The sequence below is a fragment of the Nuphar pumila genome, chromosome 15 (assembly GCF_984573655.1).
Source record: "Nuphar pumila chromosome 15, dmNupPumi1.hap1.1, whole genome shotgun sequence".
NCBI classification, from domain to species: domain Eukaryota; kingdom Viridiplantae; phylum Streptophyta; class Magnoliopsida; order Nymphaeales; family Nymphaeaceae; genus Nuphar; species Nuphar pumila.
The window spans coordinates 3,810,540-3,882,628 of record NC_143263.1 but is presented as its reverse complement, the minus strand read 5'-3'; the positions used below and the strand labels follow the sequence as shown (position 1 = coordinate 3,882,628).

At 39.7% G+C, this 72,089-nt stretch overlaps 4 protein-coding genes and 1 pseudogene across 5 annotated transcripts; 1 reads left to right on the top strand and 4 right to left on the bottom strand.

Moving 5' to 3' along the window:
• Positions 1-3,710: 3,710 nt before the first annotated feature.
• On the bottom strand, positions 3,711-7,834 carry LOC149814178 (exocyst complex component SEC15A-like). The gene is made up of 2 exons (XM_089989352.1): positions 7,552-7,834; positions 3,711-6,360 (listed from the first exon to the last, which is right to left on the bottom strand). The coding sequence occupies exon 2, from the start codon at positions 6,343-6,345 to the stop codon at positions 3,982-3,984; it is 2,364 nt and encodes a 787-aa protein (XP_089845478.1). The 5' UTR covers positions 6,346-6,360; positions 7,552-7,834; the 3' UTR covers positions 3,711-3,981.
• A 19,555-nt stretch (positions 7,835-27,389) lies between these two features.
• Positions 27,390-28,634, bottom strand: LOC149814177 (F-box/kelch-repeat protein At5g26960 pseudogene; annotated as a pseudogene).
• Positions 28,635-47,325: 18,691 nt separating this feature from the next.
• LOC149814176 (psbP domain-containing protein 6, chloroplastic-like) lies at positions 47,326-49,385 on the top strand. The gene is made up of 3 exons (XM_089990225.1): positions 47,326-47,686; positions 48,413-48,729; positions 49,170-49,385. Exons 1-3 carry the CDS (start codon positions 47,350-47,352, stop codon positions 49,338-49,340), a joined length of 825 nt encoding a protein of 274 aa, XP_089846351.1. The 5' UTR covers positions 47,326-47,349; the 3' UTR covers positions 49,341-49,385.
• Positions 49,316-56,452, bottom strand: LOC149814175 (bZIP transcription factor 17-like). Of its 2 annotated transcripts, none has more exons than XM_089990224.1 (2): positions 54,516-56,441; positions 49,316-50,749 (listed from the first exon to the last, which is right to left on the bottom strand). In XM_089990224.1, the coding sequence occupies exons 1-2, from the start codon at positions 56,368-56,370 to the stop codon at positions 50,745-50,747; spliced, it is 1,860 nt and encodes a 619-aa protein (XP_089846350.1). In that variant the 5' UTR covers positions 56,371-56,441; the 3' UTR covers positions 49,316-50,744. The 2 variants fall into 2 exon arrangements, with proteins under 2 accessions (XP_089846350.1, XP_089846349.1); XM_089990223.1 differs by having other exon boundaries at positions 49,359-49,952; positions 54,516-56,452.
• Positions 56,453-67,001: 10,549 nt separating this feature from the next.
• LOC149814174 (transcription factor MYBC1-like) lies at positions 67,002-68,454 on the bottom strand. The gene has a single exon (XM_089989394.1). The coding sequence runs from the start codon at positions 68,352-68,354 to the stop codon at positions 67,551-67,553; it is 804 nt and encodes a 267-aa protein (XP_089845520.1). The 5' UTR covers positions 68,355-68,454; the 3' UTR covers positions 67,002-67,550.
• Between the last annotated feature and the right edge of the window lie 3,635 nt (positions 68,455-72,089).

Genomic DNA, 72,089 nt, shown 5'->3' with positions numbered 1-72,089 from the left:
TTGAGAGAAAGAACTGAATGATAAGCTTGAACCTGAGCATCTGTTGAACATTTACACGACCAAAAATGATCATATCATCAGCATAAGTAAGAATATGACCCGGGAAGTCGGAAACCTGCAAAGGATCAATGAAACCCGATACAACAGCCCGCCTTAGCAAGACCACAAGACCCTCAGCAACTGCATTGAACAACAAAGGTGATAGGGGGCACCCTTGCCGCAAACCCCTTCCTAGCTTGAACCGGTCTCCTCTAATACCATTGATATTTAACATGGCCTGGGCATTTGAGACCAGCTCTCTCACCCAACCAGAAAAACGATGATCAATACCGAAATTTGCTAACATTTGAAATAAGAATGGCCAATGCACAGAGTCAAAAGCTTTATGAAAGTCTAATTTAAGGACAAAGTAAGGTTGACCGATATGCTGCAAGGAATGGACCACCTCGGACGCCATGATGAACGAGTGCTGGACCCTCTTATTACGGATAAAGGCAAACTGAGAGTCTGAAAAAATCTGGTTAGCCACCGATTTCAACCTATTCGCCAAAACTTTGGCAAACATCCGATAGAGAGCACTCATAACTGAGATAGGTCGGAATCGAGAAATATCATTGGCCTCATCATCTTTCGGAATGAGCGAAATAATAGCAACATGCAAATGATAAGGCAGTCTGGAGTTACGATGAAACTCATCGAACATACTCACCACGTCTGATTTAACACAGTCCCAAAAGATTCTAAAAAAGTCGACATGAAACCCGTCAATGCCAGGCGCTTTCCAACCCGACAGATCCTTAATGGCCGAAAAAATCTCATCTTCAGAGAACCTTCTTTGCATATATCTGGCTTGCTCAAGCTGAATTGAGCCAACTAGGAAATTACCAAAGACACCCTCCGCAGTTAACGAAGCAGAATATAAGTCCTTAAAGTATAGCGAGACTGCCGGATTAACGTGCTGATTGAGATAAGAGACCCCCTCAATGGAGATAGAAGGAACAACCTTCCTCCTGTGACGATGGGAAGCATATGAGTGAAAAAATTTAGTGTTGCCATCACCAGCCGCAAGCCATTTCACCCTAGACCTTTACTTCCAACGAATTTCCTCTTTAATCCTCCAGTTTTTCAAGAGCATGGTTAATTCTAAGGACCTGGCCTGAAGATTGAGAAGTTGCAAATCAGAAAGAGAGTCAGAAGAAGACATAGACTGATACAACTCAGAAATCTCTTGATCCCATGCGGCTATTTGCTGAAATTTCTCCACCTTACGACTATGAAGCCAAGCTTTGATATCCTTAGCTAGACGAGAAAGCTTATTTTGAACACGTAGCGCGGCCCAATGCACATCAACAGTTTTGTTCCAAGAATTAGTAACAACCGTGAGAAAATCTGGCTCCTGAAGCCACCATTCTTCAAATGCAAAGCTCCTAGTGGGTTGAAAGCCATCTCCCCAATGAGTGATGATCTGCCCATGATCCGAGATAGAGGGAGCAAACAACACACACTTAACATCGGGAATGAGGTCCAATAAATTAGGTGTGACAAAGACCCTATCAAGGACCCTACAGCACGGACGGGACCGCATATTCGACCAAGAGAAGCGCTCCCCGGTTAAAGGAATAGGATAGAGAAAATGACGGTGAACAAAGTCTTGGAAACCTCGCATAGAGGGATTGGGAATTACGAGGTTATTAGAGTCATGGATAGATAACAAACAATTGAAATCCCCCATAAGAAGGTGACAATCCGCGTTGGAAACGACAACCCTATCCAAATCATCCCAAAAAGCGGGCCTCATGGCGGCGAGATTAGGACCATAAACAACAGAAACCACTACTCTTCTATCAACTGCCTGCAAATTGAAAGCAACAGACAAAGAGAAAAGACCCACATCTAGCTGCGATAAATTTAAAGATTGTTTTCCCAAGATAAGGATACCACCTGCATGATTTACCGCTGGCTTATAGAAATAGTCAGCTCCCTGCCAGATGCTAGAAACGACCACGAGCGAGATGACCTCCATTTTAGTTTCACATAAAGCAAGAAGGCCGGGCTTTTGCTCCCTAACCCAATTAGCCAAAAACAGGCGTTTAGTGGGACAATTTAAGCCCCTAACATTCCAACAAACAGTCCTCATGGAACAAAATCTGGAAAAACCCGTGGTTGGTGGCACCGAGATGACCTTCTTGGGGACCTAGCATCGGTAGCCGAAACAATTAACGAAGGCCTCCTTCTTCTTCGCTGACCACCAGCACTGACAGACGACCTCAAGTGACCATCGAAAATGCCCAACTGCTCGCAAACTGCTCCACCAGAGTTGCAGAGAGAGAGTCCCCAATAATCGCAGAAATATCTGAAATCGTAGAATCCATATCAACAGCTATTGCTTGCAGCTGTGAAGATGAGAGAGAGATATCCAGCAACTTAGCTGCATCGACAACTGTGACACCCAGGGGTTGTGGAATAGGATGCTGCTGACCCTGTGCTGGACTAATGAAGGAGACCGCGTCTGGCGGAATACCAAAAGATTTGGTAGAAGAAAAAACCTCAGAGACATAATGCGATACAGGGAAAGGACGAGGAACCGAGGAGCCAAGAGAGAGAGAGAGAAGTGCGTTTGATTGCCTTAGGGGGCGTTTGCTCCACCCCAAAAAATAAGAAAGAGGGTTGCTTTCATATGAAAGAGGGCCCCTTTCTCGTGAGCAATGAAACAAACACCCTGTGAGAAAGAGTTAGTGGGGTCCACCATCTTTCACTGTAAATCCCTTGTTTCCTGTCAAAATTGGATCACGCCTTGAATTTGATATAAGGCTTGAAGAAAAAAGTTTAATTCAGAAAAGCCCATCTAATACACAGTTTGAAGAAATATGTCAACATATGCCTCGACAGTTCAAGTACTTTCAAAGCTAGATTGTAATCGGTTTGAGGTTTGGACACATTTTGGACCCAAAATAAGCCTTAAGCTTGGGTTCTTAATTTGGTCTAAAAATCTGGCCATGATGACTAAAAATATGTACGCAAGTTAATACCAATTCCTTAAAGCATGAATCACAGAGATCTTTCCCCTATGTAATTCACAGATTTAATACATACCCAAGAGAAAACAAGTATTCCTGAAATAAATGGATACTTGCAGGGGGAATTATAACTGACAAGCTATAGAGACAGAATGACCAACTTATCTAGTTCTCTAAGCAAAGGAGAAAATGATGAAATCCCATAATTTGCAAAAAAAACACAAAGACAGCAAACGCGTCTTACTAACAGTATCCAAATTAAAACAGATGTCACAAGGTCTTACATAACACAAATCCACCAATGAGAAATAGTTTGCTCATTCGTATAAATAACTTGAATATGGCAAACAGACTCATGATTAATCAAACAACGCAGAAGACTTTGAAAAGCATTAATGTCATTTATCTTCTGTGGTCAAACAAGGGAAAACCCCATTCCATTATGAGAAGTTTGACAAAAAACGTTTACACAAATAGAAGGGGACTATTCCCAATTCAAACCCCGAAATAATCTGAAGCCCTGATTTTGCAAACCTTATCTAAACAATCTGTCAAAAGCTGAAGGAACTATATTTTCCATTATCTACATAATTAAACACAAACGGTCAATTAGGAGGTCATTCTAACAAGAGATAATCAAGCATTATGGAGACATATAATGTTGTTAACTTGCAACCAAACAAAAGCAACATATGGAAATATAACAAAACAATAATATTTTCAAATGATCAATCCACCTGAAAGTGTAAGTTAGCTATCATGACAACAACATGAACCTAAGAGTTCGCATATTCCTCGATTCCACTTCCCTAATGTTCCATCCATTTAGAGAAGAAAAGAAGTGGATAAACCAATCACCGGCTCTATATAGAGTCATGATAATAGAAAAAGAAAAAAGGAAAAAGAAAAGGAAAAAGCAAGAGGAAAGAGAGTTGTAAAGAATACACATACAATAAATCACATGTCAACCAAGATCCCTTAGTCTTTTCTTCAACATTTCCAATGACTTCTTGCGGGCATCCTGCTTGGAAGCTCGGTTAGACAAGCTTCCAAAAAGTCTATCCGGTGTATCCTTAAATTTCTCACATATAGCTGCCACCTTTTTATGGTCCAAGGAGTTATAACTTCTCTCCCGTATGACTGGATTCATAAAGTTCTCTGGTTGACTGCTAAGCAAAAGGTTGACCAACTGTCGTGCTTCAATTAAGCAATCTCTTAAACTCCCCTCTATGTTTACTTCACTCAAGCCTGAGCTCTCAAAACTCTCATCTGCGAAGGCTTCCAACTTCCTCAAATCATTGTCAACGCTTATGACAGCATTTAGAGTGAATCTCTTCACACTATCACTAAGAAATGTTGACACAATTGAATCAGAAATGTGCTTTAAAGCACCACTCCCAACCTTATACAATGCTTCGATCGGCAAAATTTGTTGGGCAGTGGATATCAATGTCTCAAGATAAATAATGACTTCATTTATGTATTCATTCTGCTGGATTTCATCAGAAATCCAATTGATGTTCTCTGTTAGACCCATAAACTCATCTACTTTTGAGTTAACCAGCTTCAACAATGCATTATAAGCAGCATCCTGTGATGTCCTGAGAACTGCCCTAGCTGTTAAAGAGGCATGAGGTCTTTCTGCCACACGTATAGGAAGACCACATTGTTGGGCAGCCTGCTTCAGGAAAAGATCACATGCATGTTCCAAAACAGTCAAATTTGCAGCAATTTGCATTGCCTGGGACACACTTGAGGTGCAGCTATTTATCACCTTTAGCAAAGCTTCATTCAGAACATCAATCAACAGCTTGTCTAGATATCTCTTCACGACATCATAGAAGTCCATATGGCCGCCATATGATGAGTAACTAACAGAACCCTCGATGAACGATCTCACTATACGACAACAATCAGGGACAGTTGCAGAGAAGGGTGCAATATATGGAAAAGCTGGCATTATATCTGAAGTTTGAAGTTGGAAAGCTAACACATTCATATTGTACTCATACTCCTTCTTCATCACCATTTGCTCATATGTGTCACGGGAAAGGACCTCATCAATCTGCTTCCGGCACTCATCAAGAAGGAGCTCATGGTATTTATCTCTACTGTTACCCAAAACCTCAAGTAAACTACTGACAGGGTACCCATATCTTCTCAGAGTAGCACCAAGAAGAGTGACATTATCCTTGATTACCAAAAGATCGTTGGCCGAATCCATACGCGAAAATTGTTCCTCTAAAACTGAAGTAATCTTTGAAACAGTTGTATCCCATACAGATTCCACTTGATCAGCTGTCAGTAAGCTCCCTGCAGTCCGCAAGACTCTATCTTCAATAATAAAGTAACCAGCTACCTGAGCAAAAAATGTTTGGTGGGATTCAAGAAAAGGCTGTGCTGGGGAGATCTGCATATCCAAATTGAGTTGCATCAATCGATTTTTATAGTAATAACTCTGAAACTGATCCTGAAGACCGAGGCAAGTATGCAGGTGATAAGCACGATACACAGGTGTAAGATCGAATTTCAGACCAACATCTTCATCTGTGTCTTCTATGTCAAGGGCATACTCACAATCCCCTACTCCTGACCGACTTTGCTCTTCTGCTTCACGCTGACGAGCACGTAAATCCTCTTCTCTCTGACGAGCTGATACTGTCTGTCGAATTGCTTGCTGCCCAATCTCCTTAGCTTTACTCCTGATCATAACAAGCCAATCATTAAATTCACTGATTACTTTCTTCTCGATATGGGATTTTATCACTGGGATCTGCTTTTCAAGCACTCGGAAAAGAGCCTTCACAGTGATTTTGTGCAAATAGTCTTTCTCAATTAGATCCAGGGTTTTGAGGGCAGGATAAAAGCGATCATTTGAAATATCACGGTTACATTTTGCACAAAGTTCTGAAACCTGCAAGCAGACCTTGGACATCTTGATTGCCTCTGTGACATTAGTCTTGATAGAATGTGACTCAAGAAGCGCCTCAAGCTTCAAGAGGAGAGAGGTTGAGGCTTCTTGAAGCCTAAAATTCTCACTCATCAACCCATTTTTTAGTTCATCAGCATCTACTAGAACTCCACGAAGCTCATCCACTGCACGTATGAAGTCCTCATAGTGCAGCTTGCACAATTCCTCAATCTCGATCTCCTTCTTCTTCACCACAGTCTTAAGTTGGTGCAAGAGACTTTCAGGCTTACCAGCCTCGAATGCGTGCCTGACAATCGGACCTAGATCCTCACCATTCGTGATGGTGGTTGCCAAACCTGATTCTTCCCCACCATCTCCATTCTCCACGGCAGTTTTTTTCTTGTGTTTTGCATGCATTGTTCAGATCAATTTCTGGAACACAAATAAAGGAAACAAATCAAAAGAAGTTTCCAAGGTCATGCAACTTGAACACGAGCAATTTGAAACAACTTGAATCTGGTTACCATATAGAATTACATAAAGACTCGTACAGTTACAAAGGCATCTATTGTCACAGAAAAAGAGCACAAATAGAAAACAGGGGAACAAGTGAATAAAAGACACTGCTGGAATCCACCATTTCAGGAAGCAAACTAGACGTTCACTCATGAAACACAACTTGAAGCAAAAATTGTTCCGCTAAAACACGTGAAAAGAACATTACATCTAATGTTGGTTTCGATGAACTCCTCAAAAATCTAAGTATGCTCGGACAAACATGATAAAAATATCTAATGTAGAGAAGGAACAAGAAGTAAATAAACAAACAAATACACACCCTCATGCGAAATAAATCATCCAAACGACCATCTTGAAGGAGGCGATTTGGTTGCTGGTTACCCATTTCCTTTTTTCCTGAAAAAAGATATTTGTTCTTTCGGCAGAATCCATTTCATATCAAAAGGATTCCATCAAGCAATGAAACAAGGAATCGACACAGAAGGATGGGAAATGATCAAGATAGTTGTTCACCCATCATCTGATAAAAACCATTGTTTCCTAGAAAATGGTACCCGTCACCAAAATTTTGCATCAACATTCAAATCAACTTGACATAAAAAATAGGATTCATTTCAAGTAGCATTAAACAACAAGATTTCCCATCTACAAACAAATAAATGTAGCCGATTCATTCAACCACATCTATCCATCGACATATGGAAATCCAATCGGGTCAATTCACATATTTCACTGGAAGAAATTTATGGGATTTGTTACACCAAAATAGCCCCCCCCCCCCCCCCCAACAATCAATTTCAGGTCCAAGCGTGTCCGCTTAAACCTTGAAACCCATAAAAAACCACGGAATCCTAAAGAAACTGACAGCCACAGTAGGAACCCAAAAGAATTGAATTAAAAAGTTCGGTTCGAACTTAGACGAAACCATCTTACCCAATTTTCAAATGGTTATCTTCGCACAAACCACCCATCAAAAGACACGAACTCAAATAAAAGAAAAGATCAAACATAAAACACAAGATACAATGTTTGTTCTTTCAACATATACTCCTCACCGTCATCTAAATTCCAATGTATCACAGAGAGAGAGAGAGAGAGACTCACAAGAATATGCCCAAATTCTATATGGGTTTCCTCGGGAAAATGACCATTGGAGTCTCGTTTAGTGCTCTTATCGCCGTCACCCTCGAGAAGAACTTCAGGGAAGGAAGAGAAGAGGACGAAACCAAAGCCAAGCGAGAAAGGAAGGATCAAAAGCAGCAGCCTCCTTCCGATAAGGGCTTCGCTTGGATCGCAGAAAAGCCATACAACACAAACAAAGAAGAAGAAGAAGAAGGATGGTGGTGTTGGTGTGTGATATCAAAGAGAAACATAACCATAATTCGGTTCTGTTCCCCACCTGAAACCGTGCCTTTAATTATGGGAGAAGGGAGAGACATTCTTCTCTCAATTCTATTTAATTTTCTACCAAAACCAGCTTAATTCACCACGGCCAAAAGAAAATAAAAACACGCAAAAACTCAAAATGTCATATAATATTTTATTTATTTACTGAAAAATGGCCGCCATATAAGATTATTAAATCCAGTGCCCGTTTTTGCGTGAATGTATTTCAAATACCTTCTGCCTCATGTATAAAAGGGGTAATACTCGATCATGTCGACCTGACCGCACGAATGACCTAGAGGTCATTGGCCTAATCGCATCGACTCAATCAGACCTCATAAATGGATTCAATATTATCCAAATGTTAAGGACCCGCTATTGGATTGTGTTTTATGGCAAAAACTATGATTTTATGAGTTGAAAAAATATTGCATATTGTAAGTAGGGGTGTCAACAGGCTTAGTTTGCCCGCACCCGACCCAAAGCAAACCCTATAGGGTCCGGCTATGGTAAAAATGATAAAAAATATGGTTTTACCTGGTATGGTCCGGGTTTGGTTCATGTAGTTTTTATTAGGTCTGGGTATGATTTTTTTATAGTAGACCCAATTAGCGATACCATTCCCAAAAATCATGTTCAAATCTGGTTCCACTTGAATCCGAACCAAACTCGACCCATTGACACCCCTAAGTATAAGTGGTAGATTTTTAAAGACTCATAAAATCTATGCTTATATATCATAATTAGACAATCCAAGAACCGCTTCGTGTGTAGATCATATTTGTAAGGTTAGTTTCATAAAAAACAAAAAACAAACTCATTTGTATGTAGCAGTGACTTCACCAAATGATAATTTTGGTATAAAAATGACATTTTTAATCCTTTTCTATTAAAACGATTCAAATTATGGCATCGTATGATCTTTGGTTAAACAAATCAACAACCAGAGCATTTTAGTCACTTCAACTAAAAAAGTTGTGTGTGTTTAAAACATTACAAACCACAAAGATAATCATTTAAATGTAATAACTAGAATGTTAGAGGTGCATTAGGTAAAGAGTTGAAAAATTAGGTGGCTTGTAATTAGTCGCTCAAAACTATAAAAATAAAAAAATCCAACACTCCACCAAATTTGTCCATCTTGGTCCAGTTATAGCTAGTAAACGAACGAAGCAACTCGTGACTCGGCATGGTTGGCTTGTTACTAACTCTTTCGTGATCAGTTCGTATAGTTAACAAGCCAAGCCCGAACACCTCAGCTGGAGAGAGCTCCTATAGATAATAAAATTTTTTTTATTATTAATATATATTTTAAGTATAATATATAAAAAAGAATGCATAAAACATATATATAAAAAAAAAAGGATGAATGAAAAATATATACATAAAACATGAACTAATAAGTGTAATATATATAAAATATATATTTAAGTATAATGTATAAAAATGTATAATTCATGTATAAATATCATAAAATATTTTTACATTGGTCTCATTTAACGATGAGCCTAAACATGAACACTAACCGAGCCACGAGTTCAATCCATGGTAAATGAGCCGAGCCCATACATGCCCTGTTTGTTGGTTCGGATCTTTTACCAGCCCTAGGTCCAGTATCTAACCTGAGTCCATTAAAAAAAAAATCTTGACTCGGTGACGAGTTTGAAAATTAAGTGTTGATAGTCTTGCAGCCACTTGTGAAATTGTGAGAGCTCTCTCCGCATTCCCCTACATCCTTTACGTTGAAGATAACGTGATCCGTGATCGTTGAGTTAGGCCTTCGTCGATCCTCTTTTTTTTTCATGACGAGAAACCCTCACCGAAGAGAGGAAAACCCAGAGTGGAACCCTACAACCACCCTGCCTTACGTGACTCACCTCTCAAAATGTCTGTGTCAATTAGGGGTATCAACAGATCGGGTTTGGTTCAGACCCAGGTGAAACTAGACTTGGACCCAGTTTTTGGGTATGGTATCGGGTTTGAACCCAGGTCTAATAGGATCCACTATAAGAAAAATCATACCCGAACCCGATAAGAACTGCATGAATCACACCCCGACCATACCCGGTAAAACCATATTTTTTATCATTTTTACTTGAAAATTTGTGGGTCTCAATCAAAACTCAGGTCTGGTCCGGGTCTGGTATAAATTTTCACAAACTATACCCCGGTCCATGTATTACTCAGACCTTCGGGTCCGGACATGGGTCTTGTTATTTATCACCATACCCGGACCCTATAGGGTTTGGTTCGGGTAGGGTCAGGATAAACCCGACCCATTGACACCCCTAGTGTCAATCTTGCAATTAGGGGTGGCAATTTCTGACACGACCCGCCAACCCGCCTCTTAGGCGGGTTCGGGTTGGGCTTAAGCCAACCCATTTAATAAACGGGTCGACCCGTGTAACCCGTTTATTAAACAGGTCGGGTTCGGGTTGGGGGTATGCCAACCCGCCAACCCGGCTGACCCGTTTAATAAACGGGTTAGGCGGGTGGGTCAACCCGCCAACCCGACCCACCAACCCGTCTGCCCGACCCGCCAACCCGACCCGTCAACCTGCCTACCTGCCAACCCGATCCGTCAACCCGCCAACCTGACCCGTGAACCTGAAAACCCGTTTACCCGACCCAACCCATTTATTAAATGGGTTGGCGGGTCGTGTCGGGTTACCCGTTTATTAAACGGGTCGGGTTCGTGTTTGCCACAGCCGACCCGTTTAATAAACGGGTCAGGTTCGTGTTTGCCACAGCCGACCCGTTTAATAAACGGGTCGGGTTCGGGTTGAGGTATGCTGACACGCCAACCCGCCAACCCGACCCGATTGCCACCCCTACTTGCAATGCAACTTTTAGTTAGACTTGATAAAGGCTCCATTTGATCCAATCTATTATTATTATTATTTATAGAAACTACTGCTGTAGTTTGGACGTTCTATTACGGGCATGGATGCAAATGGGTTGGGTTTTGGATCCCAAAATACATTGGGGAATGGGGTCTGTTCAAATCCGACCCATATGAATCCGTAATTACGGGCCAAGACGTATCACATTAACTGTGGACCTGAGTCGATGTTTTGTGAAACTCAATACGAGCACTCCCCTGCCCACCAAGGGATCCAATATGTTAGTTTACTAGTGATGTTTGATTGCATAAGGTGGCAGCTAATAGAATTTGGATCTGATAAGGGTCCTTCCATCCCGTTCCAATTGGATGATGCCAGATCAAGTTAGATAGGAATAAGATTCTGTTAAACCTATGCTATGTCACATGGACACAACGAAACGGACACAGGACACGCTACTATTGTGTAGATTTTAATTAAGAATAGTACATAACGGGGATACAGCACTTGGGCAAGTTTGAGTGTCCCTGTGATATGGAACCTATACATCCTAACTGAACCGAGACCATTTAAGGATGGAGCAAGGCGTGCGCAAAACTTTTGCCATGGAGAAAAGGTTTAACATAAATAAACTGACCCGGCCTTGTTTGGGCTTGCTGGTAGCCAACCAAGTTATATTTGGATTTCAATAGAACACGGATCCCGTCATTTGAAATAGGATGGGTTTCTCGTACATTCAATCTTCTGGATGGTTAAGATTGAATGTATGATGAAACCCGTCATATTTCAAACTATCACTAAAGAAACCTATGGATTAGCGACGACCTAAATCCGTCGTTAATTCATCGCTAATTCGTCGCTAAACAGTTCAGCGACGGATTAGCGTCGGATAGCTTTCATCGCGAATTTTTCGACGCTAAATAGCGACAAAACTTATCTGTCGCTAATTTGCAATGAATTTGCGTCGTAAATGATCCGTCGTGAGTCTGTCACTATTTTAAATTAGCGATGAATAATATCCGTCGCGAGTCCTTCGCTATTTTAAATTAGCGACGAATAATATCTGTCACTAATCCGTCGCTAAATTTTAAAAAAAAAATTAAAAAAAAAAATTTGCTCGCTGCCGGGAGGTATTCCGGCAGCAATAGGCCGGACTTGGAGCGATTCATCGGCGACGACGGAGGAGGAGGATGACCCACCACCGGATCCCAGCAAGTCGTACTCCCTCGACCCCAAGATCTCCGATTGGGTCTCGCAGAGGTCGGAATGGACCGATCTCGTTGTTGACGGCCATGACAGAGACGAGGCCGGTGTCGGGACGGATGGCATCGTGGAGGCGATCGAGGTCGAGGAGGTCGTCAGAGCCGACGGGGAGGTAGGTGGAGTGGAAGCGACCTGCTACCTGACTTGCTCGACCACCTCGTCCGACTCCCAACCGTAGAGGTGAGTGCGAGAATGGGGATTGTCGAAGCGGCCAGTGAAGAAGGGCAGCATCGCGTCCAGCACCCGCGGGTCCACCCGCGACATCGCCTGCATATCCAGGTACAAAAGCCGCCCCCCGATCTGCACGCCCATCATCGAGATTCCCCCGCCCTCCTCTGCTGCGTCGGAGTTGGGCGACGACAGTCGCGGCGGTCGACATCGTCCAGCAGGATCATCCGGTGAGCCTTACTGCGGCGAGCATGAGGCTCGGCTTCATCGACCAGCGAAAGCATGAGGCTCAGTTTAAATCGAACATCAGTTTAAATTTCGAATGGGGGAGAGAGAGAAAATTATGCGCTTTAGGTGGGACGGTTTAAATCGAAAATTAGCGAGAGAATTAGCGAGACAATTTTTTCGTCGCTAATTAGCGATGGAAAAATTCCCTCGCTAATTTCCTACAGTTTTGCAGTGAATTTTTTTTCGTCGATCTGTCGATAATTAGCGACGGATTTGAGACGAAATTTATACCGTCGCTAATTTCAAAAATATTTCAAAGATTGATGATGGATAATGTTCTCTCGTTAAGTCCATCGCTAATTTGCGACAAAAAAAATTCATCGCAAAGATCCGTCGCTAATAAGGGTTTTTCTTGTAGTGGATGGGATCCGTTTTCATTTTAGTATAGTACCTTAGAACCACCACGAGGCTGGCCTGCATGGCAGTGAGGTGGTTGTAAGAGTGCTAAGATAAAGGCACTGGATCAAACCCTACTGATGCATGGGTGTGTCAGCAGCTTTCAGAGGTGGGCGGTTTAAGGCAGGGTGGTCATGGAGCCCTACCCAGAGTTTTCCTCACTTCCTCGAACCCTTCCTCGTCAACAAAAATAGAGTAGCTCAGAACTCAGAAGAACAGGGAGTTTTGGTTATAATTCTAAATCCCAATTACCTAAAAGTATCATCAATTCTCACGCATGCATATACGTGTCCTAAACAAATTTTTTCTCTCCTAAATTCTCCTAAATGCTTTAAAATAGCATGACGTTTGCTTAATCTAAATTTGTTGATGTATTATATATGATTACTTAATAAAAATATGCTTTAAATGGGCATTTTCATGTTTAAATGTGTTTTTGAAACAACAATAAAACAAGGGGCTCATATCACACTAAAACTTGGCAACAAGAAAATTATATTTTATGGTAACCTTTTTTCCTTTTTTTTTGGACAGAGAAAGTTAGGGTTATGCAAACCCCTACCAGTTATACAACCATATAACATTGGGATTGGAACTTGCAACGTCCTAACACAAGGTGACGTGCACTAACTGCTTCTGTTATACAAGCCGAGCCCCCATTGGTATATTTTCTGGTAAACTTGGTTCTAACAAAAGATGACTTTTAGTAAATAATAATGATAAACACATATATAGCTTTAGATTAAGCAAAAAAATATTCTGTAACTATATATTTTTTTAAGTGTTTAAAACATCGAGGAGATAAAACTGTTTAGGCGCTACTATCAAATTAAAAAAAAAAAAACATTGCATGTTTTCTTATTCAGAACTCGTAAATGCACTTACCATTGCTCCCTTTAGTGAATCAACTTTTGGATCCCTGGAATCTGGCGCGTGCACAAGATTTTCTGGCAATACAAAATTCAACGGCTACATCCATATTAATTTTTTTATTAAAAAATACATTTTTCATGAAAAAAAATCTAAGAGTCAATTCCTACTAAATTGACTACGTTGAACCCATCTAGTTAGATGAAGACAAAATGACTTTAAATGTGAGATCCCAACTTAGATTTGTAAGTACAGTTAATTGTAATATATATATATATATATAAAAACCCTTTTTCCATTAGGTTTATCATTGTTTTTTTTTTTAAGGCAAGCTGGGGTTAGGCATACCCCCACCAGTTGCACAACATATATACCATTGGGTTTTGAACTTCTTCAACACATGGTGAGGTGTACTAACAGCTCCTACCAAACAAGTGAAGCCTCATTTGTAATGTTTATCATGACTTATTTATTAAGAATCAGGCTTTATTTCAAACTGAATTGATGTAAAAATGTGAATATTTTATCATCAAATTTTAGTAAAATATTAACAATTTTTTGTACCTCTTCAAAATTTATATTTGCACTTAAAGATGCTTAATCAAAAAATATGTTTTCTATTGAATAAACAATAGTAAAACACATCTAATGGTCCAGATCTAACATAAAACACCTAAAACTATGATTTTTAGAAGGTCTTAAGTAGCAGCACGACCTTCATTCTCATTATATATATATATATATATTCGAAAGAGAATGACTTTAAAGGTTCAATTGGCATGACCAACTTTGTGGGATAGGCTCAGTACAGTACGGGTTGGGCAAACAATATAATCATAGTTTAAGGCTGGCCACCCACTTTGAACTACTTGACCTAACTCACAATAAGCCTCGAAGCAACAAGCCCAAGGATTCGGTGAATCTTAATGACTCAAGTCACTGCAATAGCCAGAGGCCTTTTAGAAATCTGGAACAGTGGGACCCATGAATTGAACTTGCCCACAACACTAAAGAAGACCGGGCCAATTGCTCTGAGTAGGGGTGGCAATTGGGTCGGGTTGGCGGGTCGGGTTGGCGTGTCAGCATACCTCAACCCGAACCTGACCCGTTTATTAAACGGGTCGGCTGTGGCAAACACGAACCCGACTCGTTTAATAAACGGGTAACCCGACACGACCCGTCAACCCATTTAATAAATGGGTTGGGTCGGGTAAACGGGTTTTCAGGTTCGCGGGTCAGGTTGGCGGGTCGGGTTGACAGATCGGGTTGGCAGGTAGGCAGGTTGGCGGGTCGGGTTGGCGGGTCGGGTTGACGGGTCAGGTTGGCGGGTCGGGCAGACGGGTTGGCGGGTTGACCCACCTGCCTAACCCGTTTATTAAACGGGTCAGCCGGGTTGGCGGGTTGACATACCCCCAACCCGAACCCGACCTGTTTAATAAACCGGTTACGCGGGTCGACCCATTTATTAAGCCCAACCCGAACCCGCCTAAGAGGCGGGTTGGCGGGTCGTGTCAGAAATTTTCACCCCTAGCTCTGAGTGACTGAGTCCGTAGAGCTAACCAGACCTCGTGACTTGATTTGGCCCACAAAAATAAAGAAGGCCACACCAATCACTCTTGGTTCTTTATGAGCCAACTTACCCACAATGGTTTTTTGCTCATCTGGTGGGGGCGACTTGTGAATGTCATCAAGCTAGCTGACGGGACCATAGGCGTAGCTAGGGGGGGCAGGACTGGGCTGTAGCCCAGTCCTGCCTCCCGAAACAGTTGATTTTTTTTTGTTTTTTTTTAAAAGCCCAATCCTAGCCCAGCCCTGATTCCATATGAAATAGATTTTTATCCATTTTTGTAGCCCAGTCCAGTCCTAGCCCAGCCCTGACTGCAGCAAATAGTTTGATTTGTCCATATGAAATAGATTTTTATTAATAATTATAGCCATTTTTATTTTATCTCAAAAAAAAAATTTTGGGGCGCTGCCCCCGAACCCCCGTCTATCGCACAAATAATTTTTTTTTTCCTACAGCCCTGTTTGCCCCCCCCCCCCCCCCTCACATGAATCCTAGCTACGCCCCTGGACGGGACGCCACATGGAGGGCATCCTTTGCCGCAAGGTTGAAGCTGAGTGTACTTCCCAATGAGTAAGGGGAATCTAGATGGGTTTACCATCAGAAGGCTTATGAGTTTTTCTTTAGCCTGTTCAAAAAAACAAAAACAGGGTCTAGTTTTAGTGTTTTACCTGCATTAATCTGTCACAAAAATGCGGGAACGATAGGACATGTGCCATGAGTTGAAGATGTGAATTTGTATTTTTTTTTTTTTGAAAAATAGGACGAGCACATGAATCTTTAATTTTTCAATCGATACAACATTTTTTAATATCTTAATATAAAAATGCATTTATAGTAGAATGGAATTACAATAATTTAAATTTATTAAAACTATGTCCATACATGTCCTATTCTTGAAAAATAAGACACGACATTGTTCAAATTTTAATTAGTAAAAAAATATTTTTGATATTTGAATACATAAAAATATTGTAAAGTGACTAAAGTTTTAGTTAGGAAAAAAGGAAGACGACTTGAAGGAGGCAGTTAAAGGTGACATGAAAGATTTTAAAATAATTGAAATTTTAGCTTTAGACATTAATAAAAAAATAGGATTTGTAAAGCAGAATCTATGTAATTGGGATAAGGCTTGATGATGATGTAAAAATATAATTTTTATTAAAACAATATTAATTTTTTAAAACTATAAAAGTTTAAGGTTTGCATCACTAGGGACATGCAGCCAAAATGGTGTGCATGTGTGACATAGCTGAGCAGTAGGGGTGGCAATCGGGTCAGGTTGGCGGGTTAGCATACCTCAACCCGAACCCGACCCGTTTATTAAACGGGTCAGCTGTAGCAAACATGAACCTGACCTGTTTATTAAACGGGTAACCCGACACGACCCGTCAACCCGCTTAATAAACGGGTTGGGTCGGGTAAACGGGTTGGCGGGTTGACCCGCCCGCCTAACCCGTTTATTAAACGGGTCAGCCGGGTTGGCGGGTTGGCATACCCCTAACACGAACCCGACCTGTTTAATAAACGGGTTAGGCGGGTCGACCTGTTTATTAAATGGGTTCGTTTTTGCCCAACCCGAACCCGCCTAAGAGGCGGGTTGGCCGGTCGGGTTGGCGGGTCGTGTCAGGTTTTGCCACCCCTACTGAGCAGTAACCCTACCTCAACAACACTGTAATAAATATCACTGATGCAGTACAAAATGAAGTTAGAATAAAGTGCTTGTTTTTCATGCATGAAAACCTATTGTTCTATAATATATATTAACCCAACATCTAAACCTATGTCACAGTTGTAAAAATCGTGAATCCCTAAAACACACTCACAGACAAGGAAACATAATTTTAAAGTGGTTTGGTCCAATTGTGACCTATGCCTGTTACGTGACCTCTCTGTTTCACGTGCCACTGAGGAGGTCTCTCCTCTTATTTATAAACCAAGAGACACGTTTTTGGGGAGTTCTCTAAATATAGAGTCCTAATTACATGATCCTTTATGATTACAAGTATATCTAGAAGGAGGAATAGTCTTTTTCTTGTGTGAGAAGTCCTACTTGGATGAGGAGTCCTAAATAGGACCTGTGAGAGGACAATCCACCTTAACATGTAGGCCATGACCAGGATGCACTTTAATGTGTGGATATGCTTCATCTGGATCCCTTTCAACCTGAGTTGGATCTGAACCTTCCTTCACACGCCCCTTCATGCTAATTTCTTCAACATTCAACTTGTCTTTGAATAACTGAAACTCGGGCCAAGGTAGAATATTTGATGTTCGAATAGAACAAACTGAACTTCACGCTCACTACATGCATGCAATATTTTCTCTGACGAAGTGACAGTCAATCTCTATGTGTTTTGTTCTGGCACGAAACACAGGTAGATACATAACTCCCAAGTTATCACACCAAAGAACTGGAACTTGGGTTAAATTGAAATCCAAATCCTTCAAAAGTTATTTGAGCCACATTAATTTTGAGGTTGCACCAACAATAACCTTGTATTTAGCTTCTATGATTAACTGAACAACTGTCGAGCTCCAAGAAAGCAAATTAGGCCCCAAGAAGCTAAGATAACCATCGGTGGACTTTCGATCATCTGAACACCTTGTCGGTCGCCGTCTATGAACCTTGCAAGTCTAAGATGGTTGGATTGTTTGATGTGTAAGCCATAGTTGATTGTTCCTTTGAGATACCTCAGAACATGTTTAACATGTCTAATGATCATCTATGGGTTTGTGCATAAATTGACATGTCTTATTCACAGTTAAGGGTATGTCTGGACAAGTGAGTAGCATACTGTAAAGCTTCCACAATACCCCTGTATTGAGTTGGATCTTCTAATAATTTTTTCAAAGAATCATGAAAGATGAACATTGACAGCTGCAGGAGTGACAACATTCTTGCAATCTATCGTACCTGACTTTATCAAGAGATGTGTAATCTATTTCCTCTGAGTTAAAATGACCCCTGATTGTCGTAAACAACTTCAATGCCTAGAAACTAATGTAAAGGTCTCAAGTCTTTAATAGAAAATTTTTGGCCAAAGGCTTTCTCAATGTTCTTGACCTCCTGATTTGAGCTTCCAATTATGATTATGCCATCCACATATATCAAAATGTATATCTTTATGCCTCGTTTATGATGAATAAATAGGGATGAGTCTGCATGGGGACTCTATGAAATTATGTTTTTCTAGATAGACCTTTGACCTTTTAAACAATGCATGTGGTGCTTGTTTCAAGTCATACAAGGCTTGGCTAAGTTTTGCACACTTAATAAAGATGTTGCTTGTCTTTGAAATTTAAAGGTTAGATCATATAGACTTCTTCTTTTATGAAACTATGTAGAAAAACAATATTAACATCTAATTGGTTAACCTGTCAACCACAACGAACAACAGTGAAGAGGACAATTCTGATTAACATTGGTTTATTAAAGGTCACTCCCTTGTTGACAACCAACCGAGCTTCGTATCTATCAATTGTCCCATCAACATATTGTTTTATTTTGTATATCCACTTACAACCAACTATATTGTGGACATTAGAGGGAGTAACAAGAGTCCATATCTAATTTTTATACAGAGCAATGATTTCATCTTTCATAGCACGACACCACTTTGGATCTTAATGACCCAACTATAATTTTGAGGTTCCTTTTCTACTTGTAATACTTTGCTCAAGAGTCCTATATGAACAGGGAACTTCATGGCAAAAAACAACAATTGTATTAATGTGTCATCTTGAGACCTGATTATCATATAGTGAGTTTTGATGGGACACTGATTAACCTCAGGATTTGGTTCTGATGGTTTAGAGTTTAGTATTGGACTTGACTCATGAAAAAATTGAAAAAGAAGACTATTGTTTTTGGCTCGCGTTGGGAAGGGATTTACAAAAAAAATGGTCCATTGCGCACCTCACAAATATGTGAGGTTAGATCTGAACACTTGCCCCTGATCGTCAAAGGAGACAAATTTAGGTCAAAGTCCAAAATTTCAAGGACTTAGGTTTGGAGTTAAGGTTGAGATAGGACATGACTAAAACCAACTACCACAGGGATATGCAAGGTGCAGGTATGGACAACTCAAAAGATTTTCTACATGGAACGTCCAAGTAAGCTTGGACCTAAGTGGCAGGGACAAGACTCTTGTTATTTATTCCAGCATACAAAAAATTAGATTCATCAAATATAACATGTCTGAAAATAAAAACTCTTCTAGAGACAAGATTATAATAGATATAGTCTTTGTAATTTGTTTCGTACCCAATAAACACACATGCCTTGGATATGGATAACAATTTCAAGTTAACATAAGGTTTTAAATTTGGATAACATGTGCATTCAAAGATTTTAAGATTCTCATAACCTAGCATACAATTTAACAATGCTCATACAAAGACTTGTCACTCAGGTTTAGACTCGGGTGTCGATTAATCAAATATATAGCAGTACGAAAAGCATCAACCCATAATTTAACATCTAAAGATGCATGAACCAAAATGCTCATCCTAGTTTCACAAATATGCCTTCTCTTATGCTCATGAATAATATCATTTTGTTGAGGCGTGTGTGGACAAATAAGCCACCTCTTTATCCCATTCTTATTTAAAAAATAAAATAAAGCACCATTAACAAATTATCCACCTCCATCACTATAAAAACCTTTAATTTTCTTTTCGAGCTATGATTTTAAATTTTTTAAAACATTACAAAATAGCTGATTTTTTTTATCAAAAAAATCCATAAAAATCATAAGAAATTGTCAACCAGAAGCAAATAATAATAATATCCTTCTCACAAAGGAGAAGGGGTAGGCCCCCACAAATGGGCATGCACAACTTGAAGAAGAGAACTAGCAGAAAATTCAGCCTTTTAAAAAAAAAATTGTAAATCTTGTCCACAATGCAGCTACAACATAAATAAACACAATTACCACATGATTTTTGGCTATCACAAGATATCAACTTACTTCATTCAAACAACCTTAAAGTTCTAAAATTAATGTCCCAAAAGCAAAATACCAAATGGCTTTAGACAACTTGAGAGAGATGTGTGCATGAGCAAGATTAACTTGACCCACAGAAACTCCACTATTTTTGTCATGATGTTTTTTTACATGTAAGGACAATCATCTTGTTTTTCTTAATCTTTTCATATCTCTCTGTCTTTCTCCTCTCATCTCATGCCATTTATAAAATATTACAATAATGATCACACATGTGGGCAATGTAAAACATTTTATATTAATCGTGTCATATTAATATATAAAATGTTTCATATAAGTGCATAATACAAAAACATAGAAAAACTTTTTAAGAGAGGAATGCAAAATAGCAAAATTATTTATATTAATACTATATATCACACTTTCTAAAATTTATCGAATCAATGTTGCGTTTACGAGTCACATACACTTACGTACCCATATCTTTGTCACATGGATCTAAACTACGTATCAAGAAGTTCCATTTGGAAGTTTGTCACAGGTAAGTTCAATTGCAGAAGAGTTACTGTTGGTAGCATTCCAACAGAAATCCAGTGGTGGTTCACAAAGTCACTCCGACTTGGTTGAATCGCTGTGGGCCATGCTTCTATAGGAATCAAATAAGCCATGACCAGGATCAGATTACTCTGTCTCGAACCAAGCATGAAATTTGGTCCCTTTGCCTTGAAAATTTCCAGAAGATGAAGTGGACGAAGAGAGAAGCTCGGTCAGTTTCTATGCGGGCCAAATATGACTGCATCAGGTGAGGTCAGTTGCTAGCTGCAGGTGGTAATTATTTACACTCAAACCTTATGCCTGAATCTGAAATGCTAGAATTGGCTTTGGAGTATTATATAGACCCATCTACTCATACTTCCATTTTGGCCAATAACAGAGGCCGGATCAACTGGAACAGAAACTTGATTGAGGGTTGACGCCAAATCCTAGATCAGCTGGACAGGTAGCCTTTCGTCTCTTCGTTTCTTAGCCTTTCTTAGGTAACTAAGCTAACAACTTCTTTTTTGCCAACCTTTGAGGCTTGTAAAAGAAGTGATAGGCTTCATAGAAGAAAAGTAGTCGCTAACGACTAGCGTAGCAGTTGTAGGTCCCATAGAAGAAGAGTCATCGCTTCGTTCCCTACACTAGACTAAGTGTCATGCTCCAGTCCTTAAGAGAGTGAATCTGCGGGCCGGTCCATTGCTAAGTTTATTGAGGGTTGTGTCATTACTCCTTGTAATCCATGTGTCTGTCTGTTGTTTATTGGACTGTTTCTCAACAGGGAGACGAACTTATGTGGAGGGCTCGATCTCCGGACTAGTTTGAGTAAATGTTTTTGTATAAGGAGGGGCCTTAATTCCCCCAGCTCTATCATGAGGATAAAAAATGGCACAAAAGAAAACTTAGCCACAAGGCAAGGTTTTTAACTTAATATGTGTCATAATAATAATAATAAAAGAATTTGCAAAGTGACTGAATATTACAAAAGGGGATCATATTTGTGATAAACAGTTATGGGTATGATTTCCTCCTTTTTTTTCGATTTTCTGGTTGTTTTCCGTGAAACTAACCTTACAAATGTGATCTGCGTGTCTTTCTTAGTGAAAATTGGCTCATGGATCAACCTAGGAAGGTTTTTATAAGGCTTTAAAAATCAACAGCCCTACAATGAACAATACTTTCCTGATGATAGAATCATGTTTTTTAATTGGAAAAATATGATTCAAAAGACAATCCCCACTTTTTTGACATACTGAATCCATCTCTCAAGTCCGATTCGATCAAAACAACCTTCGTCATGGAGATCTAAAGGCATTTGTACCTGCAAACAGTTGTAGCAAACAATTTTCCCTACAAAAGCATATCAAGATTTGATAACCAGAAAAAACTGCCAAAAAAAAACTTCAATATGGGGTTTCTAATGTATTTCTAATTTGATATTTTTCAGACAATAACTTTTGCCAAATCAACCATGATTGTAGTTCTTAACAACAGATATAATTTCTAACAAAGCATGAAAATCTTGTGCTATTAAGGCATTTGTAACAGACAATAATTTCAGCTATGAAAGCTACAACAGAACAGTTTATTCAATTACCCTGGCGCCATGTCCAGATGAACGGCTGGCAGTTGCTTGAAAATATGATAACCTTCTGCCTAGGTCTTTAGCGGTGGTCAAGACCGCTGCTAAACTAAAGCCCATAAACTGCAAAAAAAAAATTAATGATTCGACAGAAGGGCATCCACTGTTACGCCCTTTCCCTTTAGTGTGTGTGTGATAGGTGGTAGTTGCCCACCACCCTTCTCAGCTAACCTAAAAAAAGTAAAGAATCACCTTTGTATATAAAAAGTATTATTTTACATGTGGTGAATTTAGGCATATAAAACTATAAAAAAATATCGACATTTTAATCCATTATTAAGCTCATTGTTTTCTAATAATGAAGTTGATGTTTGTGACAATGGCTCTTTTAATCAACATGATAAAATTAGAACAAATTTAAAAAAAACATCAACACCACAACTCAAGTCATTAAAGAAAAGTAATAACATGTTTACAATTTTGCTCTATCATCCGTCTTTGAGTAGTAGTGTAAATATAAAAGAACAGGGACAAGGCTACTCTACTCTTAAAAAATTAGGTTGCTTGTTAGGACCCTTGAAAATCATGGTTTAAGGTGTCTTTTTCTCGATCGATCTGGACTGGCACATGTCTTATTATTGCTTATATCCAGTAAAAATTATTCTTTAGATTGAATTGATTTAGAGAAAAACTTGAATATCATATTATCAAGTTTTAATTAGGGATGACAGGGGGGGGGGGCACCCGGCCTCACCCTGTTTGAACCGAGGATGAAGGACATGAAATGGGGATGGAGGTTTAAATCAAAACCCATGCAGAGATGGACTTACGCTTTCTCTCACCCGGTCACCTTGCCCCATTTGCATGGGGGCACGGAGGACATGAAACGGAGATCAAGGCGAGGATGCAGGTTAAAATCAAAACCCATGTGGGGATGGAGGGTAGGATTTTGAGAGGGGGGCGGGAGTGGAGACCTTGTCCCCTGCCCCGGCCTCGGTCCACTGCAATCTCTAGTTTTAATGTGATATATGTGGTTTCTCTCTCTCTCTCTAAATTAAAGAACATATTTGATCATAAAAAATACTTTAATCAAATATATGTTTTGTAATAAACAAACTGTGGCTGTGGTCAACACATCAACCGCCTCAAATCAAGAAAAAAACCACTCGGAAACTATGATTTTAGAAGGGTCATAATTAATATGTCTGTGAGATCGTACAAGTTTGTGAAGTAAACAAGCCAAAAATCAGTTTGTTAGGTAACAATCCAACAAGCTGGTTTTGGGCTGTCTAGGTTTTTGAACACCATCCCTCGGACAGAAAGAAAATTCATATGGACAATTACTCCAACGCCACTGCAGCTCTAGCAAGTTTGTGTCAAGACGAAGGCCATGATGCAAGAATTGGTAGACACCACCTTCACATTTCTTATCTCCCGAGTAAATCCCTTCACCTTCCAAGTAGGGGTGTCAACAGGCCGGGTTTACCCAGACCAAACCCTATAGGGTCTGGGTACAGTGACAAATAAGAAGATCCTATTATGACCCACCTGAAGGTCCCATTAATACATGAATTTGGGTATAGTTTGTGAAAATTTATACCAGACTCGGGCCCGGCCTGAGTTCCGATTAAGACACGCAATTTTCAATGTAAAAATGATAAAAATATTATTTTACCGGCTATGGTCCGGGTCTGGTTCATGTGGTTTTAATCAGGTCCAGGTATGGTTTCTCTTATGACCCGATTAGACCCAGGTCCGGACCCGATACCATACCCAAAAATCCGACCCGTTGACACCCCTACTTCCAAGTCTATGAGAGAGAGAGTACACAAATGTAAGGGTGGATTTGATTTACCAAAGTTTAAAAAATTCTTTTTTGGTTTCTTTGAAGAAAATTTTGAAAACAGTAGGAATCATAGTCACTTGTTTGTGATAAAGGTCAGGCTCATCCTTCATTGTACTGTTATGCTATATAATCATCATCGAGGGAGAACCTATAATATTAATTATTGGCTACTTAATCGATAGCTAAAAATGCTGTACTTCGTTGGGACAAATCGAGTAATTGTCCTAGTATGCTAAAATAGCTGATGAAGTTCTGTCATCCAATCAATTGCCAAGGCATATTTTTTGCAGTGCATCTGTTGATCGCCGATCCATGGATCCATGAGGTTACATATGGTCAAAACAACCTCACCCTATGAGTTCCAACCAGGAGGTTTATAGACCACAAGGGTAGCAAATGCAATCTTATTTTTAAAAATTTGCCAAAAAATAAAATATTAGAGATGCAATTGAAGCAACACAATTTTAATTTTGATGCCTGACCTATGCGACTCATGTAGTAGGTAGGGTGGCCATTGGGCCGGCCTGATTAGGGCCCAATAAGGGCCTGACAGGCCCGAACCCATAGTGACAAAAGATAGAAACGACGAAATATCAGCAGTCAAAAACTCAGGAGATTTTGAATTTTTTCATAAATCTCATGTTTTTTTCCGCAAAATCTTGTCAATAAAAAATAAATTAAAAAATATAAACAAATAATTTTTATAAGAAAATATAAATAAAAATCTTGAGGGTTTTCATGATAAATATCTGCTAAAAAAAGTTTCACGATTTGAAAATCTCTCAAGAAATTATCGTTTTAAACTTTTAGGCAATTTCTCACGATATTAACCTGAGATTTTTATAAATCTTGGGATATTTGTCGCAGAGCCCGAACCAATTATAATCAGGCTTGGGCTGGGCCATTTAGGCCCGACCTAGTTAACGGGCTGAGCCTATCGGGCCTTGGGCATTTCTCACATGGGCCCGATCCATTTCGGGCTTGACGGCCTGGGCCTGACCCAAAATGGGCAGGTAGCTCGATGAACACCCCTAATAGTAGGCAATCAACTATTTAGACTAAGATAAAACATAATTATGGCATACATCACATATGCATAATCACTCCTTTTTTTTATAGGCAAGCTGGGGTTAGGCGGACCCCTACCAGAATAACAGCCGCCCCATGTGGCAGAGGGATTCGATCCTAGGCCTTCATCTTGACACAGGACCCCTGCTTACCACATGGGATACCACCTTTGTGGTTTAATTTGGACACCTTAGGTTATACCTAAATTAACTTTTTTTTACTTGGAGAAACTGCCCCAGACGCAGAGACCTAGCCGGCTCTGCCTGCCTGCCATACTAACAGTCTCTGTCTATGTCGGTGTAAAACTCCGAGGGCTTACCCCTTGACCCTAGGAAGTCACCAAGCTTGAGTGACGCCCATGAGATTTGAACCTAAACCTAAATTAACACTTTTTTCTTTTTTGTTTGTCAAGACTCAAGGAGAAGTCAATGATTATTTTGATCGTCAAGAGGAGAGGTGCAACTCAATGGCTACTCCTGTCCATCGAGAAAGCTTTCCCTTATACCTGTCCAACTAGTAATCAGCGGGCTTGTGCATGGAATGCACCTCCGGGTTTCGAACTAGGGATGTCCCTTCACCTCGACACAAATCAACCTTCCCCCTAGTTAGGGGTGCGGAGCCCATGTGAGCAAGTAGAACTTATAGCTTAGTTTACCTAGACGTGAAAGCTAAGCATTGCCATAAAATGGTCACATGTGAGCTGCACTTTTTGTTTTGGTGTAGATCATTGTACCTTTGCTTTAAGATGTCAATTGGTACAAAGAATCCTTTATGAATCACATGTGAGCTGCACTCTTTGTTTTGCTATAGAGCATTGTATCTTTGCTTTAATACTTGGTTAACATCGATTGGTACAATGAATTGCACGAGGTGAGGTCTCCCATCATCCGATAGGGGCGACTCTTGGGGACGTTATGAGTTCAAAACCCATAAGGGCTGACAAAGGTCAAAGCTGGGTGTACTCTCTTGTGGGCAGGGGAGATCACAAGGGTTTTACCGACGATGAGCCTACCCGTTGGCGATGGGGTTCCTTTCCTTGGCCTAGCCAAACATATCGGTACGGTGCTTCATCATGAATCACTTTCAAGTTAGTGATACAATGTAGTTACTTTTCTTTCACCTTAGAAGAGGAAAGAAGCTAATTACCAGATACTAAATAAGAGTGAAGGAAAAAAAAATAGAAAAAGAGGTAAGCCTGGATAAAACTAGTGCAGATTTTGCATTAAATACATTACATAGTCATATAATGCAAAAGAACGGTATGATTAATGTGCTGTAAAATAAAAAGGTCATTTTTTTGTGCAGCAGCGCTGCATACTTGGCATGCAGATCCATTACTGCTGACCATCTACCCCAAGATTTCTCGAGATGAAAATCACATCTATCTTGCTGCATATAATGTGAACACTATCAAAATAAGATACGATGGAAGATACCGATACAGATTGGAACAACATAACTATTTAGATAAATTCAACCTGAATCTGTGTCCAACCTGTATCCAGCTTGCCTTTGCATGAAAGGTAACAAATGTACATTACCAAAAAAGAGTAAATAAAATATAGAAAATCTGAATATAAATATGAATGGTTTGAATATCAATGATCCAATCAACAATAACATATCATCATCATCACCAAGCTTTATCCCAGTTAAACCCGGGTAAGCATTACAACTCTTGTTTTTCCATTTCTTCCTATTTAAAGCTACAACTTTGTGTTACAATCTGCCTCTTTCGGTCTTCAATGGTCTTTCTCATTTTTTTAGACACCCCTCCTTGCATCAGTTGAGCATAACATATGCCGTCCAATATGTACACTCAACCCATATCCATATTGGCCTCACCTTTGATAGATCTGGGTTTGGATCAACCCCAATCGAACCATATCTATTCACAACCTCACCAACAAACTCAATGAGCCCAAAGGGGCCAATGTTCCACCATCACTCCAATTCAGCTACAGCACAGATCCAGTACCCAACAGAAGATACACACCAACTTTCAATCAGGACCATTCATCCCCAAATCAAAGGAAAGACGAAGCCAGCTAGATCCGATCCTCACCCGAATAAATAACAATTAGATCCACATCCAATCAATAAATAAAAGAAAAATTCCCATGAACCTTGTCTTAATAAAAAAATAAAACCACTTGAACACCAAAGATCATCTGTCCTTGATTCAACAGTACACGCACCCGCAAACCGCGCCGTTGACCGCGGCCGGCAGGTCCGGTGCCCGGCTCCACTCACCAGCCTCGCAGTCGTAGACGAGGACCAGGCCTTCCGGTGAGCCACGGCCACCCCGGCCGCTCCTGCGCCACAGGTCGTCGATGCTCCCGCCGGTCTGGACGAGCACCACCCGGTTCCCGGCTGAGATGAGGGAGAAGCGGACAGCATTGTCGACCCGAACCGGCGGCGCCACGCCCTCCGCCAGCGCCGGGTTGGGCTCCCTCCGCCACTCGTCCTTCCTCGAGTCGTACCGCCAGAATGACACGCCCACGGCGTGGCTCGCCAGTACGTAGACGAAGGCCCCGGCCCCACATGACGCCACCACGCAGCCCCCGATGGGGACTACCGCGCGCCTCCTCCGCCACGTCATCGCGATGGCGTCGAACGTGTCCATCGTTGATTCGTACACGTAGCCTTCCCTCCTCCTGGGACCCGCGGACCCTACAATCCTCACTCCACCGAGCACGAAGAAGAGGGCCCCGACCGACGCGCCCTGGCATCCGTACCGGGACGTTGAGGATACCGATACGTCTCGCCACATATCGGTTTCCGGGTCGTATTCCTCCACAGAGTTCACCGGTTCGCGGCCACCGCCGGGAGTGCGGACGGCTCCGCCGGCGACATAGAGCTTCCCGGCGACGAAGGAGGCGGCGAAACGCTTCCGGGGTTGGCGCATCGCGGATCGGCACGAGACGGATCCGGACCACGGGTCGTACCGGAGGGTGACGGCGGCGGAGGAGGGAGTCCGGCCCAGGAGGTAGATCTCCCGGCCGACAACGGCGAGGTGGGAGAGGGTGAGGCCTGAGACAGGGAGCGGGCGGGCGGGGGACCAATCGGAGGGGGCGGATAGAGGGAGGGTGGCCGGGAGGACGCCGGAAGGGCCGGCGGAGAACGCCGCGAGGATGTGTCGGAGGCCGCCAAGGCGGCGCCGGTAGTCGTAAAAGGCCGGAGAGGCTAGAGTCTCGGCCCACTTACGGCAGACGAGGGACGCCGGGCGGAAGGAGGAGGAGGGGAGGCGGGAGAGGCACTCGGTTAGGAGGTCGTCGGGGAGGATGGAGATGGAGGGGGGATGGTGGTTATCCGGCGGGAAGTGCGCGAATTTCCGGTGGGCCTCGGGCAGGGTATCCGGCCAGCATGATTTCACCAGCCAGGTGAGCCGGCGGCCACCGGATCTGTCCGATCTGTTACACGTCATTTGCGATGTTGATCGACGCAATGGAGATTTCCGGTGAGCGGAATCTCGGGTTCGCCTGGAAATCTTCGGGAAAACCTTCGAGCGGTGATTTTCCGGGGAGGAGGGGCGAGGGTTTTCCTTTTCATAGGGCGAGGGAGAAAAACCAACCTCGAATCTCTGTGTGTAAAAAATAACGGAATTTTAAAGTAAGAAACAATAACGAATTAATAGCCGGTAATACCTTTCTCAATTTAGAAAATGGCAGTCATATCCCTGAGGTTACAGATGATGATTCGCATAGGTGGATCCGGACCCGGAAACGGTCAGAGTGTATCAGTTAAAGTCGCGGCTAAAGGTCTTTATAAGGGTCTATGTAAAAATGACTTTCGATTAGGGATGTAAACAGTTTGGATTCGGATCAGATGGGGTTAATACCAGATTTAACTAATGGGATGTAAAATTGAGTTTAGATTAAGGTTTTCCGTTCAAATATGGATACAACCTAATTTTACTTATGCTAAACAAAGGAGAAAGTTGTTTCTAGCTCAAGGTTTTAAAAAGAAAAAAAGAAAAAAAAGGCCAAGTCCTGAATTCTAAAGTATGGAGCGAAAGGCAAAAAGTAAGCGTCCCATATTTTCAGTACTTTGCCAATACACCAAGCAATTTGCATGAGGTTAGCGATGTTAATGGATCCAACTTTAACAGATATCTGACTGACTCTAACTTTGTTTAGTCAGATTTGGTAAGCCGAAACCATATCTGATTATAAGCGGATGTGGACAAGGTTTTGGTTTTTTGCAACAAAATCCGATGGATATGTAGATTTTATGGATATCCAAATCCGACACGTGTAAAAAAGTGATTTTGACATGAGCTTTTTACCATCCAAGTTTGAACCTGAATCCAAATTCATTTATGCAACATTAGATTAGTAGGGTATATGACAATATCCAACCCGAATCCGAACTGTCTACTTCCCTACGTGAGATGAACTCAAATCCGCATTTCCATGCTGACAGCCTCATCCCTTTACTATTGCATCAAGCAGTAACCCTTAGAAATCTCGCAACCAAATTGGACCCAAATTGACCTCTAATTTGGATTGCAATTCCTTTTTCAGATCTTTGATTTGATGTTCATATTAATAACACTGATTTGATCATCCTATCAAGGGAATGCAACATCCACAAAATCCGACATGATGGACTTCTACTTATCATGTATAACCCAAACCCATACATGCTTGCACCCTTTGTGAATTTATTATTTGGTTGATAATCACGACTAGCCAATTACCATCCCCTTCCATATCCAATAAGCTCAACAAGAGGATATGGTATGTGGTTTTCCTATCTCCAATCCAAAATAAAAAATAAAAACTTCAATGATTCCTTACTTTGGCACGGTACAAATATATAAATTTTATATTTTTAAATTTTTTTTAGACTCATTGTGAATATTGAGTAGCAGTCACAATTTGTATATATTTGTTTTAGAATATTAAGGATGGGTCATATATGTCATGGTCAATCCTTCATATTTCATAATGGACAATTCTTTCACAATGGAATCTGATAAGTAAGATTTAGAATAAGCATTTATAGATTTTTTTTTTGCTATAAGAAATAATTCATCGAAATAATGAGTCACTTGCTTAGTTGAAACAAACACATCCGAAATCACAAAATGCTCGAGATTCCTCTATTCAAACCTTTTCCTTCTTCTTGTTGTTGATATCTCAATTATGACATAGATCTAAGTTGTCACGAGCTTATTTCTTCAATAAGCTAGTACAACGCAATGGTTCTTCACCGCAAGCCTTTCAGTCACTTACTTGCAACTAATTTGTGACAGGCATAAAATACTTCGCAAACCCGTGATGCATCAGACTGCCCAAGCTAGCCAGCTTAATGGCTAAAGGTTGTGTACCAACACCTTTGCATGTGCCAGATCATTTCATTGGCACTGCGCAACACCTCATATGCAACTGTTTATCAGAAGTTGATCAAATGCATCTTCAAATGCGTATTCTATATAATTCATGCCATTTAGTGCATAATCGTCCCATACCAACTATCACTTCTGAAAAGGAGCACAAACTTTGCTTTAGTCGTGTATGAGATGAAGCGTATTATAACTCAATGCATACGATACACCAAACCTCGTCACTGAAGGAACAAGATTTTGCGTCCTCTAGTCCAAAGACCAGTTGATGATTGAACATCATAGCAAAGAGCATCACTCAGACTCATTTACTAGCGCTTAGGCATTCTCTCGCCTAACCCCGAGTCACCATACTCGGTGGCAACTACCTAAGGTGATTCTTAGAGGATTTAGCCTTAACTCACACGCACTCTCGTACATCCAACCGCTACGCGTGAGACCATTCTACAAGCCGAGAAATCCTTAACTAAATCTTCAAAAACATCTTTTGATCTGCTGACACTGTTTAATCAAACAATGTTTCACGTCTTTACCGCTATACAACAATGCACTAACGACGATACCATTGCTTATCGCGTGTCATGCTACCATCGCACGTCACTGATCAAGTCAGCGCATACTGCGTGTTGTCATACTTGATGCATTTTTCAATCTATAGAGTTCCGCACTGCTCATGCTCCATTTTAAAGGCTCGGCCCTGGATATAAGCAATGATGCATTTAAATTTTGCTTATTTTAAAATTATCAAATTTCATCCTGATATGCTAATATTACTGAGATAAAAAAATATACTATTTTTGTTTTGCATTTTCTATAATTTTAAGAACATATAACTTACATGTATTATTTTGCCAAAATGATTATGAAAAAATAAAAAAAAAATTGAATATATTGCAATGTTTTCCTCACCAAGATTTTTTTTCCCCTTTTTTGATAAAAAAAAAATCCCGAGACCGATATTTGCGTCTTGGCATCACCCGCATCATTACCGGATCCGGACCTGATCATCCCTCTACCCAAAAATTCAAACGGTCCGCCTAAGCAAGTGGCAACAAAGTCTCAGGGGTATTACAGTCATTGGCTTTTGAAGGGCATTAACGTCATTTAAATCGGGCACGCGAAAGCAGATCTCCGCACCTTCTCTGTCACGGGCCCTGGTCAGGACGGACACGTGTACGGTCTGGATCTGTCCTTCATGGAATACTGACAAGCGAAGCCTTTCTTTGTCGCATTACATGCTCCAACCCTAATTTTTCCATTATTTTTGGGGTAATAAAATTTGTCTTTTTTTTTTAACAAAAGATAAATCCGTGAAAAACTCAGACCAGAAGGAGACAAAAGCACGCTAGTCTCAAAGATATGCAGCAGACCATGTGACCTTTCCCCCCTCTTCTCCACAAGGACCACAACACAAACAAAAGAGGGGAAAGGATCAAAATTTCACTTCTTTCCATGTGACCCAATGCCCTATAAATCATGGTAGGAGTAGGACCAAAACCCCTACTTAGGCACAATTTACCAAACCCAAGCCAACTTTGTGGTCAAGGACACTAGCCAGCCAAATCCCCAACTTTGGGTTCAATGTAGCCTTGAAATTTGATTATTGTAGTATTTAACAAAACCGAGCTAGCCAAGCTGTGGTGCACAACCCAAGTGTCAAAATTGACCATGGTCAAAATTAACCAAGTGGAGCTAAAGAGGCTGGAAATTCATTTTTTTGGATAAAAGGCTGAGAAACCAGCCAAGCTGATCGTGGCTCGGCTCGTAAAATAGGCTCGACAAACTGAATATGAACAAAACCACCATGGTGGTGGTGACTAGGGGTGGCAATCGTGGCCGGTTGGCGGGTCGACCCGACGGGTTGGCGGGTCAGCATACCTCAACCCGAACCCGACCCATTTATTAAACGGGTCGGCTGTGGCAAACACGACCCGCCAACCCATTTAGTAAATGGGTTGGATCGGGTAAACGGGTTCTCAAGTTCGCGGGTTGGGTTGGCGGGTCTACGGGTTGGTGGGTCGGGTTGGAGGGTTGACGGGTCGGCAGGTTGGCGGGTCGGGTTGACGGGTTGGCCCACCCGCCTAACCCGTTTATTAAACGGGTTGGCATACCCCCAACCCGAACCCGACCTGTTTAATAAACGGGTTACGCGGGTCGACCCGTTTATTAAACGGGTTGGCTTAAGCCCAACCCGAACCTGCCTAAGAGGCGGGTTGGCGGGTCGTGTCAGGTTTTGCCACCCCTAGTGGTTACCCATGCAGTCAACAAGGTCATATATCAAGCTGAAGGCCTAAGATCGAATCCTGCTGGCGGATGAGGGCTGCTGTTGATTTATCACGGGAGCATGTATGGCTGGGTGGTCGTGTCTTCAACCTGAAGTATTACTTCGCAAGAAGATGGGCCCATTAAGTGACCTAGTTCTCGGTGAGGGTTCTTTTATTGTAAAATGAAAGAGCTGAATATAAACAATAGGTAGTCAGCTCGGGTGGGCTCTTATAAGCTTGTAAGGTAGTAAAAAAATATATTTTAAGTGTACTTTTTTTGTAATTCAATTTCTTCCAGTGATAAAACAATGTTTTTTTTAAACCAACTCGAACTTGGCTTGTTTAACTCGAGCTGATTATGGAGCTTGGCTTGGCTCGAGCAAGAATGAGCCAAGCTTGAACACTTAAAAAAGCAAATAAAAAAATAATTTTGATAGAGGAATGATGCTGCGTGAGTGGATCACTGGCTCAATTCTAGACTAGAGAAGTTGATATCCTATGAATGTCGAGCAATAAGGGGGTGTGAATGATTACATCCCATGTGCTTGGGCAATAAAAGTCCCTGTGATTCGCTCATATCGGCTTTCATCACGGAAAGCTTTTACGTATTGGTGAATTTTGTGGGAATTTTTGCATCCTTATGGAGCAAATGAATAAAAATTGAATTCACGGTCTATTTATTTTCTATTCAAACTAAATGTAAAAATTCATTCGATACATTTATTTGAATTCCAACACTTAGTCTCTCTCTCTCTCTCTATATATATATATATACAAAGTGAAAGTTGCGCAAACAGATGGGCCGTCCATCACAGCCTTGATGGATGGCCCATGCAAAAATGCGCAAAAACTTCCATTTTTCTTTGTTTTTATCTTTTTAGCGTGGTTTTTGACCGCCGCTAAAGGTCTCAACGCAAACGGAGACATTTAGCAATGGTCAAAACACCGTCACTAAAAGCCCCAGTTTTTGCTGGAGCCTTTAGTGACTGACTTCTTACGGCGCTAAAAAACTGAAAAAAATGGGTGCTTTTGAGTGTTTTTTCACTCTTTTTTTTTGTTTCCCTTCATCACACGCGTGATGGACGGCCCACAGAGTTGCACAGGTAGCTGCATAACTAAGGATTTCGTAGCTACCACGGACTATATATATATTAGGTCCCATTTCTCGTTCTACACCATAAGTTTTAAGTGTTTTATGATAGATCTGAACCATTAGATGTGTTTAGCATGCTCGATTTAGTGAAAATCGATTTTTGAATCATGTTTTTAAAACAAAAAAACATGTTTTTTTTTATCTGAGAAAAGCTGGTACCTTCATAGCCATTGATTTTGGATCACTGGAAAAACCTGTATACAAGTCAGATTCCAGCGATCCAAAAGCCGGTTCCCACTAAACAAAACCCATAGATCACATCTACCGTGTTAGATGTGAGAAAAAATACTTAAAACTATGATTTTTGAAGAGGACTAATGAGGTCTAACCTAAAAAGAGGCCTAGGGAACGCATTACTATATATATGAGTGTTACTGGTTTATAGAACTTCAATAAATGATGTAGAGCCAAGTAGAGGCTAGGGTGGGCAGGTGTCCAACCCTGACCCAAAAATCTCGCACAGGAGGGTTTGGGGGCAAGGTGGGCGGGCTGTGCCCATCCTGATCCAAAATGTGTCTCCTCATGCCCGATCCAGAGCCCATTATGGCCTCATAAACCCAAAGCGCGAATAAATTTGGACTGATGTCCTTTAAAATCAGGCTCATTTATCAAAATGGGTCAGATTTAGGTTGAATAGTGTGAGATTTACACAAATCTTAGTTAGAAAACTGGGAGATAAATATGTTTAGAACTCAGCCTGATCCAACCTATTTTACATATTGAATAAAAAAAACTAATATATTTGACCAATATTTTTGCAAATCCAGTGTCAGAGTGGGTTGAATCACATCTTGATCCATAACTCTTTCATGTGTTCAGAATAAGATCCACATGTAAAATTAGATCCACTTATTGAAAATTGGAGTCATCACTGGATCAACCCAGACCCAGCCCATTTACAAGGCTACGCTACAAATCTACACTTACATTCAGATGTAAAAGTGATTTATTCAGTTTTGGATGTAGCCTTTATTGAATCTTGCCTTATCAAATTGGAATTCACATTCAAATTTCAGATTCAAATGGAAAAAGGATGGTACTGGATTTGGATCCGGTTATCATAAGATAGCTAACCAGATACATTTTCTGTGTAATATTTGGATTTGGATGTGAAACCTCAAATTGAATCTGAATGGTATTATTAATATGATGGTTCTCTCTACCGGATTTGGATACACACACATTTGTCGCAAACATTACCATGCATTTGTGTCCACCCCAGTTTAGATTCCTGGCTCCTCCACTGAATTGCGACAATCTTGGCAGTAATCACTAACCAAGATATACATATTTGTTTTTATTGCATGAGAAATGAAAGCCTGCTTTGTCTTATATAAAAATGTCAGTGTAGAATTAAGGGCGACACTTTTCCTTTTTCTTTTTCCTGTATGTGGTTGCTAAACTTTATTATAATGAACTTTGTGGGATCTTCTCCCTTTCCTACAAATTCAACAAAATCTTCCAAGTTGTCAGATACCATGATGTGAATTTTCGTTTCTTATGCAAGAAAACCTAATCTCTCTCTCTAAGGGGCCCGCTCCAAGGGCAAAGGCATTGGCGTGGTTAGTGGCTCTGGATCATGTTCAAACCCAGATTAATGTCAGGAAACGGGGGCTTCAGTTTCCAAGCATGTGTGTTCTTTGCGAGAAGGCGGTAGAGAACACGACTCACCTATTTTGGTTTTGCTCGGTAGTATTAGACCTATTCTTTCAAACTTGGGGTGCACCGCCGGTTCAAACGCGTTCGAGTTCTGTTATTCGGGACCTCTTGTTTGGTCCCATGAGTTTACGAAACAAAAAAAAAGGAGATTATTGTGCCGGGTATGGTTGTTTTCAGCATGGTGGGTGATATGGACCGAAAGAAAAGATATCTTTTTCAGGGGCATCAAATTCAATTTTGGAAAGCTACTTCAGCGGGTTATGTTTGATGTGTATCTGACTCTTAAATTACATAGTAGAGACGGGGGTTTGGATCTACTTGTACTCTGAACTGTGCACAATCACCATCTAGATGGTGGCTGTCTTACTCTTATGTTCCTCTCTCATCCAATATTTGGTTGGATGTATTTTGGTAATGTTGAATGATAAATGTTCTCTCTCTCTCTTATTGAATAAATAGTCACTTAGATTAATGATATTAAAACTGTTTTATTTAGAGATTTTCATAAGCCCCACCATTCTTGTTTTTTTCTCGAAAGTATAGCTGGGGTTAGGCGGATTCTTACAGGTTTATTAATGCAAAGCTAAAATTACAACCTATAAGGGTATCAAAGGGTCAGGTTTAATTCGGATCCAAGTAAAACCCGACCCAAACCTGATTTGAGATAATGATATGAGGTTCCAATTCAGGTCTAATGGGATCCACCATAAGATAAACCATACCCAGATTCTTTAAGGATTACATGAGCCAGACTCAGAGCATACTCCCTAAAATAAATTTTTGTTATCATTTTTACATTATAACTTAAGGATCTTAATATAAGGATCTTAATTGAAACTTAAGTCATCAGGCCCGAGTCTAGTGTGAAATTTCACAATTCTAATATTTGAGCCTTCTTTTATATATATATATATATATATATATATATATATATATATATATATATATATATATATATATATATATATATATATATATATATATATATATATATATATATATATATATATATATATATATATAGAGAGAGAGAGAGAGAGAGAGAGAGAGAGAGAGAGAGAGAGAGAGTAGTGGGTCGGTGCTAAACCCTGTGCTAAATACGTTTTTTAAGCTTTTTTTCATTTTATTTTTAAATTTTGACCGTACAGATGTGATCTATGTACTTGATTTTATAGGGATCAGCACTTGAAGTGTTTGATTCCAACACATGAGTGGATTTTTATAAAGTTCGAACAGTCCAAAATATTTGTAAATTTTTTAGGCTTCAAACATCATTTTCTTCATAGAAAACACATGATCTAGGTGTGGATTCTTAGTAAATCGAGTATGCCCAATACATTTATAGGGCCGGAACCACATAAAAGTACTTGAGAAGCTGAAAATCCCATTTATCACCTGGCATCAAATGGGTTTAGAACATACCCATTACTCTCTCTCTCTCTCTCTCTCTCTCTCTCTCTCTCTATATATATATATATATATATATATATATATATATATATATATATATATTCTCAAGGAAGTCACCAATCTTGAGGGTTGTCCTTCCAGGATTTTCCTACATCCACTCTAGTCATTTTGGCTAAAGTTTTGTCCAAAAAATGGGTTCTACAAAACCTAGAAGTATTTTCAGTTGACTAGTGATTGTGCCTCTTCCTCTTCTGACCTCTAGTTCCTGCTTCAGTCGATGCACCAAATCGGTTTTCCCATAAGCCCACACTTGGTGTATCCCATATTCTCTAACATCATTCTACTGGACATTTTCCATTGGAAACAATCAAATTTTCTATTATTTTTTTCATATGATTGAGGTGCAGCATGACAGAAGCTCTTGCTTTTGCTCGTAAGGTTTGGACCCATCCCCAAAAGCCATCACAAAAGACCAGACCCGACCCATCTCGTGGATCCGATGTGTTTACTAAGTGGGATCGTCAGATTTGGTCAAATTTGAAATGAACCCATGTAATTTCCTCAATTCTATCTGGTTACCAGTTTGACTTGATAACATGTTCCGGAAGCAGCTACTTTCACCTAATAGATACTATGGGTGTACCAAGGGGGGCTCCGCTTGTCTGGCAGGAGCAGTTAGCGCATGTCACCTTGTGTTGGGACGTTGCAAGTTCGAACCCCAAATGGTATGGTTGTATAACTGGTAGGGTCAGACAAACCCCAGCTTTCTCCGTTGAAAAAAAAATTATGGGTGTAGGCTGCGTCTTCTCAATAAACCCTCATAAATGTATTCAACATAGTTTTCTTGATAGAACTGATGCTTTGGATAATGTTTTTCAGACATAAAAATATGGTTTTTGAAGTATTAAAATTTTAGTACATTGTGTGCCATTGGTCTTTAAGGGTACGTTTGATGATTTGTCTAAGATTGGACGAAATAAACAAAAAAGATGGAACAGAAGATTAGTTCTATTCGTTCTATAACAATTGTTCCAAGTCTAACATTTGTTTGGACCGTACTCAGATGCTATGTTTCAAATTCAGTTGTTTGATGACGATGTGAGAACAACTTAGACATTCATGGATAATGGGTCAAATTATTTTGTTTTGAATCATATGACCTGATTTGTCCACCATTTCATATGTTTTAACAAGTTTATTATAGTTTTTTGCCCGGATATGGATTCAATTACAAAATTATGTCTAAAAATCATGAATTTTTTCCCTAAATATAGATTTAGAATTAGATTTTTGCCCAAAATATGAATTCTTTTCCACAAATATAGATTTCGAATTGCACTTTTACCCCAAATATTGATTTTTGCTCCGAATATGGTTCTCAAATTGGATTTTTGCCCCGAATATGGATTTTTGCCCCGAAAACTTAGGGTTTCTATTTTCTTTCTCTTTTGAGTCATGATTCGAGAGAGAACAACCCCGAAAATTTGTTCGGATCCGGGTCATTCTCTCTCGGATCATGACCCAACAGAGGAAGAAAGCAAAAACCCTAAGTTTTTTGGGCAAAAATCTAATTTGAGATCCATATTCAGAGCAAAAATCTAATTTGAGATTCATATTCAGAGCAAAAATTCATATTCGGAGCAAAATTTCATATTCGGAGCAAATATCCAATTTGAAATCCATATTCGGGGCAAAAATCTAATTTGAGATCTATATTCATAGCAAAAATTCATATTTGGGCAAAAATCCAAATCCTAATCCATACTCAGGGCAAAAAAAATCATGATTTTGTACATAATTTCGTAATTGGATCCATATCCGGGTAAAAAACCATAATAAACTTGTTAAAACATGTAAAATGGTGGACGGATCGGCTCATACGATACAAAACAAAGTAATTTGACCCATTATCCATGATTGTCCAAGTTGTCCTCACATCGTCATCAAACAACAAACATTTGGAACATAGCATCTCAGTACGGTCCAAACAAACGTTGGGCTTGGAACAGTTTATTATGGTTTTTTGCCCGAATACGGATACAATTACAAAATTATGTCTAAAATCATGAATTTTTTCCCTGAATATGAATTTGGAATTAGATTTTTGCTCAAAATATGAACTTTTGCCACGAATATAGATCTCGAATTGGATTTTTGCTTCAAGTATGGATCTCAAATTAGATTTTTGCCCCGAATATGAATTTTTGCTCAGAATATGGATCTCAAATTAGATTTTTGCCCGGAATATGTATCTTGAATTAATTTTTTTCCTCGAATATGATTTTTTTCCTCAAAAACTTAGGGTTTCTGCCTTCTTCCTCTTTTGGGTCATGATCCAAGAGAGAATAACCTAGATCAAAGCAAGTTTTTGAGGCTGTTCTCTCTCAGATCATGACCCAAAAGTGGAAGAAGGCAGAAACCCTAAGTTTTCGAGGCAAAAATCCATTTTGAGGCAAAAATCTAATTCAAGATCCATATTCGGGCCAAAAATTCATATTTGAGGCAAAAATCCAATTTGAGGTAAAAATCTAATTCAAGATACATATTCGGGACAAAAATTCATATTTGAAACAAAAATCCAATTTGAGATCCATATTCGAAGCAAAAATCCAATTCAAGATCTATATTTGTGGCAAAAAATCATATTTTGGGAAAAAATCCAATTCCAAATCCATATTCAGAGCAAAAAATCATGATTTTGAACATAATTTCATAATTAGATCCATATTCGAGCAAAAAAACATTAAAAACTTGTTAAAACATGTAAAATGGTGGACGGATCGGGTCATATAATCCAAAACAAAGTAATTCGACCCATTATCCATGACTGTCCAAGTTGTCTTTACATCGTCATCAAACAACGAACATTTGGAACATAGCATCTGAGTACGGTCAAAACAAACGTTGGACTTGAAACAGTTATTACAGAACGAACATAACCAATGTTTTTTTCCATCTTTTTTGTTCATTTTGACCAATCCTGGACAAGGCATCAAATATACCCTAAAGATCTTAAAAAATAACTTAGCTGTCTTAATCACATGATCGAAAACTTATTTTCTACCAAGTAATGCATATAGATTGTCTATAGGTTTTGGTAAAAAAAAATCCCTAAAATTAAGAAAAACTATAGTTTGTAATCCTGTATATATATATATATATATATATAAACTTACAAAATAAAAATGTTAAATGGGTTGAAGTGGGTTTTTAAAACCTTTTTCCAATTCTAATCTCATAGATGTGCTCGGCGTGGTCATTTTGCTAGGAATTGATATATGAACAATATTTTTCCGATAAAAATGTTTTTTAAGCTTAAAAAATTATAAAGATTTTAGGATGTTGATTTTTCAAGCACATAGATCACATTTATACAGTCGGAATTTGAAAAGCAAACACTACAAGAAAAAAGCTAATTAGCGATGGAAATTTGCGACGGATTTTTTTCGTCGCAAATTGAGACAGATTTTTTCCTTCGCAAATTTGCGACGGATTAGCTAGAGAAAACTATCTGTCGCTAACATTCAAATGATTTATAGAATTAGCGACGGAAAAAATTCTGTCATGAATCCATTGCTAATTAGCGATGGATTCACGATGAAAAAACTTTCATCGCTAATCTGTCGCTACTTAGCGACGAATTCGTGACGGAAAAATTATGTCTCAAACTCTATCGCAAATTTAACGACGGAACGGTACCCATCGTAAATTCGTCGCTAATCAGCGATGAATTAGCGATGACATTTTTTCGTCGCTAATTCTCAATATAAGAAAAACATTAATTAGTGACAGAAATTAATGAGGGAATTTTTCTGTCGCTAATCCGTGGCTAATTAGTGAGGGAATTAGCGACAAAATTTTTCCATCGCGAATCCGTCACTAATTAGCGACAGAAAAATTTTGTCGTGAATCCGTCGCTACTTTTCGATTTAAACCGACTCATCTAGGGCACAAAATTTTTTCTTTCTCTCCGTGTGAAATTTAAACCGACCTCTCCGTCGTTCGATTTAAACCGACTTCTTCGTGGAGGGCCTCCTTGACTTCTCGAACGAGGATGACTTCATGGCAAAGGAACGCGAGGAAGAAGAGGAGTCGGAGTCGCTGGCACTAGAGGATCAGGCCGGCCTGACCTCTTCGGTCTCGAACGGCTCTTCTTTCGCTGGTTTCGCTGACATTCTTAACGGCAACGAGCTTTTTATCCCGGTAAGTGGTTTTCTTTTTCGAGTGTGGCTTTTCGTTCCTGGCCTAACGATTCTGTTGGGGGTTCTGGTTTTAGGGCGACGGACAAGCGAGGGAACCAGGTCGGGAGGGTGCCGGAGAGCACGCCGGTTCGGAGGTGCAGCCACTGCCTTGTGCAGAAGACCCCGCAGTGGCGGGCTGAGCCGCTCGGGTCTAAGACCCTGTGCAATGCCTGTGGGGTGCGGTACAAGTCCGACCTATTGCTGTCGGAATATCGCCTGACAGAGAGCAATTTTTTTTTATTTTTTATTTAAATTTAGCGGCGGATATTATCCATAGCTAATCTGTCTCTAACTTAGTGATGGATAATGTCTGTCGCAAAACCAAATCTATGCTTATTTAGCAACGGACTCACGACGGATCATGTTTGTCGCTAATCTGTCGCAAATTAACGATAGAAGTAGTAACATATAAGTTCTGTCGCTAATTAGTGGCCAGAAATTTGCAATGGATGCTATCCATCGCTAATCCGTTGCTAAACAGTTTAGCGATAGATTAGCCATCCGTAGTGAAAATACTTCTGAAAAAGATATTTTTGCATTTTTTTTCTTTAACAAGGCCAATGGAGAAAAAAACCCATCACCGACCATACATCAGCTGGCCTCCAATTCGTAAAATCCTTCAGGTCCCCTTGCTGTCGAGAAGCACTTACGCTTGGAATGTCCCATCAACTTGGTGACATTAACAAATAGCCCTTAATTACCTGGCATGCCGAGGCATATATACAGGAGTAGGCACCTACCAAAGTTAAGTGCCTATTGTGAGCAAACAAGGGTTTTTTAGGGTGTTTTTCGCAAATCTAAGCCACTGATACATTATAGTCAATTTGCTAAAAAACAATACATGGATCATTTTCTTTTTATAAAAAAGTGAATTTTAAGATTGAATATTGATAAAAATTGTATGCCATAGATTCTCAAACCTTCTAAGAACCTAAAAACATGTCGGAATTGAACAATCAAAAAGTCCATCCCTATAAAATCAAGCATATATATAGGACACAACTGTATAGCCAAATTTGAGAAAAACATGAAAAAAAAGCCTTCACAAACCCCATACACTAACTGTAAGGACAGCTAGAATTAAGCAGCTCTCTCTCTCTCTCTCTCTCTCTCTATATATATATATATATATATATATATATATATATATATATATATATATATATATATATATATATATATAGAGAGAGAGAGAGAGAGAGAGAGTAGGTGCTTAAAAGATTTTCAGTTTTTTTCGTTTTATTTTTAAATTTTTATCGTACAGATGTGATCTATGTACTTGATTTTATAGGGATCAGTTCTTGAAGTGTTAGATTTGGACACATGGATGGGTTTTTATAAGGTTCAAATAATCAACGGTCCAAAATCTTATAAATTTTTTAAGGCTCCAAATATCATTTTTTCATCGAAAACACATGAGCCAGGTGTTATTCTTCATAAATCTACCATTCCTAACACATTTATGGGGGTAGGAACTGCGAAAAAAATATAGAAAAAACAGAAAAACCCATTAAGCACCTAGGCTCTACTATATATATATAGAGAGAGAGAGAGATGCGTGTGAGTATGTTTGTTTTATTAAGTAACAAGATTACGGGGCAATTAAGTTCCTGAATTAGAGGGTAGAGGCGGATCTGTTCTGCGTGTATGGAGCAGTGTGGAACGTAGATAAGAGCACCATATAATTTGAAAAGTGAAGTCTATGATTCGACATTGTTAAAATTGGTGACCTATTCACCACTTGTGGGCAATAACCAAATATTTGAATTCATGACCTTCCATCATTTCCTTTGTGTAGTTATGTCTCCTTTCTTTTTTTTTTAAAATGGTCTGCTCCCTTTCTTTTCTTTAGCTGTTCGTTGAGCTCTTTGTGTTTTTTCTGGAAGACTTTTCCGCGTCTCGTCCTTTTCTAGAGATTCAATCAGCTTCGCGTCAATCTTTGCACTAACCAAGATGCTACAAAATTCGTCTGTTGATGCAAGAAAACAAATATTATCTTGTACAACATTCATATTTTATTTTGTATTCAAACGTTTTTTTTTCCTATAAAAACTTTTTTCTCTTTTATTTTTCTCTGTCCATCGATTCTTGCATTTTTTATTACAACAAAATAAAAATATTAAGCTTTAGGTCCTGTCCTTTTGCTCAAAATCAACAAACTTGCAGAATTTGCGTCAATCTTGGCAATCACCAAGGTGTGAATTCTCTTTTCTTGTGCAACAACTCTCTCTCTCTCTCTCTCTCTCAATTGTATGCATATAATTAAGGGACATTGTTTATTCCAAATGGAGTATGTTAGCTCAGTAACTGGTTCTCATAGCCCCACTATCCTCATTTAATACAATAGATTCCATTATTCCATTGTCCCTTTCACTATTCTACTTAGATGTTCAGGTTGGAAACAGTCAATCCTGCTATTATTATTTGTGAATCTCAAGTGAGCTACAGCTTCACATTAGCTCTTGCTTTTTTACTTTTGGCGCTGCCAGAGGTTAATTTGGATACCACCCAGACTCTGATCCAAGAAGATCAGACCTAGACCCATTAGGTCGATCCAATGATATGGCTAGGGCTGGGAAAGGATATGAGCTGCTCGTGAGCTCTGGTCATTCGGCTCACGCAAAACTCATTCAAACTCGTGAGAGCGGTGAGCCGAGCTATCAGCAGCTTGTAAATCATATACGAGCCAAGCATGGACAAGAGGTGCTCGGCTTGACGTAGCTCATGTATGCTCAATGTATATCACATATTTTATATATGTATTTGTTTATAAATGTGTTATATATTATACCTATATTATATATATTATGTACATATTATAACGACCATTTTCATGGAATATCATCCAACATTTTCTATCCAATAAGCTTTAAAAAATTAAAGGGAAAACTGCCTCGCTCACCAAGTTTATTGACTAATCCCAGGTCCCTCATTTTCAATAGGGAGTATACTCAGCTTTTGCTTCACATGAAAGGATGTGCATCTGTGGGTTTTGAACTTGTGATGTCTCGTCAACTCAGTGACTTTGACTAATCAACACTACCAGATGAATGGAGCCCTTGTGGGCGTTTGCTATCCAGGACTGTTGGCAAATTAACAATATGAACATAACTAGGGCTCTCAGTAGGTCGGGTTTGTGTCGAGTGCATGAACCAACTAGAAACTGGATACCAGTTATGGGCATAAAATGCTGGTTTGAATCTTTTCCGTGTTGACCCAAACTCAATCCAAGTAATTATGCAGGTCAGGTTTGCGCTATGATTACTGTTAGATATCATATCCAACGTGGCTTGACCCAAGTATTTAATTAATTTGTTTATACTTTTAAGTATATTGATATCATTTAAGTTGTATGGGTTGAGTCTGGGCTTCCATTTTCTTGATCTGGCATAACCCGAACCAGAACCCCAACCTGGTTAATTTTGTTACTTGGGCAGTTTCGGATAATTCCTGATGGTTAAGATATCGGACCCACCCTAAAATCTATACCCTTTTAATGCTTTAAGAGTAAGTTTCATATCTTAATCAGAGCTGCGATGATCAAGACTCAAGTCTAGCCTGTGGTCTAGTCTATAAACTTCCAAACCAAAGTGGAGTCCATTCACAAATCGGATCTTGTGATCTGTTTCGATTCGAACCAATTCTTACTCGTTCAGACCCTAGCATTGTCACGTTAATGTATTGTTTGGAACTTTTTGCCAAGGAAAAGCATCATCATCGTTATTATTATTATTATTATTATTATTATTATTATTATTATTATTGGCACTTGGCAGGCCTCTCGATGATAAAACCCTTGAGGTCCCTCCTGCAGATTATAACCAGTGGCAAAGGATGCCCCCTTGTGTTGGCGTAAAAAATTGGAATGTAAAAAATAAAAACACATACAAGTAGTTGCCACGGTGAAAATGACGAAAGGACGCATTGACGCGGGTGATCAGGGTTCTCTTCAGCCTATCGACGCCCATGATCAGCTCAGGCCATCAAGTCGATGGTGAGCAGGGGTCTTGAACCCAAATGAGAGAAAAAGAACACTCCTCAATTTATAGTGGAAGGAGAGTAGAGTGTTACATACATGGCATTAGGGGTGGCAAAATCTGACCCGACCCACCAACCCGCTTCTTAACTGAGTTAGGGTTTGGCTTAAACGGGTTCGTGTCATAAACGGGTCGACCCTCCTAACCCGTTTATTAAATGGGTCGTGTTCGTGTTAGGGGCATGCCAACCCGTTTGACTGGCCCGTTTAATAAACGGGTTAGGCGGGTGGGTCAACCCGTCAACCCACAACTTGTTTATATATATATTAACTTATCTAACCCTAACTCTATATATATATATTAACTTATTTAACCGCCAACTCGTCAACCGTGTCTATGTTATCGGGTCAACCCGTTTAATAAATGGGTCACTGTGTCGTGTCGACCCGTTTATTAAACGGGTTAACCGTGTCATGCCGGGTTACCCGTTTAATAAATGGGTCGTGTTCATGTTTGCCACATCCGACCCGTTTAATAAACGGGTCGTGTTCGTGTTGAGGTATTCGGACCTGCCAACCCGACCCGATTGCCACCCCTACATGGCATTCATGTATGTGAACCCTTCACACATATTAAATGTGAACCCTTCACGTAACCCCCTTCTTACTAATACCCTTCATTAAGCATGCCTTGTGTCAAACCGGGTCACTCAAGGTTGGACTCAATCCGAAATATCGGATACCTTGTAGTTTGGAATTTGTAGTATTCTGTTGTCTTGGTGGTGTTCGCAAAATGCCCCTACCAAGTGAGGGGAGCCCTTGTGGGCAAAGCATTAGCATCATCTCACTACAACAATGTAAAATATTTAGTGACTGTCTAACCCATCACTTAAAAGTCTGAAGCCCTTTAAGTGGAGGCCTCGTTACAAGTAATAGTGACAGCCTAGTGTCCAACACTATAAATTCTATCATTATCTTCAAAAGTTCTAAACACAAGACAATTGATATCACACAACCATCTTGAGACAATGAAGAAGAAGAATCCCAGATGTCTTAAACTAAAAAAATATATAAAAAGAAAATATTGATAAAAGAAATTAGTATACATCATGTATGACCCATAACCATATGAGAAAGAAGTGGGTGCAAGAAATAAGACATGATGTATAAAAAAAATCATAATGCTCCAAGCATGAAACATTAGGAAGCAGTAAAAGGAAGTAGGGAATAAAACAAACAAAGAAAAACCATGTTTTACACTCGATGCTTCTTTAATGCCTTTGCCCCAAGAAACGCACATCGGCTTTTACATTAAATTATAATAAAAAAATTCTTTTGACACGACTCATTTCATATTGGGGTAAGCGAGCTTCTATAAAATTTGAAAGAACGAAAGAAGCACATCGTTTTGTAAGTTTCTTGGGCAGCAAGCTTTTAATGTATCTAAAAGTTTTTCACAGTTGTGTATGGCACTATATTTAGCTTGTTCCATATGAATGATTACTAGTACCTGCTCAATCTTTTGGCTCCAAAGCAGTGTGTCACGAAGATACATTACAAAATTTAAACATGTCCAATATGAACCCCCCCACTTTATGCTACAATGGTTTCTACATGAGAAAAAGATCAAAAGAAAAAGCAAAAGCAAAGCAGCTCGTGCAAAACTTTGGGTTTTTTTTTGTCTAAAATTGTGGTCCTCGGTAAATTCAGAATGTCCATGGAGTGTAAAATAAGGTTCTTTCATAGTTCAAGTCCTAAAAGAAAAGGGGGCACAGGATAGGCAATAATGGCGGTCAAAGACAAAATAAAAAATAAAAATTTGTTACTCTCAAAGAGCATGAATGTAGCCCACAAGGACTCCGCATATTGCTTGGGTTGGAACTTTTTGTGCCTAGACTCGGGAATTAGAGTTCCGGTATCTGGTACAAACCCGACCCGTTGACAGCTGAAGTGGTATCATTGTAAACATTAGAACTGTCGGTGTCATTTTCGGATTTTCCTCATCAATCGATGGCGTATTTCCGGATAAGATAAGAAGCTCGAAAAACCCACTGCGCCCAAAAGAGGGAAAAAAAGGGAAGGAATTCTCATGGTCATGGCGACGGCCTCCGCAGCACCGGTTGCACCCGCGATCTCGCCATCGAAAATTTCGAAAATTGCATCCCTGCCACCTCTCCCCTCTCAATGCACTGCCCCACCGTCGCGATCCGGCGGGCTCCGGCGAGAGAATGGCCGTGGTTGGAGCGCGAAGATCTGCAGGAGGGAGCTTCTGAAGGGGGTCGGGATCCTCTGGGCGATGTGGAAGCTTCCGGAAGCTTCGGAGGCCAGGGAGGTGGAGGTGGGCTCGTACCTTCCGCCTTCCTCTTCCGACCCTTCCTTCGTTGTGTTCAAAGCCAGCCCCAAAGACACCCCCGCTCTCCGTGCCGGTAATTGCCTCTCTCTCTCTCATGTGAGAAAGGTCTTTTATACCCATGTCTTTTTGCTATTATGACTTTCATTTTTTTGCTTTTTTTAATTTAACATAAGGTTTTGTAATCATTAATCTGCTGATGGTTGAAGTTGAAGGGTGGGAAACGAATTGGGTATGGGCTGGATGGCCGAGGGTTGATTTCGGGTAAAGGTTTAAAACATGTGCTTTGTATGTGAAAAAACACAAATGGATTGGATTAGATATGAATCAAATATGGATACGAGAGAAAATGTCTATCTGAATCCAAGTCCAATGAGAACCCGATCGTGCAAGTCCAAACCCGAGAGGAACGCATTAGGGTTTTATCTTGAAATCCACATCTAAGATGAAAAAAAAATGATCTGGATCTGATGCCCAACTGGATTCGATCCATTTGTTTTGATTTTTCTGATATATAGCCGATGTGAAATGTCGCAATAGAGTAGAAATTGTTCTAAAATTAAAAATAAAATATTGAGATATTTTCACAACATCACGATATTTTGAAACAGCTGATGTATTCAAGAAACTCACGATATCTGTGACTACGGCCACAATTGGGTCCATTTAGCTAAATGGTCAAAGCTGCTTTGGGATTTCACTACCAGTCATTATTTTCCGATAATATCACGATATTTTCAAAATCTTGGCAAAATTTGTGACCATAGTTGAAGCTAAAAATATGGAGTCTGCATGGTTGCAGGGAATGTGGAGCCCTATGAGTTCATCCTCCCACCAACATGGAAGCAAACAAGAGTCGCAAACATCTTATCAGGCAACTACTGCCAGCCCAAGTGTGCAGAGCCATGGGTTGAGGTCAAGTTCGAAGACGATAAACAGGGCAAGGTTCAGGTGGTGGCCTCCCCACTGATACGCCTCACCAACAAGCCCAATGCCACCATTGAAGACATTGGCAGCCCGGAGAAACTAATCGCCTCTCTCGGCCAATTCGTCACCGGCAACACCTTCGATCCTGATGAACTCGTCGAGAGCTCGGTCGAGCAGCGCAATGGACAAACAGTAAGCACCATGCCACATTCAGCTCCCATTGTTCATCTAAGCTAGCAAGCCAGGTTGAGTCAATGCACGCTGGTTTCACCCAGCATCAGACCAAAGTTAGGGAGAAATGTTATTTGCTCCTTATCTTGTCTGATTATATTACCCAAGCAATGGAGGCTTATTCTCCAATTGCCCTACTCCATTATTGGGTACCATACACAAAACAAGACAAGGAAAACACTGATTCTGTATAAAGTTTAGTCAGGAATCAGCATGAGCTGCACTGGGTTGTGAATTGTACCATAAACTCAGGCAAGCCCTCAGGAGACTCTGGTAGACAATCTAAGATGAGTACAGAGCTAGCAGGTCTATGAGACACAACATGGTGCAAGCAGGCCTGGATAAGGCGAGTGTTTTAATTAGGAAACATGATCTCTAAAAACTGTATTTTGTAATTGCAGTATTATACATACGTGCTGGAGACGCCTTACGCATCCACCGGTGCACACAATCTGGCAAAGGCTACTGCAAAGGGGAACACTGTAGTCCTGTTTGTTGCAAGCGCTAATGATAAGCAATGGCCAACCTCTCAGAAAATTCTCAAAGAGATTGTAGATTCTTTCAATGTATAACTTCTAAGCAAAAGAGTAAACAACAAATGAATTTGTCATCAGAAATTTCCTTGTGTTCTACTTCAAGATGATGTGCTCAACATTCATATACTACATTAGACAACAAAAGGCCTACATTTAGTGTACTATTTCTAATCGATCGATGCTGCCTATGTGATCGAGGCGACGAGTTCTTAAAAGGAAGCATGCAGGAATAAGTAACATACTTCACACCGTCTACCAGCACAACAACAAGGATCCGGGAGAAAGGCTTTGGGGAAGACATCATATTACCATTGTCCCCCGTCTCTCTTGGATCCAGCAGTACAGACACAACCATGGATGAGGAGGCCGAATTGCTCCCTGCAAAGGTGCCTTCTTTGTTAGTATGCTTTGAGTGATCTGAAGTACTGTTACGAAGTGTTTTGCCTGGAAGCGGAATCGCCCTTGGGTAGAGGAACCTTCTATTCTTTATCATGCCAGAGCTGGAGTGATTGGCATGGTTGTGGTTTGTAGAAGAACTAGATACCCTTGATGAGGCAGAGGAAATTATTGTGGTTGGGTTCTTGGTTGTTGCCGGAGACACTTCAAACCGGAAAACCTCCCTGCATGTGCCTGAGCTTAAAACTCGTCCTGATGGAATAAAAGTGATGGTTAGAAATTGAGAAATGAAGCTGCCAATACGCGTATATTCAAAACTAGGCATCAGCATCAACTACGGTACCAGACTAACAGACATGCAACGCCAGTAGTTTCTCAAGTTAAAGACAAAAGGTCAAGAAAATCACTTAATCCTGATCAAAGAGAGTTACCTTTAAAGCATCTAGGTGATGGTGAATTGGGCGATTTTGCTTGTTTCTTTGTTGCATGCATAACCAACAATCTTCATCATTGTACATTCATAATTTAAAGTCTAAATAAATGTCTGGATCATTTATCTTTGTCACATACTTCATGTTAATAAATGCAACAGTACTGCTTTGATCTTTGCAGAACCTTCAAGATATAGGCATGTTTAACCATCTCTCTCTCTCTCTCTCTCTCTCTCTCTCTCTCTCTCTCTCTCTCTCTCTCTCTCACACACACACACACACACACACACACACACACACACAAGCGCGCACACGAGGTACATAGCTCAAGTGAAGAATCCATTTACTCCCATGTAGTTTCCAGTAGATAGCCTTGGCCACTTGGGACTATGCTTCATCGTCGTTTGCAATAATGCAACCAATGGGGCCTCTGACAAAAGAACAATCTCATACGGTATAGCTGCCCGCTACCAGGTTGGTTAAGCCACAAGCTGACACATTTTCCTCCACATCCAGCAGTTACACATTATTCTAAACCACTCAGGTTAATAAATCCTATTATAGTGGAAATTTGCTCCTTCAGGGGCATAATTCATAGTCCGTCACAAGGTTGTCAAACTAGGAAGCAAAAGCAAGAAACGATATGAGAAGCGGAAGCGAGAAGCCAGCATTTTAAAAATTATAGGAAGCAAGGAAGCAATTTGAAAGCAAAATGAGAATTGAAAAAGAAGTGATATGAGAATCAAATGGAAAGCGAAATAGCAATTGAATAAAACTAAAATAAAATAACTAATTTTAAATTTCATATATTTTTAGTATAAGAATTTACATTATATTAAAATCTCGAAATGATGATTACCAATTTAAAGATAGCACATGAGAAGTGAGTGAGAAGCATGAGAGAAAGCACATAGAAAACATGAAAAGAAGCGCAAGAAGACATATAGAAAGCATAGACGACATATGTGGAAAGTTATATGAGAAGCGTGAGAGAATCAAGATTCCTATCACGTTTTGGAAGTAAGGAGTATCGCGCAAACAAAGTGAGTTTCTGGGAAGTGTGCTTCCCACCTATCTAAGAAGCTTCTGGTAAATCTGGTCCATCACGTGACGATGATCCACAGCTTTCTTGCACAAGGAGCTCATTGTATGTACATTTAACTCCCACCACTGGGATGAATGAAGCAACAGCTACAAAATGTTTTCCTCCACATCCTATTCAGCCATAATCAACAGAGAAAAAAAATTGCCAGAATACATAAAAAAACTTCTAGCAGTTTCAAACTCTATCCCTGCAATCTCCTAACTATCGTACTAGATACCTTTCATTGATCATTATTTCACCCACAGCACCTTATAGATTCTAAGGTCCCCGTAATGTAACATCATCACATAAGCCAACCTGCCAAGGTTCAAACTCAAGTCAATGATGCAGCCTACAAATCTTGTTTGTGGGTTTCTTCCCCTCAAAAAAATTAGACCAAGTGCACATACGTTTTAGGTAAGTTCAGATGTCAGATGCAAGCTTCATCAACAAAAGGACATTTAGTAAACGAGGTCCTTTAAGTAAAGGAGTCCCCCGCCCTTCTACACCTTAGTGGCTCCGAACTACCTTACTTATATGTAGACTTCTTTTGGTAAAGGAACCAAGCTTTACAAAACCAAGCCATATAAATATGCTGTTAGTGGGGGTATGTTGTACAACTATATAAGTAAAAAAGGATGAAATGTTCCTTTATGGTCTAGGATTGCAATTAGACAGCCAAATAAATAACTCATAAGAAAATAAAGTGTCTGACTGTAGATACCACAAATCTGGAAACCCACTATCATTAGAATTTTGTTCACTATTATATATATCTTCTCCAAGAGAGGAATGGACAAACAGAACCCACAAAGCCAGCCCCATGTAGTTGGGATAAGGCTTCATGATGATGTATCTCGGTATCTCAGAAGTTAGAAGCCCTAGTGTTTCTAAAGAGTCGTGTATATCAAATTTAGATCTTTTCCAAGTGAACGACCATGCAAAGCAAAAGAAAATCTAAATCTTCAGATTAAGATGCACGGATTACATGGAAGCTATTGGATCAGCTTCAGATCCCCAAGCAAAACATTTTCTTAGATATTGTTGAGACTGATAGAGATCACCTTTTTTTTTACGAAAGAATATAGGTGACTATAATCACAACACAAGCATGAATTATATACACGACACACCCCAATTTAAAGAAACCCAAAAGAACAAAGGCTCAAGAGAAAGGATATCTAGATGAACTTAATTCGTAAGTCAGCAAGAGGTCATTATCTTCACACTTGATGCATGTCAAAAGTGGATCTACTAGTTAAATGTATTTATACATTCCCAGTTCAAGGATTAAAACCCTTGCTTCCTATATACAAAGAATTTTTAAAAATTTCAACCAAACTATCACAGGGCTGATGTGGCAAAAGATCAAGGAGGCCTGGATTGTGCATTTTGCAGCACTTGCAGGATATAAGATCACACAAAAGGTTAATATGATTCATGGGTTATATCAAGCTTGTTACATGTGACTAGGCGCTTCATAATACTAATAGAAATTTAAAGTCGTAACTATTAGAAATCAATGTGGCAGACATACAATTGGGTTTAGCTTCACACTAATGAGCTTAGTTACTAGAAAAAGCAAAATTCTAAGACATGTTTTACTAATACAAAATGCACAACTATTTACAAAGTACAGAAAGAACCATCATATAAGATAAGTAGAGAAGCATAATAAACCATGAGAACCATATGAAATAGGAAGAGAAGCAAAGGAAACCCCAATTGCATTTCATTAATTGAGCAAATAGAAAAATGATCTCATTTAAGCAAAACAGAAGCTATGACTGGAAAAAAAAATCTCATTCAAACATAAAAATCAGCCTACAATTTTTTATTGTAAGTCTGGAAATGAAACTCAAAGTTGGTTGCCAAACAGATTATATATATATATATACATATATATATATATATATGTGAACAATTTGGATTTCACCCTGTCCTACAAGTGGGCAGATATTTTGTTTTGTCATGCACTAGCAACTTCTTAACTTGAATGGGATCCTCACTAAGCTCAAGTTAACATCTGTCTTACGTACTCTTAAAAAAAAGCCTCAAGATAACGTTAAGTAAAAGGAACAATCTGGACCAGAAAAACCTCTACAAGTTTCCATAACAATGAATACTACAATTGTGGCATATATTGGCAGAAGCATTATTTTTGTTATGCATACAATGGATAATTTCCCTGATGGAGAAAAGGCTATCCCTTTGACGGGAACTATCCCAGTGCCACCAATGTAATCAAATACAAGAGTGTGCTCAATATAAAGACCACTAAGGGTTACACAGTTACAAGAGAGAGCACACAAACACAAAGCCACTTAAGGCAATACAAAAGAGCCACTAAGAGCTGATACAAGATCACAACAGGCAGCACAGTCACAGCCCACTAAAGGGGCAAGAAAATACAAGTAAAAAATAAATAAATATTTTATTGATTTAATGCTTAAGAAAAACATCTAAAATGGGGAAGAGAAGTCCCTTGTATATACAAGAGGCTGTATATGAATGCTTTGAACCTCACCGAGGACATGGCGTTGGATAGAAATGATTGGAGGAAAAGGATTCATGTGGAAGACCCAAAATGAATTTCTTTTTTTGGTTCATATCGCTGACCCCAATTGTTTTGGGATGAAGGGGTAGTTGTTGTTGTTGTTGTTTGTTGTAATGCTTAAGAAAAACATCTAAAATGGGGAAGAGAAGTCCCTTGTATATACAAGAGGCTGTATATACAAGAGGAAGAGAGCTGAAGAAGGGCTCAACTAGCCGTTAGACCTAGCTAAGGGCTAGAGAAACAATGACAGAAATGCTCCTAATGGGCATTTCAATCCACAAAAAAATACAAAATAATAAAACGAAAACTACATAAAATAACCTAAAATACTCTCTCTCTCTCTCTCTCTCTATATATATATATATATATATATATATATTTATATATATATATATTTATATATATTTATATTTAACAACCTACAGGTTTCCAGCCAATCCCAGTAACCAATGGCACTGGAAAACACTAGAGAGTCTCATAGATGAGATACACCCAGCCAATCCCACTAACCATGGCACTGGAAAACACTCATAGATGATCTCTCTCTCTCTCTCTCTCTCTCTCTCTCTCTCTCTCTCTCTCTCTCTCTCTCTCTCTCTCGATGGGTGTGCATGTGTGTGTGTGTGTGTGCATGCGTGTGTCGCTTGGAGAAGGGGGCTTGAGGGTGAGAAGCTCTAGATTAAAACGATATTGTATGAAAACAGATAAAGTAGAAACAACTGCAACAAGATAATTGTCGGTACCTGAAATTCCTTCACGGAACCATTGTTGGAGTGGTCCATCAAATGATGAAGCTGTATTTTGGCTATCCACATAATCATCACCGGCACTAGAAGCCAGAGCTCTCTGATGCTCAGCTGGACTCCTATAAAGTTTATAAAGTCCATCCTTATCCTTTCCTGATACTGGAACAGGCAATGCCGGTGGCATGTCACTGGTGATTGCCACACCATTCTTTCCAGATTCTGTATCAACAGGCACGGCGCCCTTGCCAACAGTTTCCCTGGACGTGGATTTTAAGGACTCCACGGATCTCTCACTGGCAAGAACAGATTGAATTATCAACTGCCCATCAATCTGGACAAGCTTGTCATTCCGTGGGACATATAGTGAAGCAACCAGAGAGTCATTAGTATTCCCATGATGGACATGCCCATTAGAACCAGAGAACGGCAGTGAACTGCACTTCTTACAATGTCCTGATGGATCTAACTTATTCTCTCTCCCCGTCCTCATACATCTGTTTATATATACCTCTCTCAAGTAATTCATACCATCTCCACCTTCTGTTCCATTCACATGTTCAATACCTGTGAGAATTCTTCCTTTTAATCTACTTTCAAACTCAGAATCAACGTAATCTAATCTACCAGGAATAGTGTCCTTGTTTCTTCCATACATGAAACTGAAAACTGAAAACAGACCGCCGGAATACATCAAGAAAATGAAAAAACAAAGCAAGGTCACGCTTGCGACTTTCTTACTGACTTTCCCGGACTTCTCAGCAATTTTGCTAGAATTCGCCTTTGAGGACGACTTCCTTGCCTTTGGTGCTGATATTGGTTGCTGTGTCTTCAGCCTTGGGATTGGAACTAACGGAGCTTGGGATCCGGGAGGAAATGCAATTCCATGCTGAGGATTCAAAGCATAAGGCGAGCAAGGAATCCAGGGGAAACTCAACGGAGCAAATTGTGGTGGTGGCTGGACATTCGGTTGTGGGTACACACCACACAACTGTTGCCGTAAACAAGCATTTTCGGCTGTAATGCAAGCGATCCTACTATTCAACTCTGCAATGGTAGAACTCATAGACCTCACCTTGTCTTCCAACTCCTCCACATAGTGCTTTTTCCGCTGCCGTGAAAGCTGAGCGCTTTCTCTGTTCCGCACGAGCCTAGCCTTCCTCTTCTCCTCCTCTTCGTCCACCTGCCGGAAAGCCGTAGAAGAATCCACCTCCACAGAGCAATCCGGCCTCCGAAATTTATCTCGAGGATTCAAAACCAAATCCTCTCCTTTCTCCTTCTTCCTTTTCCCGACACTCTTATCGGGATCATTCTCCAACAGAGGAACATACTCCACAGAGTCAAAGACCCTTCGATCGCCTCCAATACCAGATAATTCTGGCGAAGAAGATGGACAATTCCTGGAATTCACATCCGTATGATCCAACGCATCGCCGAAACCCGATGCGAAGCTTCCTTCGCTCGAGCACCTGGATTCCGGCGACGGCGAGGCGCTCTCCGACTTAAAAACCACAGAGACCGTCGATCCACCGAGATCCGACGGCGCATGAGGACTCCCTACCGCAGAAACCTCCGATCGCGAAGAATCGCGCACGTCGGAGCCAGAAACCGCCGGATTGGAGTCCGGAGAGGGCTTTGAATCGCCTGAATCCAACCACGATGAAGAGAAACCGTTCTCTGAGAGCCCTACGTCGTCCTCTGGGGTCACAAGGAGGTCGTCCAGATCGAAATCCAAGCCGCCGTCGTCTTCGAGCCATAGCTCCCCCGCCGGAGACTCAGTGAACTCGAGATCCAGTGGGTTCTCGGCAAGGAAGCCCCGATCGGAAAGAAGGAATTCCAGGGGCTCGGACGCCATTGGGAGGAGGAGAACAAACCCTAAACCCCAAAAATTTTCCGATCATTTTCTCGTTATAACGACCCTTCCTTTCTTTTTTTCCAAAGGAAGGACGCTTCTGACGGGAAAAGAGCGAAAATATAATAATAATAATAATAATAATAAAATTTTATTGATTGATTGAAATTATTTAAATATTATTACTTAAAACTCATAAAAAATGATTGTACTTTGCGACAAAAATGACATATTTTTTAAATAAAATTTAAGAAGTTGATCTTTTGATTAAAATATTTTTAGGATCTTTTTAACTTTTGCACCTATCATTTTTTGTGTGAATTTAGGTAGTATACTAATTTTCTTTGTTTTCAGTAAAAATGTCTTAGGCACCACTTCAATCGATGATTAATCTCCATCATCCTCTCAAAAACCAGTTTATGATAAATCCCCTAGTAGTGTAGGTGTGTTGGATTTTGCCGTCACTTAAGGAGCCACCACTTGACGACAGAGAATGGCTGAGTTTTATGATGAAAACTCGAACCTCAAAACCTCGTAAATACTTGAGTTATCGTACATTAAAAATTTATCAAAATTACATAGAATAAGTGCAAGTGAACTTTCTTTTAAACTCGAACCGACAAATATCGCAAATACTTAAGTTACCTTGCATAAAAAATATAATAATGTCACGTAAAAAAATTTGCAATTTTTTTTAACTTAAACCGACAAACCTCGCAACTACTTGAGTTACCTTGCATAAAAATGTCATAATATCGCATAAAAAATCTATGTTTTTTTTTACTCGAATCGACAAACTTCGCAAATACTTGAGTTACCTCTCATAAACAATTTACGAAATTTACATAAAATAAGTGTGAGGAAACTTTCTTTTAAACTCTCGAATCCTCAAACATCGTAGATACCTTAGTTACTTCGCATAAAAAAAAATTAATTGGCATAAAAAATTTGCGGTCTTTTTTAACTTGAACCGACAAACTACGTAAATACTTGAGTTACTTTGCATAAAAAATATAATAACATCACATAAAAAATATATGATTTTTTTTTCAAACTCGAACCTCCAAATTGCGTAAATACCTCAATTACTTCATATAAAACAATCAGAAATACGCATAAAAAAAAGCTATGAAATTTCTTTTAAACTTGAACATCCAAATCTCGCAAATAGATTAGTTATCTCGCATAAAAAATGTACTAAATTCATATAAAATATGTGTGAGTGAACTTTCTTTTAAACTTGAACCTCCAAACATCGTAAATACCTAACTTAATCCGCATAAAAATATAGACAATTCGCATAAAAAGTAAGTGAACTGTCTTTTAAACTTGAACTGACTCTTGGGATCTCCCATGTTATATAAATAGTAGCAGCCACAACTTCGCATATTCTAGGGCTCGCATTATCATGATATTCTTGTATAATTTAATGTTTTCTTTATGGTCCCCAAAATAATTTGGGAGTTATTTTTGGTGTTTCGATGACCTTTTTCAGCATTATGGCGACTGGAAACCATGAATTATGTAAACGTTTTGAAACGTGGAGAGAGAGGGCCACACCATCATCGTCTTTGCCTCAACATTGTCTGAAACAAAGATTTTTAGATGTTTTCCACATAAAATGCAAGATGATTTTTTTTTAATTCAAACCTCGAAAATACTTAAGTTACCTCGCATAAAAAAACATAATAACATCGTATAAAAAATTTGCAATTTTTTTTTAACTCGAACCTATAAACTTCCAAAATACTTGAGTTACCTCAAATAAAAAATATAATAATGTCGCATAAAAATTTTGTGTTTTTTTTAACTTGAACTAACAAACCTAAAAAATACTTGAGTTACCTCACCTAAAAAATGTAATAACATCGCATAAAATTTTTATATTTTTTTAAAAAAACCGAACTCACAAACCTCACAAATACTTAAGTTACCTCACATAAACAATTTATGAAATTCACATAAAATAAGTGTGAGAGAACTTTCTTTTAAACTCTTGAACCTCTAAACATTGCAAATACTTAAGTTACTTTGCATAAAAAATCCTAAATTGGCATAAAAAATTTATAATTTTTTTTAAACTCGAACCGATAAACTACGCAAATACCTGAATTACTTTGCATAAACACTATAATAACATCACATAAAAAAACTGTGAAATTTCTTTCAAGCTCGAACCTCAAAACTGCACAAATACCTGAGTTACTTCAGATAAAAAAATAAAAAATATGAATAAAAAAATAAAAAATATTAATAAAAAAGGTATAAAATTTCTTTTAAACTCGAACATCCGAATCTCGTAAATAGTTGAGTTACCTCACATAAAAAATTTACTAAATTCACATAAAATATGTGCGAGTGAAATTTCTTTTAAACTTGAACATCCAAATATCGCAAATACTTGATTTACTTTACTTAAAAAATATAGACAATTTGCATAAAAAATATGCGAACTATCTTTTAAACTCGAACCAACTCTTGGGCTCCTCTATGTTATATAAATAGTAGTGGCCAAGACATCACATATTCTAGGGCTCGTATTCTAATGTTATTCTTGCATAATATAAGATTTTCTTTGTGGTCTCCAAAATAATTCGACAACCATTTTTTGCGTTCTGACGACCTTTTATGATGTTATGGCTACTAAGAACCATATGTCTGTGAACTACGTCATTCTTCTTTCATTGTACCATGAAGTATGTGAACCTCTTGAAACTTTGAGAGAGAGGGTTACACCCTCATCGTTTTTGCCTCAACAGTGATAGAAACAGAGGTTTTTAGACGTTTACCACAGAAAATGCAAGCAAAAATTTTCGTCACTCCGTAAGAAGTAGCCACAAACACCAGCCGAAAAGAAACTCAAGTATTTTATGTGAATTTTGTAAATTGTTTATGCAAAGTAACTTAAGTATTTGAGAGGTTTGTCGATTCGAGTTTAAAAAAAATCACAGATTTTTTATGCGACGTTATTATATTTTTTATTTGAGGTAACTCAAGTATTTGCGAGGTTTGTCGATTCGATTTAAATAAATTTGCAGATTTTTTATGTGATGTTATTACATTTTTTATGCGAGGTAACTTAAGTATCTGAGATGTTTGTCGGTTTGAGGTTAAAAGGAAGTTTGCTTGCACTTATTTTATGTGAATTTGATAAATTTTTAATGTGTGATAACAAAGGTATTTACGAGGTTTTGAGGTTCTAGTTTTCATCAAAAAACCTAGTCCATTCTCGACCGCCAAGTGGTGGCGCCTCCAATCATGGCAGAATTTGTCATACTCACACCAACAGGAGATCCACCGTAGACTGATTTTTGACAGGGTGATGAAAATTAAGCATCGGCTAATGCGGCGGTTGTCAGCGATGACGACGAATAAGATATTTTCGGTGAAAACAAGAAATTTGCATTGAAAGCGATGTGTAAAGGCTAAAAAGGTCTTAAAAATAACAATATTTATAATTTTAAACAACAAAAGAATTTTTAAAATTTCAAGGTCTTTAGGAAACGGGGGGTCATTTTTCATAAAACTAAAATCTCACTCATTTTTGGATCGGGTCGGACCATCGAGGTTAGATGTAGCTCGAGTCGTTTGACTCGAGTTGCATTTTACAATCAAGTCTTGAGAAGAACTCATCCACATGTACAGGTCTTTTTTTCGTAAAATTCATTCTTTTTCATTTAGTTTTTTTTTTTAAATGATGAAGAAAAACACCCAACAAGAACCACCCGCCTCCCTGCAAGGTAAAACACTGAGTTGAAGACATGGCCACCTAACCTTACATGCCTCAACTGTGATAAAGCAAGGGTAGCCTCTATGAGCCAACGGGATTTGATCCTGGGCCTTCAGCTTGACACAGGATCCCATTGATCACTTCGGTAACCAAGTTGATGGTTCATTTCTTGTTTAGTTAAGAAAATAGTTCCAGTGAAGATGCTCAACTTGGTTGATAGGAGCTATCAGTGCACGTCTCCTTGTGGTGGGACGTTCAAAACCCAGTGGTATGTTGAATAATAACCGGTGGAGTCTGCCTAACCCCAGCTTGCCTTTAAAAAAAAAATGCTCATCTTGATTTGTTGAGTACTGTTGTGGTCACCAGATCACTAGTCTTGCCGGTCGTAACTGTGCACTTGGATTTGCCTAATGGATCCAGTTAAGTTTTGAGATCAGAAGTTGGGGTCCAGTTTTGAGAAATGTGGACCCAACAAGACAGCCTCCTTGACTTATGGATCCAACACTTGACTCTCTTTCCTTCAGGAGGTGGAAAATTAGTCCATGAAATAATTTGAGTTGGATTTGGTGCACAAATAAACAAAGATGATGCCCCATCCCTTTGCAAGAATCGTGCAGATGGGCCCCACTAAACATGCTAACTTGGAGTGTCAAAGGATCGGACCCCAACAAAAATGGTCCGGTATGGACTAGGATCTGACTAAAAGGCATTGGTATCGGATCTGAATCTGGGCCATAGGCGGAGCTTGGGGGCGGGGCAGGACTGGGCTGTAGCCCAGTCCTGCCTCCCGAAACAGTTAATTTTTTTTTTTAAAAGCCCAGTCCTAGGCCAACCTTGATTCCATATGAAATAGATTTTTATCCATTTTTTTAGCCCAGTCCTAACCCAGCCCAGCCCTGACTGCAGCAAATAGTTTGATTTGTCCATATGAAATAGACTTTTATTAATAATTGTAGCCATTTTTTATTTTATCTCAAAAAAAATTTTTTTGGGGGCGCTGCCCCCCGAACCCCCAACTACCAACAACAACAAACAACAACAACAACTACGCCTTCATCCCAAAACAATTGGGGTCAGCGATATGAACCAAAAAAGAAATTCATTTTGGGTCTTCCACATGAATCCTTTTCCTCCAATCATTTCTATCCAATGCCATGTCCTCGGTGAGGTTCAAAGCATTCATATCCTTTCCTATCATCTCCATCAAAGTCTTCCTAGGCCTACCCCGACCTCTTTTAACTAATATATTTTTCCATTTCTCCAACCTTCTAACTGGAGCATCATTAGGCCTTCGCTGAATATGTCCAAACCACCGTAAACGATTCTCTCGCATCTTATTTTCAATGAGTGCAACACCTACCTTCTTACGTATCTCCTCGTTCCGAACCCCCAACTACCAAACCAGTTTTTTTTTTCCTACACCCCTGGCCCAGACCCACGTCTGCATCAGAGAGGTGTTCTACAGCCGACTAGTATCACATTTTTGTTCATTACATCGCATTGGGAGAGAGGCTTCGCGCATAGTTTCCGGTAGAGAAAACCCTTTTGAAGCATTGTAAACGTACCCTAAGGGTGCATTTAAATCCATTCGTGCATCGGATGGGAGGATCTTGATTCTCAGATTTGAGTTAAGGACCTCAAATTTAAGGCCTGTCAACTGTAGAGCCCAACAGCAGATGGTGGGTGATCAGGTGCAGCAGCACAGTAAAGTGTGCAATGACATTGCACCTGACCTCTCATTTGTTGCATCAGAACAGCAACAACTGGGGGCTCAGCTTGTCTGGTAGAAGCAGCTAGTGCACGTCACCTTGTGTTGGGACGTTGCAGGTTCAAAAACCCAATGGTATGGTTGTATAACTGGTAGGGGTCTGCCAAACCCCTGCTTGCCTTTTTAAAAAAAAAAGAACTGCACTTAGTGGATCATAAAAGGGGAATATGTGCTATTTAAAAGGTGTCTCACCCTCTTTTGTTTCTGACAGCCTTTTTTTACGAGAAGGAACAAAAAGAGAGGCTGGAACAAGATGCCTATGCAGAATACCTGAAAAGAGCAAGCACTGACTCTTTTTATGTCATGATTCATCAATATCTGTGAAGATTAGAAGATCAAATACCAAACACAGTATACTCTTTCAGCAATTATGGCACATTTGTACTCTCTCTCTCTCTCTCATTTAGTAATGCACGGTGTCCTGTTAAAAGACTGTTAGGGTATTTAAGGCAATCATTCAACCTATGTTTGTGGCCTAAAGAAACATGCAATTACTTATAAAAGGGCTTGCATTGAATACAATATGATCATTGCTTTCCTTCACAAGACCACAACCTATATATTTATTAAATAAAGAATATAAAAGGACATGCAGTTTCAGCTGCAATGCTTCAAATGTTATCATGGTCCTACCAAATACCTTATTAAACCTTAACTTTCAAGGGAAACTGCAACCCACCTCACAAAAATTATTCACTTTTCAAGCTTTTAGGTAGTGAACCATGAGTATTTTTTTGGATGTGAAAACAACCACTCCTGTACACCCACGTGCAGGATTAGGTGGTACCTTGGAATTTAGTTAAAAGAAGCAGATTATTTAAAAAAAAAGTGTTCTACCCTATGCACCAGGCATCAAGATGGTTGGACACTTGATTTTATATGCCAACAGCAGGCTACTACTCTCTCTCTCTCTCTTGATTTTATATGCCAACAGCAGGCTACTACTCTCTCTCTCTCTCTCTCTCTCTCTCTCTCTCTCTCTGCGTGTGTATATATAATATATATATAGAGAGAGATGGGCTTAACAGTGGACGACGTGTCGTCCACTGTTAATGGACGTGCACCCGCCGCTGATCGCACACATGATTTAAACAAAGAAAACTCTTTAGCGGCAGTTCTTGATAAAAGCAGATTTCCACCTAATGTTTAACCACCGTTGATTGGGCATCCATTAATACACCCAGTCGCATGCGTGTTGGGGAAATGAAAACCTACTAAATGAAATATGCTATTGGATTTTCATGAATGTTGGTGTTTTTCTTTTAATTCTGACCGTACAGATGTGATCTATATGCTTGTTTGCATAGGAATCACTTCTTGAAACATTTGAGATTTTTATAAGGTTTAAAAAATCAACATCCTACAATTTTCATAAAATTTTGAAGCTCCAAATACCATTTTTTCATTTAAAATGCATGATCTAAATGTCGATTTCCTGAACACATCTATGGGGGTCGGAATTTCGAAAAAAACACCAAAAATCCACTATCATGTTTCATCTAGTAGGTTTTGTATTTCGTATTATATACACACACACACACGTTTACCAGGTAGAAAGAACAGAAGGCAGGAAAAACAGAGCATGTTGTGCAAAATTGCAAACTGCTCTACAGAGCAATACCAGGATTATCAAACCACCAAAATGAGCAGTCCAGAATTTGGTGAGCTTCATCATCCGTGATGAAGCAACGTTCTTGTCAGTCCTTCAGAAACAATATGGAGCTAGCAGAATCATGCATGGAGACCCATACCCAAGGAGAAAAAGGAAAAAAAAGAAGCAAATGAATGATCCATGAAAGGAAGAAAATATACATAAAAACAATTAAAAAATGGAACTGGTAGAACCCAACCCACGAAGCAACATTTACTTCAACGCAGGCATTTTCACAACTGTTTAAATTCTTCAATGAGGAATCTAGGTGCACAAAACTATGGTTCAAGCCATCGAGCCATTTTTTCTGTATTAATGGCTCAAAATTATCTTTGCCCTGCAGTGTCAAATTAGTAAACAGCACTCTGTTTTCACAGGGAAGGGATCGGTTCACAGAAGAATTTCTGTCAGAAAATATGCACATCAGCGTGAGAGAATGTGAGAGTTTCATAATCCTTTTTCTCAACTTAATGAGGCATAGTCACACAGTGCTTCAAGCACGAGGGCACATGGCTTTTACCACAAGGGCCCCTATCAGGGAGTGAAAACCAATTGGATAAATTCCACCCTAGATCAGCAGGTAGGCTAGAAGAAACAAACAAACATGGATTAAGCACAGACAAACATCACAGATATATAAAGAGCACCATTACATACACAAGAATATGGAGATTGCTGACCAAAATATGGGGTGGAGAGCAATCATGCACTCATAGTAATACAAGAATAAATAACTACTTCATATACATTAGCAGGTAAAATCTATATGTTTCATTTTTTATGAAAATGTAAAGCCTGTAAACTCATCCAGAGCAACCTGTTTTCTAAACTTAACAAGTACTGCTGTATGACAGTTTCTGCAACATCACCAGGTTATCTAAACTGAATGGCAATAGCACAATGTGAATTACTATCAGTTTGGTCTTTAAGAGCTCAAGTTGATCAATGTCGTAACTTTCAAGGATTGTTGGAGAAGTCCTAGACCTATAGCCAATAACCACTGGTTTTTCTATTTTTCAAAAACTAATAAGAGGGCTTCAAAAATCATCGGTCCACAATGTACCAAATTTTCAAGAACCAAAAGGTCATATATTTTCCTAAGAAAAATATGATCCAAGGTGTATTTCCTACCAAACAAAACATATGAACACATGTGAGGTCAGGCTGAGTGGATGCAACTTGCATCTACGATTTCCTAACTAGATTGTACATACAGCAGCAACATGAAAAGACAAAAATAAAATAAAATAAGTTGTCACTTTTTCAGATTTTTGACATCCCTTTGGGTTGCAAGTACCACAAACATTTTGTGGATTCAGATGGTGCCCATTGAAAATAAATGAATGGTGGCTTATTTCTATGCAGTGGACCAGGGGAATGGCCCCATGGTGTGGACATATGAATGTGACGCTCCGAACCTGCCTTGACCAAGCCTACTAAGCTCTGTCCGGTTGTGGCTTGGTTCATTTTTAGGTTGAGAGTTGAGACACACATTATAAGAACTTGACCTGCCAGGTATGACCGGGGTTTGGGCAAAATGAATAGGTAATTTATTGATACAGTTTTACCTGAAATTTCATGGCAGATACTGCCTTTTCTGAAATTTCTGGATAAAATACAAAATAGTGCTGGCTAACATGAGCATATTTGTCATCCTCAAATTAATCCATTCCTACTTATAACACTTTTACATGATTAATGATCTATCATCAAAATATGTTCCCGAACTAATATAACAGATGTCTGGAATCTCCAGAATCCAGATTGAAATAGTTCAACACAATGAGTATTCTTTTTCCAGCTTTCATTGCAGCTAAAAGCAGAGTCATTATGTTATGCAAAATATCGTTCTACTTTCTCCATCACCAAGACCCAAAAATACAGCTGCGGCCATACTGCTTTACTTGCCTTTATTTACTACCACAAGCTTTAAACTAAAAACCATATGCAGATTTTCATAATGGTGGTATTCCCTATCCAACCACTTTCTATTCACTAGAACAATGAGGAAGCTGATGCCAGATGCAACAATTGTGCTTGGTCACAAATTTTCCAGAAAAGGATAGCTTACTGCTTTATAATTGGTTTCTCTCATACATTTTTACATGTGAATTCTTAATTCCAGCCAGCTTATGGTAAGAAATAAGATTCAACACACCTATTTAGCTAGATGTTAACTATATCCACTACCCTTGTGCCTGTATCCCATCGTAGGATCTTCTAAATCACATCTAGAGGCTCAACTAATAAAAAATGTGCAACTTCCATAAGCTCTTGCAATAAGAAAAAATTAGATTTAAAACTTGCAAAATGCTTGACCAAAGACCCACTTCTCAGCCTGCTAACTTCAATAGTGCTTCTTTAACTCCTGACTTCTCAACTAGCATCCATAGGCATCTCAAAACTAAGTAATTGTTTGTGTTCGTTACACCACAACCACACAAACATCATTGTTTCGTATCCAAGGGCAATGTATATTCAAGGACAAAATACAACAGCATTTTTCAAGTATAAGATTGCCACAAACACATATCTGAAAACCAAGCTTTTAGAAAGAGATATGGAACACCTATTCATGAAATTGGCAGCAGCAACCTATGAAAGTACAATATACAATAGCTAAATGCATGTAAAAGCACGCATGAAACTCTAAAACTTCACCTCTAGAATCTCATGCACTGAACATTCAAAGATAATGCTAAAACTAAACATAGATTATAAATAATAGCTCGAGTAAATTCAAACATGGAAGCACCATCACCTTCTACTGGAAACCTCTACTAAGGACATGGTTGCATGCCTACAGGCATACATACAGAATGCCTGCATATTTCCACCATAGTCTATCTGCATATCTATTACACATGCACAGATAGCGTGGTTAAGTGCATGTATCAGATGTCAGCACACATATACATCACTCATTAGGCATCAAGGACCTTACCTCCATATGTACAACATCAAAAGTCCTAAACATGAAAATATATACTCAGAACGGTTGCAACTGATATGCTCCCATATCAAAAATTTATGATGTGACTAAATCCAAACAGGTATTACAGATTTTTATGCCCATATATGTCGTGTACCAGCTAACCGCAGAAAATGGGCATGGGCTGGGTATTCTCTAGTAGTTCAAGTTCCCAGTTCTCTTCTCCAGGGAAGACTGTCCGCTTGTTCTGAATTCAATAAGCATGACAAAGGAGAAAAAAGGAACAAGAGATAAATAAAGGAGAAATAACTTGAAAGTATTCTAACATTTCAAATAAGAAAGGGAAAAAGAAGCACACTACATGGCATAAGTGACAAAATTGAGGGAAAAAGAGAGTTGACATAAGCCACATTCAACAGACCTCTCCTAGTTAAAAGAAAAAAATCCAAATAATTCCCGAAAGCGATTTTAAACAGAAACTTAGGTCATTTCTTGAATTGATTCAACAAAAAAGTAGGTTGGGCTTCAATCAATGTTAAGAAACAAAGCATCATACAGTCAACTTCCATCTCTTCAGCTCATGATAAAAAATGAACTCTAAGCCAACCGACTTTCAATTGATAGAAACACTTTAGTGCTAAACTAACAAGTTTACCAGTGAAGATGACTACAAATCAAGAGAGAGAGAGAGAGAGAAGCATTAGGAACAACTAATCAGCAACTTCATCTCTTTCAAATCCACCCACAAAGGGATAGACGATTCTATGAACAACAACAAGATACAGAAAAAAATCATGAATCAGATTCAGAGCCCGACTCTCTTTCACCCTGACGATCAGTACTCAATTCCCTAAACAAAAGACCAAATTAATCACCCTTTGTTCATCAATCCCCTACTCTCCGAATTGAAAACCCAACTCAATTTGCCCATAATCATCGGTACCAAACTCCCCCAATCGAATGCCCAATAAAATTTCTCTCCCATCATCAACACCCAATGCCCTCCCTTCTCAGATTCAGAGGAAGAAAAAAAAAACAGAAAAGCCAGAACTCAATTTACACTACAATCAACAAAACAAGGTACCGACACCACCAACGAGCGTCAATCATCCCCCGTTGGGAACAAAGTCAGCATCTTTCTCGGGGGCGTCCCCGTGGTCGAATCCGACCCAAATTCATCCACCTCGCCCCCCAACTCCCTCATCTTCCCCATCACTACCCCCACCCCTCCTCCCGATGGCACCACCCTATGGACAGCCTGGTGCCGAGGCAAGTACCTATGATCGAACCCCCCCGGGAACCCGGCAGAAGGTGGCGTCAACGGCCCTCCGATGAAGTGGTGGTGGTGAGCAGCAGCAGAGGGGTGGATTCCGACGGGCAAGAAGGGGACAAGGTGGTGGGGCGGAATCGGGGTGGAGGCGAAGAGGTGATCGCAGGCAGAGGGTGGGCCAGCGGGGGCTCCGCCACCTCCGGCGTCCCCGCCGGACAACCCCTGCATCCTCTTGAGGTAGAGGCGGTACTTCTGGAGGTGGCTGGCGACGTTCTCCCTGGTGAGGCCGTCGACGTTCATCAGCTGCATGATGGTCTTGGGCACGGCGTTCTTGATGCCCAGATGGGCGACGGCGTCGACGAATCGCTTGTGCAGCTGGGGAGTCCAGACGAGGCGCGGCCGCTTCAGGGTGCGGGCGGGTTCGTCACCGGCTCCGGCCGAAGATTCGAAGTCGTCGTCCGGCTGGGTCGCCGGTGCGGACGCCGGAGGAGGCGGAGGCCGAGATGGGGAGGTGGTGGAGATGTCGAAGGCAGCAGCGAGGTCGGGGGTGATTAGGGTTTGGGAGAGGGGCATGAGCTCATCGTGGGAGGGGAGCTCCTCCTCCCAGTGGGCGAACCAGGAGGCGTCGTCTCTCATGTGTGAGCTAGAGTGGGCTCGCTGGGTAGGTTCGGTGGATTCTGGTCGGAGCTACAGACTGGCTTGGTGGTGGTAGTTCATTTCATTTGGGAGAGGAGGGAGCAGATCCCGTCAGACGTCTGCTTCTGTGTGTTTTAAGGGAGGGAGGATCTGGGGTGGCTTCATATTGATTGGATTACCCCTCACGATTTTGCAGAATGTCAGATTCTGTTTATGGGGATTTTGTGATCTGACCATATTGTCCTTCTTTTGTTCTTTAGTTGGGCATTTGGAGATCCATTGTGGAGTTCAATTTGATTTTTCTTCATGTTTGTTGATCAGGGATCTGATCCATGTCTTTAATGGGACTTGGACATATACACACCAATGTTATGGGCTCGAGTGGGCTCTCTCTCTGTCTCTCTCTGTGTGTGCCTGCTAGCCCAAACTCAACCCAGACCAACCTGCATCAAGACATTTTGGTATAGCATGAAACATGACCCAAAGACCCAAAAAAATCATTTAAACGAAAAGTTGAAGGTGAATGAGACCAGGACGTGGTTTTAATTGGTATTGTAGAGGGCATCACTGGTCAACGAATTTATCAGTTCATGGTTTCACTGAAGTCATGAAGGGTATATTGGTCATTTATGAAATGTGATAACTAGATACATTTTCCTCCAAATGAGTCTGCTTTTCATTAGTTTATTTATTATTGGTTGATTGGATAATTTTTATTGTTTAAAGTATTTTAGTTGTCAATAAATACATGAAAATATGAGAGATCCGAGGAGTATGGAAAGGAGGAGGAAGTAGGGATGGCAGTGGGGCGGGGCGGGGCGGGGGACAAGGTCTCCACCCCCGCCCCGCCTCAAGATTTTATCCTCCACCCCCGCCCCCGCCCCCGCCCCGCCTCCGTGACGGGGATGGATTTTATCCTCCACCCCCGCCTTCATCCCCGTTTCATGTCCTCCATCCCCGGTTATGAGGCGGGGCGGGGCGGGGTTGGGGCGGGGATCGGGGAAAAGTGCATGTCCATCCCCGCTTCCACCCCCGGACGGGGATGGATTTTAACCTTCATCCCCACCTCCATCCCCGTTTCATACCCTTCATCCCCGGTCCAAGCAGGGCGAGGTGGGGCGGTTCCACTGCCATCCCTAGGAGGAAGGGGAAAATATACCTTTATGGACATTTATACTACTAATAAATGATTTTGAGTTAAAAGCAATGTTAAATGTCAACTCTATACTTAGACAACTTGAACATCACATTTATTTAGGCTTTTCTATTTTCTTTTTTCCTTTTTAATGCGTATTTGATCCCCTGTGGGTGGTAGTAGGAAAGGCAGTGGACCGGGGGACAACGGGTCCGCCCCGCCCCGTTTAGACCGTGGATGAAAGGCATGAAAAGGGGATGGAGGCGGGGATAAAGGTTAAAATTTATCCCCGTGCGGGGATGGAGGCAGGGATGGACTTACCTTCCCCCCACCCAGCTTCGTCCCCTTCCAATCCCCACCTTGCCCTGTCCGGCTCTGTCACCATTTTAAAGTTTGTTTTTTTCTCTTATTTTATTTTTTATAAATATATTTTATAAAAACATTTTAGTGAATGGATTCAAGGCAGAATCGGCTTCTATTCTCTTTAAATTCAACAAAAAATGGGCTGATTTTTTTTTAAAGGCCCAAATCCACCCCTACGTCTATTTTAACAACATTTATCTTAAGTTAAGTTTTGCAGTTAAGAAAAATTAGTTGATAAGGGCATGTAAAAAGCCAAGCTTTGGGTGTTAATGGGCTTTGCTTTTGGCACTTTTGAATTGACTTGCCTTGTGGAAAGTGGGGGGTTACAGAAGCTTGTAATGGGCTAAGATTGGTAGGACCAAGCCCATTTCATTATATAGTTTTCACAAAAACATGTATATGGGTGGGCCTCAAAGTTCTAAATTGGGATACATCAAGGTTGATTAAACAATTTCTAGGTCATGATAATAAATTCTAAAGATTTAAAAGATTTAAAGGGAGTTTACTCTGCCTTCTCATAAATCCTTTTTCTTTTTATTAACAAGAATAAATCACCTGTATCCTTCAAGGTAATTTTTGGGTGAGGGCTTTCTTCAGAGATGTTTTTAAAAATTTATTTTCCTTGAGAAAATCTCAAAAGCTATGAATAATAAGAATGATAGAAACTAATAGGTTTTATAATATTTTTCTCGCAAAAAATAAAGAAACAATTTAAAATAAATAAATATAAAAATTTTGTTTTTTTTTTTAAATCTCAATAATATCTCAACAAAAAATCATGATAGTTTAGGTTCTGACAATATTTTGAAAATCTTGAAAAAATATCGACTGACCTTGAAATACCAATATTATTGTGATATTTTCAAAATAACAAAGATATCAATGTTCATGACGTTGACTACGGTCATGTTCCGGTATTTGCAATGTAAAACTCCTTGAAGTACCCACTCTCTAACTCACTAGAAAAGTCTCTCCATCCATCACCAACGGGAGAAGCTAATGCACTTCACCTTGTGTTGGGACGTTGCAGGTTCAAAACCCAATGGTAAAGTTGTATAATTGGTAGGGATCTGCCAAACCCCAACTTGCCTTTCAAAAAGAAAAAAAAAGTCTTCAACCCTTTGGTGAGGTGCACACCGTGAGTCGATTTCAGCGTAAACGACTTAAGCCGACTCACCTAGCCAGGTGTGCAGAGTCCCTTTGGGCTTCTGATGAGACTTAAGATACAAATGATAAAATGACGTTAGCTTAGTATTTGTGTGCATAGACTTGGCCTGGACTTTATTGGACCGAACAAAAATCTGTTAATAGTTACCTCTAATAATCATCATTTATTTACATCAAGGTTATTATTAAAAAGCTTAAAAGCGCATGTCAGTGTGGATTTTCGCCACCAGATTCAACTGCACATGGATATATTTAACATGTTCCATTTAGTGCCTCTCTCTCTCTCTCTCTCTATCTATCTATCTATATATATATATATATATATATATATAACATGTAGGTGCATGATCTCTTTTGAATATGACCAAAACAAACTCGTGCCGAGCATCCATCGCACGCATGATGGACGCTCTCGTAGATGCATGATCACTTTCAAACATGACCAAAATGAACTTGCACGGACACGTGTGATGGACGCTCCATGCGTGGTTCCACCAAAGAAGACCTTTAGCGGTGACCTTTTGTCGCCGCTAAAGCTCTTGTTTGGTGGAAACAAGCGCAGAGTGTCCATCATGCATGTTTGTTTTAGTCATGTTTAAAAGCGATCATGCACCTATATATATATATATATATATATATATATATAGAGAGAGAGAGAGAGAGTTGCATGTGAAAAGCTTTTTATAATTACATTTTGGTGCAATTAATATTATAATATTTGAATTTATTGGTTTAGAGCATGTTGTTCTAAAGTAAATTAACTGTGATAATCTATATATAATGGTTTTTTTATTAATCTTATTATTTATAACAGTTCAATTTACTAAAAATGGAAAAAGTGATAGCTGCAGATGTGTTCGACATGGTTGACTAGCTAGGAAATGACATTTGGATCATGTTTTTTTATGCTTTGAATATTTATGAAAATCTTAGATTTTTTATTTTTTAAACCTTATAAAACCTACCTGAATCACTCCAAGAGTCTATTTGTATAAAATCAACTTTGAATACAACTGTATGGTCAGATTTAAGAAAAATAAGAAAAAAAAACCTTAAAAAGCCCAGTAACG

Coding starts and splice junctions, on each gene's coding strand:
- LOC149814175 (XM_089990223.1), bottom strand. CDS start 56,370: ATGGCGTCCGAGCCCCTGGAATTCCTTCTTTCCGATCGGGGCTTCCTT. Junction 49,953..54,515: donor GTTCCGTGAAGGAATTTCAG/GTACCGACAATT, acceptor TTATTCCATCAG/GACGAGTTTTAAGCTCAGGC.
- LOC149814174 (XM_089989394.1), bottom strand. CDS start 68,354: ATGAGAGACGACGCCTCCTGGTTCGCCCACTGGGAGGAGGAGCTCCCC.
- LOC149814178 (XM_089989352.1), bottom strand. CDS start 6,345: ATGCATGCAAAACACAAGAAAAAAACTGCCGTGGAGAATGGAGATGGT.
- LOC149814176 (XM_089990225.1), top strand. CDS start 47,350: ATGGTCATGGCGACGGCCTCCGCAGCACCGGTTGCACCCGCGATCTCG. Junction 47,687..48,412: donor CACCCCCGCTCTCCGTGCCG/GTAATTGCCTCT, acceptor GCATGGTTGCAG/GGAATGTGGAGCCCTATGAG. Junction 48,730..49,169: donor AGCAGCGCAATGGACAAACA/GTAAGCACCATG, acceptor TTGTAATTGCAG/TATTATACATACGTGCTGGA.